General features: G+C 35.3%; 1 protein-coding gene across 1 annotated transcript; it reads right to left on the bottom strand.

The window, feature by feature from the left end:
- Positions 1-56,459: 56,459 nt before the first annotated feature.
- LOC127118799 (probable trehalose-phosphate phosphatase C) lies at positions 56,460-59,029 on the bottom strand. Its single transcript, XM_051049050.1, has 10 exons — positions 58,612-59,029; positions 58,374-58,514; positions 58,193-58,264; positions 57,990-58,082; positions 57,840-57,899; positions 57,629-57,730; positions 57,377-57,524; positions 57,202-57,272; positions 56,989-57,081; positions 56,460-56,882 (listed from the first exon to the last, which is right to left on the bottom strand). Exons 1-10 carry the CDS (start codon positions 58,894-58,896, stop codon positions 56,817-56,819), a joined length of 1,131 nt encoding a protein of 376 aa, XP_050905007.1. The 5' UTR covers positions 58,897-59,029; the 3' UTR covers positions 56,460-56,816.
- Between the last annotated feature and the right edge of the window lie 13,060 nt (positions 59,030-72,089).

Genomic DNA, 72,089 nt, shown 5'->3' with positions numbered 1-72,089 from the left:
TAACTCATTATTTGAGTTGCTTTGCTTTGCTTGTGGTTGGCATACCACTTAGGTAATCTCTTGAACTCCATGTAGTTTGGAAGACCTGCTATCTTCGGCAGGCACCTGTCTGAAGCCCTCTTTAAGAGGCAATGTTTGTGATTGTTTATATTTGTGCCATGTATTTCAAAGACCTCCTAAGTGAAGAGGCATTAGCAGATAGAAGGGATGTGCAATCCATCCCCTGCTATTCAATTGAGTCTTTCATCTTGCTCGCACTACGTGCTGATGCATTTTGAATAAACACCCAAAATCTTGTATATAGAGTCAGTCATTGTGGAATGGAGTTCCTCATTCTGGACTCCCACACCTTCATTGATTTGAAGCTCACCCAGGCCCGGGTTAAGAGCTGTGAGGTCTAACCCTCATCTCCCATTTCATCTACTCACCCTGACGGTCAATGTCAGTGGTTAAGAGCCTCAGACACCTTTCTAGTTGGCTTTTTTGTCGAGGTTGATATGACCCCTCGACTAAAGTCCATCCTTGTATGAGCCACTTGTTTGCATATAGCGTGTGATACCTGTTCACCTATGCTTGTTTATCTGCCTTTGCTTCTCATCTCCTTTCTGTAGGAGTCGTATGATCAACTTTCGAGGAAGTTGAACGTACGTAGAGATAGATTTGAGTTGACTCACTGCCTGTGTAAGTCAACTCTTGTTAGAGACTTCAACGTAGGGATCATTTGCATGACAACTTCTAGGCTCGAGTCGTAGTCTCCCTTTTAGTTGTTATCTCCCTAGTCTCTGGTTAGGATAGAAGTTTCTCCCCTGTTAAGGGGAACTACGTCGCCCTGATCCTCATACCAGATGAGGTACGTAGGCAGGAGATCGTGCGAGATCTCTTCGGGCACCCTTTTCTTTTTTGCGTGTGTTTTGCTTGACGGTTATTAGGCTCGAGTTCCAGACTCCCTATTAGCTTGTTTGTGTGATAACCTTTTTGTGTGTTAGGAGTTGGATGTAAGACCAGCGATTGGCATTTCGTTTCATATTTGTTGTGTGCTTGGAGTCTGATGTAAGTCCAGCCGTTGGCATTCGGTTTCCTGTTGGTGTTTGTTGTTTGGAGTCTGATGTAAGTCCAGCCATTGGCATTCGGTTTCCCGTTTGTGTTGGTTTGTGGAGTCTGATATAAGCCTAGCGATTGGCATTCGGTTTCCTGTTTGTGTTTCTTTTGCTTGGAGTTGGACGTAAGGCCAGCCATTGGCAGTCTGTTTCCGTTTGCGAGTTTCTTTTGACGTCTCAGCGTCTTGGTGTTGTGTTTTGTTTCGGCGTGTGTTAGCCGAACTATGGTAGCTCTGATTCTCATTCCAGATGAGATACGTAGGCATAGGATGCGATATCCTAGCGAGCCCGCTCCCCATTTCCCCGAACTACGTCGACTCTGATGTTTGTTTCTGACAGACTACGTAGGCCCAGGATGCGATATCCTGCCGAGTCTGCTTCCTCCGTCTTCTTCCGCCTGTTTTATTATTCTAGTGTGTGTGCATACTTTGAGTAGTTGTTCAGCAAACTTATTCTATTCTTCTGAGCGTGGATCCCGTCGAGTACGACGGACGTGAGGGGGTGCTAATACCTTCCCCTTGCGTAACCGACTCCCGATCCTTGCAATCTCCGGTCGTAAGACCATTTCCTTTCCAGGTTTACTTCGAGTGTTTCCTTTCCCTCCTTTGGGATAAATAACGCACGGTGGCGGCTCTATTTGTTTTTTTTTTCCCGCCGGTTGTTTTTCGCGGATGCGACACTACCTTCCATAATTTTCTTGGCCATTTATTTGTTCTTTTGAAGGGCTTTATGGATTTTCTCTTTTATTTCCCTTTTAAAATTTATTTTAAAAATATTTTTGATGCATTTTGTTTTATCTTTTTGCATTTTTATATTTTTTTGACCTTGGGTTTGTTGGGGTCAAATCCCTAATCCACCAAAATGGATGATTGATTTCGATGATGACTTTATCAAGTCTTTGATCCAATTTAGATTTGGTTTCTCTTGTTTTCTTCTTCTTCATCTCTCTCTTTTCCTCTGGATCAATAGGATGACTTGTATCCATCTTGTCCATGAAGTGTGGATTGGTACTTGATGAACTTTCATTATTTCATATCTACCTTCTAATTGGTCGTGGATCATTTAAGGTACTTTGGGTTGATGCCTAAGTTTGTCCTAAGTATCATGAAGTATGGATTGATGCAATGAACCATTCTCCTAGCCTTTGTGCTTGATCGTTCCTCTTTTTTTTTGTGGCATAGCTTTTGGAGAATGATTTACATATCATTTCTCTAGCATGTATTAACACAAACATTATTATTGATCGGGCTCAGATAGTTTTGACTTCTACATAAGTCCAATTATGATTGCTTAACATAGTGCTAAATTTGTCCTAAAAGTAAGACATTTTCATAAGTGATATTGTAAGTCTCCTACTCCTCATGATATTGTATGAAAAATGTTGTTTTCTTTTCAACTATGAGAGCTAGTATCATACTTGTTGATTTTATCCAAGTTGGAGCCCTTCTCATGATGATGTTGAGGTCCATGTTTTTAAACTTGTGAGTGAATAGTTGAGTGCTCTAAAAAAATGACCAAACATTTTTCTATTTTAGATTGCTAAAACAACTTACTAACATTTTATTGTATTAACTTTACTTTGATGTCATTTATCTTATGCTCTTTATTTCTTGCCATTTACTTTATGATTTTATTTTAGCATCTCATATTATATTGTTTGTGCTTATATTATTTGCTCTTTGTCCATTTAGACTTCTTTTTTTCTTTTAAGACATTAATACAGGAAAAAACCTAAAAATTTGGTTCTCTTGATTCATGGACTTGATGGTTACTATCCTTGGCATTATTGTGGAGTTATGGACTTAGAACTAGGACTTTGGCCTTTTCTTCGGGAGTTTTTTATTTGAGACCTTGGGATTCATCTGGTACCTATGACTTTGGACTTCTTTTGAAGAAATGGCTTGGTTATTTTGGTTTCATCTGATACATGAATTATTTTTTGCTTATTTGGCTTGCTTGAGGCTTAGTCCAAATGAGGGTGGGTGTGATAGTAAGTGTGTAGTTTACAACAACAATCTATTGCATGTTGTAGTAAACAAGATAGCATGCTACATATAACAACAATTGTTTCAAACAACCAGTGTGATATAACTTATAGGTCATGGGTTCAATACCCAACAACACCATTTTTGGAATTTAGTATTCTAGATAGTGCTCTGCTTATAACAACGATTTAATTAAACAACCTTTGTATTTTTTGTTTTTTTAATATATATCTTTTTTTGTGAATCATATAAGACCAGAAACAACAACACACCAATTTATGAATTGAATTGGACCAAAAATTATATTACATCAAAGAGAAAATTCCGTTAAGAACCAAAAATTATATATTATATCAAAACTAAAATGGCACAAAACAACCTACAATTTACACACCATTACATCAAATAATAGTATCTTGGTGTCTTGGTTTCTTGTTTCTTAGTGTCTTGACTTTAAACACCTATAATTTCAAATAATACTACTTGTTAGTAAATAACCTTAAAAATTATAACTTACAATAAATTATTAATAAAGAATAAAAAATACTTACTAGTTAATTTTCCAATATGCTTTATTGATGGTCGTTACGAATAGCATGCACATCATCACTATCAACTTCTTCATATGAAGTAGGCATTTGTGTTGCGTAAAGAGTGGAAGGAATATCAAAAAATTTATCACTACGAGGAATGTATTTTACTTAGAGAACAATTAAACATCTACTTGATAAGTTTGAAGGGTTTGTGTGTCATAAAAAACTTGTTTTTCTTAACTAGCCATTATGAATTATTCGATCATATAAGTTGCCTTGTCAAGGTCAACCCGTATGAATCCTTACTCATCAGTTTGTACACCATTTTTATTTTTAAAAAAAAAACCTTGCATTTAAATAAAGACACTTTTAAAATAACATAATCAATCTCCAAAAGCTTCTCAATGACACCATAGAATGTGCTAGTTGCCAAAATATGACTCTTATCTTTCGAACTAGAGAAATACATGGATTTCCCTTAACCATAACCCCGTAATCTTCCATTGTACTATGATCATCTTTTTCTTTTGTATAAAAGGATAAATTAAAAACTTTGTATGTTATCCAAGTTATCACATTAAAGTTTGCCATGTACGACAACCATTTAAATATCTCGAATAAACTATCATCATTATAAATCCTCTTATTAAACCAACTTATGAATTTCTTGCTATGCTCTGTCAAAAATCACTTGTCATTCATTTGAGGATTTTTTTTTCTTTATAACTGTTTTGTGAGTAGCTATGTAAGGTTTAACTTCATTAAGAATATTCAAAATATAGAAATGTGCTTCAAGAACTACATCCCAGACCATTGACTTAACATTTAAACCTTGAGTACCTCTACCTCCAAATCTGTCAGTATGACGAAACTTTGGAAGTCCTATAGACTTTGTTTCCGACGAATAGTTTGAACAAAACTCAATAGCTTCTTTTGTGATGTATCTTTCAACGATCGAGGCTTCTGGCCGATGATGATTCTTCGTATATCCTTTAAATTTCTTCATGTACCTCTCTATTAGACACATACATCTTAAATAAACTGGATCATAAAATCTGATTTTTTTGACTAGATGAACAAGTAAGTGAACTATAATGTCCAAAAATGATTGAGGAAAATACATCTTCAATTGACACATGATTATTGCAGCCTAATCTTTTAATTCATCTAATTGTTTGAAATCAAGAACTTTATTACATATAGCATTGAAGAATAAACACAATCTGGTTATAGTTACTCTTACATTTTTAGAAGGATGCACAGATAGCCACAGGTAGAAGTTGTTGCACTAAGACATGACAATTATGAGATTTTAACTTAATTAACTTGAGATCTTTCATTGATACAAGTTTCTTGATGTTTGATGAGTAAGCTTGGGGAACTTTGATACCATGCAAACACTCGTAAAAACTTTTCTCTTCATTTTTAGGTAGAGTGTGACATGCCGAAGGCAAATAAGTTATTTTCCCTCTATCTTATGGAGCCAACTGTTGTCATAAAACCATCACCACCATATCTAAATGGGAATTATTATTATATTTATTATTGCCTGGAATTTTTAGAAGTGTTCCTATCAAACTATCACACACATTTTCTAAACATGTATCACATCAAGACAATATCTTACATCGAGGCTAGACCAATGTGGAAGATCAAAGAACACCAATCTATTTTTCCATATATTTCTCTCAAAGGACCCTTTTTTTATTCTTTCCAAAGATAATACTAATGTGTTTTTGTCATTTATAAACTTCGTCGTCATTTAAAGGTTTACGAGCGATTTCAAACTCTTACTTTCCGATAAAAGCCTTCCGCAAATTAGGATAAGGATGATTGAGTTTTAGAAATTTTCGATGCCCAACGTAAACAGTCTTTTTTTCCAAACTCAAGTTGGTGAAAAATGTATTATATTTGCATATAGGACATGTTATCTATCCTTTAACAGTGTATTAAGCCAAATTACCATATGCAGGAAAGTCATTGATTGTGCAAAATAACATTGCACGCATCTTAAAATGTTCACTGGACTATGCATCGCCAAGGTCAACTCCTTCCTCCCACAAAGTCTTAAATCTTCAACTAATGGACTTAGATAAACATATATGTTATTTCCAAGTTATCTTTGTCTAGAAATCATCATACTTAACAACATATATTTGCGCTTCATACTCAACCATAAAGGTAGGTTCTAAATTATGAGAAGAATAGGCCACGAAAAATGGCTAGTAATCATATTACCAAAGGGGCTCACTCCATCCATGGAAAGCCTAAGCCTAAGGTTTCTTAGCTGATGGCCAAAATACGGAAACAACGAATCAATTTTCTTCCATTACAAAGAATCACCTACATGGAAAATGTTTCCATCACATTTTCTTTCATCTGCATGCCATATAATATTATTTGTGTCATTTGCACTAGAAAGTCTCTTAAACCTTGATATTAATGGCAAGTGCTATAACACTTTAGCAGGAGGACGTTTCTTACTAACATTGTAGTTTTCATTATCATGACCATGGTTGTCACCATCCTCTGGCACTCTTGAATGCACCATGTGATAAAATGAAGCATGGATTGCAACTCGCCAATCGAATGGATATATTTTTATTGTTGGATTCTCTATATCAAGAGGCATATCAACATTTGAACCTCTGAGAGTCTCTTCAAATGGAAAGAAGACTTTTTGTGAAGTTATCGATAGTCACCAATAAAATTCTCTAGAAAAGGGAGCCAATGTCTGGTGAAATCTACCGCATTAAAAGAAGGGTCACTCCATTATGAGGGTCGAGGAGCTACAACCGATGGAACATTCTCCTCACATTTCTTTCCTCCTTTGACGTTGTCTGGTGATCTCCTGGGGGCTCAAACCATCATCTTGTATTTCTTTAGGGGGAGAGCATCACCATTACGATATGTCTTTCCTTTCATATTTCTTCTAGCCACCAACAAATCTATAGGGTAATCCAGAGGGATGGTTGTGGGTCGTTGTTTGGCCTGCATCTAAACCAGGTGCTATCTTCACTCACTGAGTAATACTTTAGACATGCCCCCTACAAAATAATGGTGTTAAAATGTATAAAGCAATAAGTAATAAATAAAGTAAGAAGGCTTCTCTCATACCATAAAATTTACCCAGATACTTCTCTACCCCAACAATGTCTTCACAGTCTAAGGTGATTAGACAATGAGAGCTCGTAAGTTGGAAGTAACTTAACACCTTGACCATCTCTCACTCAAGGGGGTAAAGGTTGTTATAGTCTATTCCCTTGATGAGATGATGTTTTTTTGTCAATGAAAAATGAAAGAGAAAGACACTTCTCGCCCTTGTGGTCACCATGGAAGCCTTATCTCGCCCTCTTACCCGTACAAATCTATATTTCCAATCCTCACCAAGCACTATATGATTATATCATACTTATATTTTATCATTTTTCACTAACCAAAATACCAAAAATATGTCTTTGTATTTGCCTAACTCTTTTGTGGGTAGGGCAAGAATACCAAGTTCATATCTAGGGTTTGAGACCCTCATGAACAAAGAGCACAACCATGGATTGATACAAGGATGGTCACAAGCATCATATATGAGTCCTAATGATCTCTACATGTTATTTTGATCTGGTTTTCTTCAAGAGTTTGAGGGTGATTTGCCTTGGAAGCCCTAGTTTGACTAGGTATCTTAAGTAACTTCTCCAACAAGCTATCTCACCATTTGATCAAATATCTCAAGGGACACTTCAAAATTCATCATCTTATGCATATATGATCTACCATGAGCCTAGAAATTCCAGAGAATTGAAGATTAGCAAGTTGGTTAATGGTGGTTGGCCAGATGAATTCATCTGATCAAAACTGGGTCTCCCTAGACCCTATCTCCTACAGTTTTCACCATATGAAAATGATTCCAAGAGTAACGTTACTCTAAATTACATTCCAAACAACTTTCATGTTGAGACCTAGAGCTAGTTTTGCTTGTAAAATCATTTTCTATGTTGAAACATTATAGGTCATTTTGTCTAAACCCTAATTTGAAAGTCAACTTCCCAAGGCCATAACTTGCATAATTTTCATGAGATGAAATATTTCCAAGTTGCACAATCAAAATCAAGATGTCTACTTCAACTTTGATGTTGGTAGTAAGAGATAATTCAACTTTTATGAGCATGTGATATGAGGCTACGTTATAGGTCACTTTTGGCCTATACCATTGAACAAGTGATTTTTCCAAACTTCAAAAATGCATAACTCTATCATTTAAATCCAAATGACATGAAATTGGTGACCATTGTGAAGGTCTTTGAAATAGCTACAACTTTGATGAAGACACTTTTCTCATTTGAAGCTCACCAAAAAAGTTAAGCAAGGTGGAATATTGAGATATATGGCTTGACACTTAGAAAAAATTTCAATATGTTGAAATTTCCAAACTTCTACCTCAAAATTCATCATGATACAAGCTTCAAATGGAAAAGTGTTGAACATGAAAGTTGTTCCTCTTGATCTAGCCTTTCCAAAAAGTCCTAGTTCATCCATCTTGGACAAGAATTGAATAGGCTGCGCATGGCTTGAACATGGTATCCTCATTTGGCCAAGATCAAACTTCAAGTTTCCTTGTACACTTGCCTTGCAATCCAAGTTGTTTTCAGACTCTCTCACACTCATTTGTGGACCTAAAGCAATGATCTCATGGGCCTGTACACGCTCATGCACCCATGCATCATCCATTGCCAATTTTGGAAAGTCATTTGGAAGGTGCAAATATCACATGATCCAGCTATAAATAGAGGTCCATATGCTCAGAATTGAACAGACATTCGCGCCAGCTTTAATCCTAAACCCCTAAACCTTCCATTTGAGAGGATAATCTTGAGAATTTCATCTTGAAATTGAGTTTGAAAATCACTGTTTTGAGATTCAAAACTCCAGGGATCCAAGACCTTTTGTGCATTTCATTCTACTTCTGCAAGCATTCTGAGTGAGATCAAGCACGAGCCAAGGCAAAAACAGTTGGATCCAGACATGCATTGAAGGTATTTTCCAGAAAATTTCATCTCTTCGATTCTCTCTCAATCTTGCTCAATTCTCTTGATTCTTCGGTTGTCTGAAGTCCTACCAATGTAGGCAAGAAAGTTGAGTTACTTAGAGGTCAAATCGAAGCAACTCAGTTGACACACCTCAAAAGTCAACTCCTCATGTCTTTCTATATGTGAGAAGTTAGTTAAAATTGAGGTCAGATTCGTGCTCTACGCCATTTTTTCTTTCAGATCATGTCCTCCTTTTTCATTTATGATATGATGATGAATGGACCAGTCCGACCAAGGTCGCCTGAGAACATGACCGGCGCTTTGCTCCGGCAATGATGTGGCACGGTCCAGAGTCATTAGATGGATTCAAAATGTTTTAATCATGAGCGTACATATTGATTACCAAGCGTGTGGATGTTTGACTCAGGCGCATCAATGAGCGTGCGCGCTCATCCACTTGATCTGCCACCTCAATTAATGAGGCAGATCAAGTGGTCCACGTTTTTTTGATTTTTTTATTTTTATTTTTATTCCTTTGATTTTCATTAATTCATATTAATTTTAATATTGATCCAAAAAATATGAGAGTTTCATAAAAAAAAATTCAAAAAATTATTTGTTTTTAATTGTTTAAAAATACTTTTAAGTCTTTAAAAATTCTGAAATTTTTTCTCCAAGGTCCTTTGACCTTGTTTGACCTATGATAAATCTCATGGCCATTTATTTGGTGTTTAGATGAGGTTTTAGGAATTTGACAAACCATATTTAATTTAAATGTATTATTTTAGTATTTTTAATTTGAATAAATGCCAAATAATTTTGTTGACCAATTCTGATGACTTGTTTGTCTTTGACTCTTGTTGTTAGGCCTTGGTCAAGGTTGATTTGACTTTGTCAGGTTAATATCATTGGATTTAGGGGATTGATGGAATGTACATTCCATCTCCCAAAATGAATGGATGATATTAACTTGGTAAAAGTCCTCCTTTGATCAATTTGAGTTTTCATCTATTCCCCTCCCACTTTATCTCATTCCCCTTCTTTATGCATTCATCTCATTTGGCATATGATATCTCAAAGTCCTAAAGCTAGTTGATTGAAAAATTAACATGAGTATGGATGAGATTAGGTCACACCTTTTGCATATTCTTTTTGTGTGTGGTATGTTTCATGAGCATAGTTCATAATATTATGTCTCTAACATGCATTAACACCAAAATTCTATTGCCCGACCTCAAATAGTTGTGACTTCTACATAAGTCCAATTACGATTGCTTAGCATAGCGCTAAATTTGTGACATAAAAGGCATAGTATTCTAGTTAGTGAGATTGTAAGTCTCCCCTCTTTCATGGTATTGTGTGGAAACTTTGCCTTTTTTCCTTCCTTTGGAAGATGTCTTGGTTCAAGGATCCATGCTTGTGATAAGTTGGTTGAGTGTTCTCCAAAGAATGTCTAAGAATGAAAAGCAAAAGCAAAACAATACTAACTTCTAACCTATTAATAACTAACTTTTAATTTCAAGCCATTTACTTTAATGTCATTTAATTCTAGCTTTTATACATTTTGCAATTGTTCATATCATTCTAATTGTTTATGTTAATGCAATTTTCACTTTGTCCACTTGGACCATATTGTGTGATATATTTTGTTTGTGTATACTTTGCTTGTTTGTGTGGTCTTTGACCATTAATGTACATAATAACAACAAAAAACCCTAAAAAACTTTTGTGTGGACTGTTGACTTGATCTTGGACAAATGGACTTAGAACTTAGGCAACATTCCTATGCTAAAGGACTTGGCCAATTCCAACTTATTGAGAAACCAAGTGCTTGCAATTTGAAACTTCATGTGATACATCATTTAAGATCCCTCTGAGTTCATCTGCAACATGATCATTGTGAAGTTGTTATTTTGAACCTGTAACTTGGTGAATTCATCTATTACATGGGCAATCTTGAAGAAGATCATGGAATGGATAAGCTTGGATGTGGCTATCTTTATTTGATGCCTTTTCTCTTCAAGATAATATAATTATGCATTTGTGTGTTGCTTGATTCTAAAAGTCCAAGGGAATTCTAGGTTTCTATTGACATTCTTGTCTATTGGATTGCCACCCATTTGGTCATATCTTTTCAACTCTTAACTTTTAATTTTGTACATAGATTTAGTCCCTTCATCTTCTCCCCATTTCTTTAATTTCAAAATCTCTTCCTCCCTTTTTCAAAATCTTCTTTGATTGAACTTATTTTGTTCTAAACTTTGACCACTTTGTAAAAAGATAGAAACTTTGGCCTTATGCCATTGCATTTTCAAACTTCTTTTCTTAAATCAAACTTGTAAATAAACTTAACTATACTCGACTTAAACTTTCAAAAAGCCAAAAAAAAAAAAAAACTCATTCAAACCATATTTAGGCCTTTGTGCCTTTCAGACTTAATTCTTGTTAAAAGCAATGCATCCATTTTGGAATTTGTATCACGAACTACAAGGTTTTGATCCCTCATTTTTATGTTGGTACGTAGGCACAAGTCCGAAGGTCTTGTCAAACACAAAAATATAATTAATTAAAATTCTTTTCTCATCCCCCCATTCTATTTGTTTGTAAACATCATGTTTGTACTAAATACATATGCACACAAAAAGGGCTCCCTAGGAGTACCTAGGACACTTTAGGTGCTAACACATTCCCTCTGTGTAACCAACCCCCTTACCTGTAATCTCTGAAATTTTATTAGTTTTGATTTAAAAACTTCTTACTTTTGGGTTTTGTTCGTACTTTTTCCCTTTTCCTTTGGAAAAAATAAAAGCGTGATGGTGACTCTTGTTATTTGATCTCTAGTTTATCCATAGCTTGATGGTCATGAATTTACCGCTACAGTAATCATAGATAAATTTTACAGTAGTGGGGATTTGCTCGAGAGTGAGAAAAAGCTTAATCACTCTACCCTTTTCAATTCCTCGTGCTTGAGAGACTGTATAGTGAAATAATTGTAAAGGCCCACAATAGGACAATACGGGGCCAAGCCTCTTCTGGCATTGGCCCCAGAATATGACGCCCAGGTACAACCCCCATTGAAAAGTTGTCTCGCCCTAATAAGAAACGTGGATGATGACATGTACATAGATTATAATCGCATGTGCAATAAGTCTTGGTCACGATTCCCTAAGAAGTAGGAGGTTAACAACTTCCCTAGTAAAGCTACGTGTTATTATTTATTTGAATTCAACTTCCCTAGTAAAGCTATGACAAACATGGATGATGACATGTACACAGTGGTCGTTGCCTCGCGCGCTATTTTGAATTCAAACCAAGTCTGTGTCTGGCTCTGATTTGTTAGCTAGTGCACACTTTTCATTTATTCGCCTGTTTTATTATTTATTTGTTTCATGCTTCTTTATATCACAATCGGGCCTTTGGTCTAGTGGTTGAGGGGGTTGATCCCCCCATGACCCAAAGGTCAGGGGTTCGACCCCTAGCATGTGCACCCTGACCATATTTTTCATACTTTGTGTTATTTTATTTGTTTATTTTCTATTTTTATTATCCTTTTGATTTTATTTTTTAATCATTCCATTTTTATTATTTTGCAATTTTGTTGAACACAAACCCCCTTTATTTTTGTCTCTAGAATTTAATGGTGACTTGTTTTATCTCATTCGGATTATTTTTGATGGGCTTTTAAAGTCTTAAAGTTAAGGGCTAATGAAAACCATTTAAGTCATGATATGTTTGGATTAGGGTTGGTTAAAACCTTCCATACTTCAAACCTACCATTGGATGAACAAGTATTCATTCATGGTACTTTGAAGCATGGATATGTTGCCCCTACTTCAAACAACTTGGTCATTTGACTTGTGGATGAAGTCCTATTTTGTTAACTTGGATTCATCTCATACCTTTACTTTTCTTTTATTTATGCTAACCTACTAGCCCCTCTATACTAATTTGTTTATCATATTGACTTATCAACCTAACCCTACTAACCTTTTATTATTATTGTCATTATTCATTGTGTTTACTTTTGTATCATTTACTTCAAGTACTCATCATCATCATTATCATTTTATAAACTTCAATCATGCATGTTTACCATATTGTCTTTACATTATTATCGTCATACTCATAAAATCAACAAAAACATGATAACATTATAAGACAAAAACAAATCATGGTACTTAATCAACATGGATTTAGAGGATTCCATTTAGGACCTTTGCTTGGAGCATTTTCCATTACCATCTTGTGACACTTTTTTTCAAACGTTTGGGTTTCTTTTGTACTTACATTCATTTTGTAATAATGGCATCATGACACCACCTTAGAGGGGCATGTTTGTAAAACCATTATTCTTTGTTTAGCATAGGTCACTTTTTGCACACACAAGGCTTTCTCTTAGGCTACCTTACAATGAAACCCTTTTATTTCCTTATTGGTTACTTTGCATCCATATTGCATTAAGCCAAATTTCTGAATAAAATAAATAAACCCTTGATCCAATGTCAAATGGCATTTTCCTAATCAAATTTAAAATACTTAATAACTACGATTAGCATTGTGCTCAACGAGCCTTAATTGGTGGAGAATGAGCGAGAAGGGAGCATTCCTACCCTCACCCTAATTAATTTGGACGCCATACGCTTGGCTTGTTGTCTAAAATATTCACCTCCGCTCCTAGACTTTAGCGCAATTTAATCACAAACTCTTTTCATAAACCCTTGTTTAAGGTAAAATTAACACAACACATTAAACCTAATTTTTTGTACCTTAGGGAACCACTCTGAAAACCTTTTTAAAAAGGTAAAATCAACCAACACAAAAACATTTTCTACTCCTAACTACGGGGCTCTGATTCTTCATCCCCGAATGAGTGATACGTAGGCACAAGGGCCCCAATCCTTGGCGAGCACTATAATAAAAAACAAAACCCCTCTCTTTCACACATTCTTTTGAAAATAAAACAATACTAGATAAATCCCCGTGTACGTAAAAAAAACCAAATGGTTCCCATGGAATACCATGGACGTGAGGGGTGTTAATACCTTTTCCTTGCGTAATCGAATCCCGGACCCTAATCTCGGTTACGAGACTGATTTTGTATCTTTTCATAGTGCTTCCTGTGTGCGTACCTTTTTGAGGTTTTTATCGTCTATTTCCCCTCGCATATCCAATAGAGGAACACAAATGAAATTCGGTGGCGACTCTTCTGATCTTCTTGTCTAGGTGGTCCCGGTGACGACAGCTGGCGACTCTGCTGGGGGGAAAAGTTTTCCCTAAGTGAGTCTAGCCTAGTTTGGGTTGGTTTCCATTTTACGTACATGGAGGTTTAACTTTCATTTATTTTTTCTATATATATTATTTTTATTGCTAACTTGTGTTTATTTTTCTTTGTTTGTTCGTTGGTCCGTAATTTTGGTCCCTTGACGAAGAAATTTTGGAAGCAATAGTGATTGCAAAGAAAACCTTATGTGAAAGACTCTCCACCCGAGTCTGAGAGCTTGCTTGAGGTAAGATAGGTTGATTAGTATTGTTCCACGAGGTGCCTTCCTCGTTAGGGTCGTACGAGAACCTCACTTAGTGGTAGATTCTCTTAAGGTTAAGTATCCTTTCATTTACTAGAGTCTGTGACCCTAAGACCCCTGTGTAAAACCTTTAACCAAGGTCAGCATAGATTGATGGTTGCGTAGTATAGGCCACCAAGGTGCCTTCCTCGTAAGGGTATATACGAAAATCTCACTTAGAGTATATGACTTTGATGGAACAATCACCTGGCATGTAAAAAGACATAAGCGGTTGACAATCAAGGAAGTCCATGACTCTAGGGGCAATGTCTTACACCCAATTTCTCAAAATCCCTAGATCATACAAAGCGAGAACCTTATTTTTTAAAGCATTCATTATTAAACTCCATGCTTCGTCACAATGGTCTGAAACCATGAACCCATGCCTAAGTTCTATGGAAATAAATAAAACCTATATTTCATTCATTCATCCATACATTCATTCATCATCAAAATAATAAGCAAAGCTCTTAAAGATTTTTGTTTGTTCAAACGCAGAGTTACAAGACCTTTTACCGACATAATCATGGATACTTCAACAAGGAAAAACATTTTTACCTTCCTATTCAATAGTTCCGACATGAGCTCATTGAAGGTCCTCAAATCAAAAGTAGCAGCCCTCTAAGACAAGAAGTTTAGAGCAAGTTTTGGGAACATCATTGATCTTCTTACCGGGAAAGTTGATTATGGTGCTATCACTATAATGGCCAAATACTATGACGTCCCCTTAAGATGCTTCACTCTCCCCGACTTCAAAATCTCTCCAACCAATGAAGACCTCGAGAAACTCCTCAATCGATCAATCAAAGAGTACAACCCTTTTCCCAAATTGGAAGAAGGTTTATGCTTCACCGAGCTCTCACTCTCCTTGGGTATCAACGCTAACGAGCTAGTGTCCAATTGGGGCATTAAAGGATTCGTCAAGGGTTTAACCCAAAAGTTCCTTGAAACCCATGCTTGGGAAATGTTAAAGGAAGAAAGACATAACTTTTGTAGTGTAGCCTTGGTAGCCTTTATTCATGGAATTGTTCTCTTCCCAAATGTGGACAAGTTTGTGGATCACTTGGCGATTGAAGTCTTTTTAACAAAGAATCTGGTGTTGTTTCTAATTTCCGACTCCGATCATACCTTTCATACAAGGCATGAGAAGAAGGGAGGTAATTTCCTCTATTTTGCTCCTCTGTTGCATTTGTGGACGAGGGACCGCATGCCTCAACGTGGACCTTTTACTCAAAGCAATTTGACATGGCCTCAAAAGTTCGCATCTCTCTCCGCTAGTTCAATTTTGGGGTACAAGAGAGAATGGGATACAAAAGAAGTCACTCCAATATGTGAAGGGTTCCCGAACGTACCCTTATAGGAACGCAAGGTTACATTAACTACAACCCCGCTTTACTCAAAAGATAATTGGGGTACGCCATGTTGAGTCCTCCCGAGAAAAGGGACTTCATTCCCTTCATCGTCAACACCGTAGATCCGCTTGATTCAAATGTGAAGAAAGTGCGAAAAGATTGGACAAACATAGTCTGCATTGACCAAGAATAGCGTAGGAAGAACATCCTAGCCAAGGAACCCTACTTTGTGTGGGTAAAAGAGAGGGCTAAGGTTGTTAAGATGCCATTTCTGTTTGACCCTTATTCATTCCCGTTGATGCCCGAGCCTATCCTACAAGAGAACATGGACAAGCTTACCAACCAAATCAAAGAGCTTGAGTTGGAGAACACTTAATTATGAGTCCAACTCAATTGTGCCAAGGAACGTAACCACGTCTTTGAAGATAAGGGTAAGCAAGTTTGTGAAAAGTTCGAGGGTAGCAATAAGAGGCTCCGAATAGCCGAAGGACAAAGAGTGTGGGTTGGTGGAGCTCTACAAGGAGATAATTTTGAGCTAGACAAGCATTTTGAACATCAAGGACCTTGAAAAGACCATCGAGAGGTAAAATGCTATGAAGAAATAAGCGAGGGAGGATTATGAAGCCCAGATCCTCAAGCTAAGGACCACTCTCAAGGAGTGTAAGGACCTCTTAACTAAAGAACAACTAGAGAGAGAGAGAGAGAGAGAGAGAGAGAGAGAGAAGATTCATATAAGCTTCTTGCGCGAGCAGCTCAACCTTGGACGAGCTTGCGAGCAAATCAAGAACCTAAAGAGGGGGATTTATGACCAAGCATATGTGGAGTTGCAAAACAATTGTAGACGTTGGGAGGGTGTTGTCGTGGAGCCAAAGTTACCATTGCTCAAAGGGATGAAATCATCCATAATCTCCAAACCATCTACAATGAGTGGAGGGACAAATATGCCAACATGGCGGTGCTGACTAACTATGCCCTCCAAGACTTTTCTGATAAGTTAAGGAGGCTGATCTGATTATGTTCCCAGATAATACCCTTGAGGAGGTATATCACTTCATCAAATTCTGCAAGAAGATGATGGCCAAACTCATTACTGACATCTAGGATCTCTCCAAGTCTTAAGGGGTCACTTTTAGTGTTGACATCTAGTTAGTTTATTTGTTTCCACTACTTGTACTTCACAACTTCCATGTATTGTAACTTGTTTTGACTTCCCTTCAAAGGATGAATAAAGATTTATGATTCTCTCTATTGTGTTTTCCTTTATCCTTGATTGTGAATGTAACTTGTTAAGTATTTCTTGCAATGCATAAACACGATTAACTAAAAGAGCTTTGCATTAACATAAAAACAAAAAATTCATGCATCATTTGCATATTTCAAAACATAAAAACATAAAAACTCATTCATCCACCCTTTTCTGATCAGAACCATTCTCCAAAACTGACTATCAGGTACAATACGCGAAGACACCAACAATCCATCATGGAGCAACTTCAGCAAAGCCAAGCTGCACTTGAAGAGGAAGTATCCTAAGTGAGGTCCAAGATGGGGAAACTTATGGAGACGATCCAAGAGGTCGCAAGGGGCCAAGAGATTATGGAGAAGATCCAATAAGACCTAAACCAGCATGCTAATGCTGCCAATTCTCCCATTCCTCTAGTGGTCGAGACTTTGATCCTTCCTCCTCAAGTTGACCCTCCAGTCCATATAGGCGCACTCGAAGGTGTCATGCATGTAAATCTCCACCCTCCTGATGTCGAGATAGATGATCAACATGATGCTTTCTTCATCCCTAGGTCTGCCTTTTAATATGACATTTTTGGTCCAGCGACCAGTGAAGTAGAGAAGAAGGTAAAGGCTATTGAGGAGAAACTTAAAGCAATGGAGAGTACTGATGCTTTCAGAAGTATAAGGGAAACATTTACCCTAGGACCCACATCGGAGCTTATTATCGGAAAATGGTTTCCTATTCCAATGATGATCGACTGTTGATGCACTTTTTCTAATATTCACTCAGTGGGGCATCCCTAGATTGGTACATGCAATATGAGGGAACTCACATTTTCACTTGGAGAGAGCTAGCCAAAGCTTTTCTCAAACACTATCAGTATAACACTAATATGGCTCCGAACTGCACCCAGTTGCAGAATCTAACACAAAAGTCTGAGGAATCCTTTAAAGAGTACGCCAAGAGATTGAGGGAGCTAGCAACCCGAGTACAAACGCCTTTGTTGGAAAGAGAATTAATAAACATGTTTATGGGCAACTTACAAGGCTCGTACCTTGATAGAATGGTAGGAAGTACCTCCTCCGGCTTTTCTGGTTTGGTGTTGGCCGGTGAAAGGATCGAGAACATCATCAAGATGGGCAAAATTCAAAACTCTGCAAGTACATCCGGCATAGTGAAGAAACCTTTTATTCCCTATGGAAAGAAAAGAGAAGGTGAGACTAATGGAACAGCAGTCGTTCGATCAAGGACTTCAGCTTATCAAGTTCCATATCAACAAGTGGCCACTGTGTCCACCATTCAACCTATTCAACAACAATCGTTTACTATTCATTTTCAACCTCAACAGCAATAACAAAATGCTATCAACAACCCTAACAAAAATGTTATTCACAACAACAACAACAACATTAGCAACCCCAGTATTAGCAACAATAAAGACCAAGAAGGCCTGAAACAAGGTTTGATCCGGTTCCTATGTCGTAGAGCCATATTTTACCATACTTACTAAGAGGATCACTTGTACAACTAAGGGAGTTAGGACCCCCACCATCGATTATTCCTCCCAATTACGATGCAAATGCCCATTGTGAATTCCATTTTAGTGCTCCCGGACATTCTATTTAAAATTGCAAATCTCTGAAGTACAAAGTCCAAGATCTGATTGATTCAAAGGAAATTACATTTGCAGCCAATTGACCAAATGTAAACAACAACCCTATGCCTCCACGCAATAAAGAAAATGTAAGTATGGTAGAATTGGACGATGGAAGGAAGGTGATAACCTCTGTCAGTGAATTGAAGATTCCGCTCATTGAAATCAAGCATGTACTCATGAAGAGTGATGCATTGAAGCCGATGATTGTGAACATTGTTTTAAGGACCCACAACAGTGTGAGGTATTGAAAGCCTTCATCCAAACTCTGATGAATCAAGTAATTCTTTTAATTGATCGATCCTCTACCCTCAAGGATGTGTCTACTCTTTAGATACCATACGATGAAATCCCCCTCTATAATTTCGTATAACTTGTCTCAGTTAACTCTTTCAGCAAATCCTGTAGTCTCAATGTTAATAATAGTTCCAACACCATTCCCGTACAATGACACCAAGGCAGTCCCATGGTGTATGACACCTCAGCCTACATCCATGGTCAGAAAATTCAAGAAGAACCATTGAAATCTAAAGATCCAATAATCAGCATCGCCGACACTGGCGGAGTAACAACAAGTGGAAGGATCTTTGCACCATCACCTCCTCCAATCAAAACTAGCAATCCTTCAGGTTTAGATAAAGGCAAGCAAATTGATGACACTCAGGAAAGGAAAGACCCTACACCTTCTAATGAAGTAGAAGAGTTCTTACGCATTATCAAGAAGAGCGACTATCGAGTGGTTGAACAACTCAACCAAACGCCATCAAAAATCTCGATGTTGTCTCTGTTGATGTGCTCAAAAGCGCGTAGGGATGCCTTGGTAAAGTTCTTGAGGACAACTCATGCACCATAAGAGATTTCATTATGCCAGTTTAAAGGAGTAGTTAACAACATCACTACTAGTTTAAGCTTGGGTTTTAGTGACGAGGAGCTCCTCGCCGAGGGAAGAAATCACAACAAGGCTCTCCATATTTCTATTGAATGCGTAGACACGATCCTATCAAGAGTTTTGGTAGACATTGGATCATCCCTCAATGTGATGCTGAAGGGTTCGCTTGCTAAGATAACCATTAAAGGACTTTAATGAAACCAAGTGAGCTTGTGGTGAGAGCTTTTGATGGATCAAGAAGGACCGTGATTGGTGAAGTAGATCTGCCTATGAAAATTGGTCTTCATACCTTCTCTATCACTTTCTTTGTCATGGATATCCATCCAGCTTATAACTGTCTACTTGAAAGGCCTTGGACTCACTCAGTCGGTGTTGTTACTTTAACACTCTGCCAAAGGTTGAAATTTTTGGTAGACGATAAACTAGTTTTAGTAGAAGGTGAAAAGGATATTGTGGTAAGTCATCTTCAATATTTTTGTTACGTTGAAGGAGAAGGAGAAATGAAGGAAATCATGTTTCAGTCGTTCGAAGTTATCAACGTCGGAATGGTTTGCCTAGCGAGGGATGAATCAAATAATGTAGAATTTCCAATGGCTTCTCTCCAAGATGCCCTGACTATCATAAAGAACGGACACCCCTAAGGATGGGAAGAATGCTTGAGCTGACCAATAATAAATATCACTTGGGATTAGGATACAACTCCCAGAATTTGAAGAAGTTACCGCCAAAAGCTAAGGAAGGACATGTGCTCCCATTGTCATAATATTTTTCAAGCGTTGGTCACCTTGTTGACGGCCATATCTATGCTTTGGAGGAAGATGAGGAGGAATATGCTGGATTGATCTTCTTTAGGACCAAAGCAAGGGGTGCCATCAAGTGGACCATGATGGAAGTGCCTGAAGTAACCCTGATTAAGATGTAATTTCCCCTGTTGTTTTCCCTTTTAATCAAAAGAACCCATGTTAAGCCCAAGGCATGGGGGAACTATTTGTAGAGCCTCATTGAATTTCCTTTTTAATCATTAATGAAAAAGATCCATGTTTCGCATTCAATTTTGTGATCCTTGTCTTTCATTTATTATTTCACCTTTCAAAAATGGAAATTTTCTTTTTCTTTAAAATTCTTTTCAAATCACTTTTCTTTCTTTCATATCAATAAAAGCATGAACCCTAAATCGTGCAGATCACCCTCGACAACCACCAATGACAATTCCGCTATAGTCTCATATGACTTTGATAGCCTGATTAATCAAGCCGACAAAGACTATGATGAAGATGCCGAGCTCCCCAAAGAATTGGCAAGATTGCTCAAGCAAGAGGAAAAAGTCATCCAGTCGCATGAAGAGTCAGTTGAAGTGGGTAACCTTGGAACAAGCGAGGAAGCAAAAGAGGTCAGAGTAGGCTCATCTCTACAAGTCGAGGTGAAGACAAAGTTGATCAAGCTCTTAAAGGAGTACATGGATGTGTTCATATGGTCATACCAAGATATGCCCGACCTCGATACTGACATTGTGATCCACCGTCGGCCTCTTAAAGAAGAATGCCCTCCAGTAAAGAAAAAGCTATGAAGGACTCATCCCGACATGGCTATGAAGATCAAAGAGGAGGTACAAAAACAACTTAACGTCGGTTTCCTAGCGGTCTCAAATTATCCCTAATGGACTGCCAACATCGTGCCCGTACCCAAGAAGGATAGAAAAGTAAAAATGTGTGTAGATTATAGAGATCTAATTAGAATGAGTCCCAAAGATGACTTCCCACTACCTCGAATAGATGTGTTATTGGACAACACCGCTCAGTTCTCTGTTTTCTCCTTTATGGATGGTTTCTCCGATTATAACTAGATCTGAATGGCTCAAGAAGATATGGAGAAAAGCACTTTCATAACCCCATGGGGCAGCTTCTTCTACAAGGTCGTGCCTTTTAGATTAAAGAACACTGGTGATACATACCAACGAGCCATGGTCGCTCTCTTTCACGACATGATTCATAGAGAGACCGAGGTCAACGCTGATGATATGATATCCAAATCTCAAACCGAAGAGGAACACCTTGTCAATCTAGAAAAAAATTTCGAGAGGCTAAGGAAGCTCAAATTGAGGCTTAATCCTAATAAGTGCATGTTTGGGGTAAGATCCGGAAAATTGCTAGGTTTTATCGTCAGCCAACATGGAATTGAGGTAGATCTTGAGAAAGTGAAGGCCATACAACCTATGCCTCCACCCAAAACTGAAAAGGAAGTCCGTGGATTTCTAGGTAGGTTGGACTACATTGCTAGGTTCATATCTCATCTTACGACCACTTGTGAGTCGATTTCAAACTTCTTTAAAAGGATCAAGCTATCATTTGGAACGATGATTGCCAGAGAGCTTTTGAGAAGATCAAGGAGTACTTGCAAGAACTGTAAGAACAAAAATTGTTCTACAACAGATTCCATGATTTTGATGATAACAAAGGATGAAACCAAAAATGGCACCCTAACGAAAAGTTTCTAAGTGTGCAGAGTTCTAAGGAAAGAAGGAAGAAATCATCAGATACAGAATCATATCAGATACAAATTATCAGAAGACCAGGAGCATCTGAAGTAGAAACACGTTCAAGAAAGTCTAACTCTGAGCAAAACAGTAAAATATCAGAAGCATCTGAACAAGAAGTACACTCTAGAAGTTCTGACTCTGAACAACGGTATGTCAAACTCCAGAAGCTCTCAGCGCTATCTGAAGAAACCATCAGAACTCAAAGAGATCAACATCAGAAGTTAAATAGCCAAGAAACATAAAGACTCTGATCATGGATTTCCTAATTAAGAAAGAGTAACGTTAACTTCAAATAAAGGCTTGGCAATGGATTTCCTAATACAGAAAGAGACGTTAAACTCCAAATTCAAATGAAAAGGAACTATATTTGGAAAGTAGTCATTCGAGGAGAGAAAGTTGTCTTGGTAAGAAGCTATATAAGTTATGGCATTAATTCAAATTATTGGCCATCACCTTCAACGACTACTTCACTCCTATATAAAGGACTGAAAATCAACATTGAAAACACAAGAATTTACTGAAACATCAACACACATAAACACGTTTTATTCTCTCAATCTTCACGAAGCTTTTGCTTAGAACGTGAAACACTTTGTTCTTGCTGTTGTAATATTTGCTTATCTTAGAAGCACTCTAGATTACATAAGTCTTTATCCTTGTTTTTATTTCCTCAAGTGACTCTGCGCAGTCTGTATACTTGAGAGGACTAAGAGATCTTTCTCTTAGACGTTGTTTGTAATCAATCTTTCAAGATTAGTGGATTAAGTCCTTGTTGAAGACGAAATCACCTTGGCCGGGTGGACTGGAGTAGCTTTGTGTTATAAGCGAACCAGTATAAATTCCTTGTGTTATTTTCATTTTGAAAAAGCGCTTATTTTCCAAAACAATTCAAACCCCCCCTTTCTTGTTTTTCTCACCGTCAATTGGTATCAGAGCTCCGGCTCTGTTATTGATTTTCTAATCAAACACTTAACAGTGTAGAGAGATCCAGAACGAGAAAAACTATGGCCCATACAAATGAAAAGGATAGTTACAATGCTAAGCCTCCTGTCTTTGATGGAGAGAAATTCGATTACTGGAAAGATAGAATTGAAAGTTTCTTTCTAGGCTATGATGCTGATCTCTAGGACATTGTCACAGATGGATACAAACCTCCTGTCACAGAGGATGGAGCTGAAGTTCCCAGAAGTAAGATGTCAGATGATCAGAAGCGAGTTTTCAAAAATCATCACAAGGCCAGAACCATACTCCTCAATGCTATATCTTACAACGAGTATGAAAAGATCACCAACAGAGAAACAGCCAAAGACATACTTGACTCTCTGAGGATGACTCATGAAGGAAACTCTCAGGTCAAAGAGACAAAGGCTCTGGCGCTTATCCAGAAATATGAAGCTTTCAAAATGGAAGATGATGACGCCATAGAGGCAATGTTCTCTAGATTCCAAACTCTGATTGCAGGTCTCAAGGTTCTAGACAAAGGATACACAACTGCAGACCACGTCAAAAAGATAGTCAGAAGTCTGCCAAAGAAATGGAGACCCATGGTTACTGCTCTGAAGCTGTCAAAGGATCTGAACAATATCAGTCTTGAAGAACTTGTCAGTTCCCTCAGAAGCCATGAGATAGAACTAGAAGAAGATGAGCCTCAGAAAAAGAACAAGTCCGTAGCATTAAAGTCCATATATGAAAGACGCAAACCTGACAGAACCAAAGCTCTCCAGGCAGAAACTGAAGATACTGATGACTCTGAACCAGAAGATTCTGATGATGAAGAAGAATTGTTCCTCCTGACCAGAAGAGTTAAACAACTCTGGAAAAAGAGGAACAACAACTTTAGAAGACCAAGACCCAGAGGGCATCGATCAGAATCAACCTCAAAAGGTAAAACTAACAAAGATATTACTTGTTATGAATGTAAAGAAACAGGTCACTACAGAAATGAATGCCCCAAGCTAAAGAAAGACAATTCTAGAAAAGAAAGCTTCAAGAAAAATACCTTCAGGACAAAGAAAGGATTAATGGCTACCTGGGATGATAGTGAATCTGGGTCATCAGAATCTGACTCTGATGAACAGGCCAACGTGGCACTTATGGCCACCACATCCAGGAGCAGCTCAGATGAAGAATCTGAAGAGGTATTTTCTGAACTCTCTCGATCTGATCTAGAATCATGCTTGTCAGAAACTCTTAGCTCATATCAGAAATTAAAACAAAAGCTTAAAAACATAAAAGGCTGTCTTAAAGCAAAATTTGAAGAATGTGGCAAGCTTGAGATGACAATTCTAGCGCGGGAAGATACAATCAGATCTTTAACATTAGAAAGAGATGGAGCAAAAAGAAAAAGCTTAGAATTAGAAGAAGCGTTGTCTCAAGCACCACAAACTTCAAATAAATTAATTTATGAATACGAAGAAGCCTTTCAAGAATTTCTGAAAAATGGAATAGGTAGGAGTATTATGGCATCCATGATTTATGGAGTCAGTCAGAACAATAAAAAGGGAATTGGGTATGATCCTAAGGAAGATAAAACTTCTACTAGTGACCAACTTAAATCTCCATTTTCGTATCACTATACACACACACAAGAACAAAAATTTGAAAATGCTAGAAAACCCAAAGTTGTAAGAAACTCTGGGAAAACTAATCAGAAAGGACCCAAGAGATTCTGGGTACCGAAAGATAAGATTGTTTATGTTGCAGATATCCTATGCAGCAAAGTTCAGACACCAGTCATGGTACCTGGACTCTGGATGCTCGCGACACATGACGGGAAGAAAGTCTATGTTCCAAAGTCTGGAACTTAAAGACGCTGGGTTTGTAGGCTTCGGAGGAGATCAGAAAGGAAGGATCAGAGGCTCCGGAACTATTGGTAATGGCATTCTTCCCTCTATATCTGATGTTCTTTACGTAGAAGGATTAATGCATAACTTGTTATCCATAAGTCAATTAAGTGATAACGGTTATGACGTGATCTTTAATCAAAAAACATGTAAAGCCATAAATCAAAACAATGGTTCAGTCCTATTCACAGGCAAGAGGAAAAACAACATTTATAAAATCAATCTTTCTGATTTAAAAGAACAAAATGTTAAATGTCTGATGACTGTTCACGAAGAGCAATGGGTGTGGCATAGACGCTTGGGCCACATTAGCATGAGGAAACTTTCTCAGCTAAATAAACTCGAGATAGTCAGAGGCCTACCTAAACTGAAGTTTTCTTCAGATGCTCTATGTGAGGCATGTCAGAAAGGAAAATTTTCAAAAACGTCATTCAAAAAGAAAAATGTTGTTTCTACCTCTAAGCCTCTGGAACTTCTCCACATTGACTTATTTGGTCCTGTGAAAACAGCATCAGTCAATGGAAAGAAGTATGGACTAGTCATTGTTGATGATTATAGCCGCTGGACATGGGTGAAATTCCTAAAGCACAAGAGTGAGTCTCACTCTGTATTCACTAGTTTCTGCTCCAAAGTGCAAAAAGAATTTGACTCTAAAATTATTAGAGTCAGAAGTGATCATGGTGGGGAATTTGAAAACAAAGATTTTGAGGAATTATTTGACTCTAATGGAATATCCCATGATTTCTCCTGTCCTAGAACTCCACAACAAAATGGAGTTGTAGAGAGGAAGAATAGGACACTCCAAGAGATGGCCAGAACCATGATCAATGAAACTAATGTGGCAAAGCACTTTTGGGCAGAAGCTGTAAATACAGCGTGTTACATTCAGAATAGAATCTCTATAAGACCTATTCTAGAAAAGACTCCCTATGAACTGTGTAAAGGAAGAAAACCAATCATCTCATATTTTCATCCTTTTGGATGTTCTTGCTTTATCTTAAACACTAAAGAATATCTGAACAAGTTCGATTCCAAAGCACAGAAAGGTATTATGTTAGGATACTCAGAACGCTCTAAAGGGTACAGAGTATACAACACAGAAACCAAAATTGTGGAAGAATCAATTCATGTCAGATTTGATGATAAGCTTGAACCTGAAAAGTCAAAGCTAGTTGAAAATTTTGCAGATTTAGAAATCACTCTTGCAGGATCTGATAAACTCCAGAAGCAACTGTCACTCAGAACTCTGAAGAAATTAAATCCCCAGAAATCCCCAGGAAAGTTAAAAGTCGTATCAACGTATCTGAAGATTTGATTCTGGGAAACAAGGACGAACCTGTCAGAACCAGATCTACCTTCAGGACCTCTGAAGATACTCCTCTGGGACTAGTGTCTCTGATTGAGCCTACGTCCTGTGATGAAGCACTTCAAGATAACGACTGGGTTTCAGCCATGCAAGAAGAATTAGATCAATTCACAAAGAATGATGTCTGGGATCTTGTTCCAAAGCCCAGAGGCACTCACGTTATTGGAACCAGATGGGTATTCAGAAACAAGCTGAATGAGAAAGGAGAAGTCGTCAGAAATAAAGCTCGACTGGTAGCTCAAGGTTATAGTCAACAAGAAGGTATTGACTATAATGAAACCTTTGCTCCAGTCACAAGGTTAGAATCTATTCGTCTTCTGGTATCTTTTGCTATTAACCACTCTATTAAATTATATCAAATGGATGTCAAGAGTGCATTCCTTAATGGCTATATTTCAGAAGAAGTGTATGTCAAACAACCTCCAGGTTTTGAAAATCCAAATTTTCTAGAACATGTTTTTAAACTTAAAAAATCTTTATATGGACTTAAACAAGCTCCCAGAGCTTGGTATGAACGTTTAAGCAATTTTCTTCTGGAACACAATTTTATCAGAGGGAAAGTTGACTCTACACTCTTCTGTAAGAACCTTAACAATAATCTCATGATATGCCAGATATACGTTGATGATATTATTTTTGGTTCAGTTAACGCCTCTGTTTGTCAAGAATTCTCTGAGTTAATGCAATCAGAATTTGAAATGAGCTTAATGCAAGAACTAAAGTTCTTTCTGGGAATTCAAATTAACCAAACTTCAGAAGTTACATACGTTCATCAAAGCAAATACATTAAAGATGTTCTAAATAAATTTGATATGGCTAACTGCAACTCTGCAAAAACTCCCATGCATCCAACATGCATTCTTGAAAAGGAAGAAGTAAGCAAAAAGGTTTGTCAGAAGCTCTATCGAGGTATGATAGGCTCTCTTCTCTATCTGACTGCTACTCGTCATGATATTCTCTTTAGTGTTTGTCTCTGTGCCAGATTCCAATCAGATCCTAGAGAATCTCATTTAACAGCAGTTAAGAGAATTCTTAAGTATCTGAAAGGAACTCCTAACCTGGGCCTGATATATGAGAAAACATCAGAGTATAGACTTTCTGGTTACTGTGATGCAGATTATACAGGAGATAGACTAGAACGAAAAAGCACATCTGGAAATTGCCAACTTCTGGGAAACAATATGATATCCTGGGCCAGCAAGAGACAGTCAACTATTGCTCTATCTACTGCAGAAGCAGAATATATCTCAGCATCACTGTGCACAACTCAGATGCTCTGGATGAAGAATCAGTTAGAAGATCTGCAAATCTTCGAGAGTAACATTCCTATCTTCTGTGATAATACTGCTGCCATTTGTCTAAGTAAGAATCCCATTCTACACTCCAGAGCTAAACACATTGAAATAAAACATCATTTTATCAGAGACTATGTTCAGAAAGGGATAGTAACATTGAAGTTCATTGATACAGATCATCAATGGGCAGATATCTTTACTAAGCCTCTAGCTGAAGATAGATTTCTTTTTATCTTAGAAAATCTGAACATTCAAAATTGCCCCGAATGAAGTGTGGCTCTGAAGATGTAAAATGAGACTCTGACATAAACAAATGTGCTTCTGCCTCTGACTCTGATACTTCTACCAGTTAAGAAGATATCTGAGTTAGAAATCTCCAGGAACCAATCCTTTGGTATTCCTGAAGATCAGATATATCAAAACACGTGGAGCACTTAGCGTCTAACTTTAGAACTTCTAGACAGCTGTCCAGAAGAAATTCAAAGGCCAGACGATTGAGATCTCCTCGAGCAGTGTGCATACTGTTGGGATTAGACATTCATTAATGAGCATTAATCATTTTTCCCCAAGCGTGCTAACTTGAGTTCTGTGCTAACGCTGAATTGAGTGTCGTTTTGCATGTGTTTTCGTTTAGGGTATTTAAACACTCCTCTCACATTTCACACACTTATCACTCTCACTCACTCTCAAACCCTCTCTGAAGCATTTCCCCAAACCTTCATCTTCATTTTCTTCTTCATCAACTATGGATGCTCAACAACAACAAGTTTTCAACTTTTCTCAACAAATGGAATCCAACGCCACAGCCCAAAGTTCAAGCATTTCCACTCCAACAGTTACAGGCGTTTCCATTACTCCAGTGTACAAGGAACCCCATGTTCTTGATCGTGAACCCCACATTAACCTAGCAACTCCCTTTGAGGGACTGGAAGTTTTGTGTGAAACTCTAGTGGACTTCAACAACATGAAGAGATATGGAGTAGATCTTACTGAAGAACTCCATCTACAAGGGTGGGAAAACTACTTCCAAAGGCTTTATGGCCCTGTTTACCCAAATCTCATCAAAGAATTCTGGAGATTTGCTGACGCTGATGACCATTTCATCGTCTCCTACGTATTGGGGGTAAAGATAGTGATTACTGAAAAGTCAATTGCTTCTTTACTAAACATGGAGAAAGATGGAGGAATAAGGATCTACAACATCAACCCTAGGTCAAAGCGCATTGCTTCAGAAATCAATCCCACCATCTTCAAACAAAACACTGAAGGCAATCCATCAAAGAACAAAGAACTTCATCAGAACCTCAGAGTATGGCTCAAGATCATTCTGGGAACCATTCATCACCGTCCAGCATCAAACTCCTCTGACTACATCAATACAGATCAGAAGTGCATTCTGTATTGCATTCACAAGGGTTTGAAGCTCTGCCTTCCTGCACTACTCTTCAGATATCTCAGAGACTCTGTAAGGGAGACAAGAAACAACATGAAACCCAGAACCTACATCCCCCTGGGAAGACTTCTGTCTGATGTCTTCATCGAAAATGGGCTTGTAGATCATCTGGAGAAGAACAAGCTTATGGAAGATCTGGCAATAGATACTGGAAGGCCTCTGAACGCCAGAAATCTGAAAAGTATGGGAATCTTGAAAAAGATTCAAGTCAGACCCACAATGGACACCTCCTAGGATGCCTTGAAAGATCAGAGGAAGGTGCCCCATGGTCTTGCAAGGTTCTTCAAGAATGAACCCAGAGACGCTATCCTCTTCTATATGCAGCGTCTGAAGGATGAAGGAGTCGACATCTCTGACTTCAGACTGAACGATTGTCTGGATTCAGAAGAAGACTTTGTCAGGTTCAAAAGAGGTCCCTCTTCAAAGAAGTCTTCAAAGGCAAAGAGAGCAAGGCTAGGAGAAACTTCTGAAACCAGATCTCCAGCGCCTCTGCAAGTAACTACTGGTACGTCTGCTCCCTTTATTCCCTCTGAACATCTTATGGCTTCTTCTAATCCTTTCCCAACACCACCTATATACACATCCTCTGAAACCCCACCTTCTACAACCAGAACCTCACAACCTCTACCCAAAATTAATCTTGCCCATACATCACTACCTCTATCTGAAGCTAAAGAAATGAACCAAACCACTTCCTCTTCATCATCTTCAGACCCAGAATCACCTCCATACCTTATCCTCTCCTCTGACCCAGAACACTCTGACCCTAGCTCTCCAACCCTAGCCCAAATTCAGGCTCAAAACCTTGCTTCACAACAACCACCACAATCTGAAGTAAATTCACCTCCCCCAGAACAAACAACCAACATCCCTTCTGAAGACCAACCTTCTGAAACTCAACCCTCTGACCTCCACACCTCTGATATCACCCCTCCAAACACCTCCGCTGAACCTGAACCTGAACCTGAACCTGAACCTGAACCTCTAACATTATACCTCAGCCCTCCAACCTCTTCACCTCAAACGTCTGAAACTAACCTTTCCGTACCTACCCTTGAGGAAGCCATAATGCTGGTCGCAGGGGCTTCAGTACAAAAGGTCAAGTCTCTGACCATTAACTCTAAAGTCAGTGATGATCCTGACTCTGTAAGGACACACTGGAACAGAGTCATTGGCTGGATGACCTCTGAGGCTTTTAAACTGAAGAACATCTCTGAGCAAGTCAGAAATGGCTACATCAGAGATGCTGAGGCAAGACTACAGGAGAGACTTGCTAGAGAAGCTGAAGAGGAAGCCAGAAGGTTGGAGGAAGAAAGAGCAAGGGAAGCAGAAATCCTAAGGGTAAAGGAAGCTGAACCTAAAGCTCTGGCCGATGCTGCTGCTGCTGCCGAAGCTGAAGCACAGGCTGCTGCTGAAGCTGAAGCAAAGGCCGCTGCTGAAGCACAGCAGGCTCTGACTCAGGGGGAGTCCTCATCTGTTGTTCCTATGGTTCTCCACACACATGAAGAACTGAAGAAAGATCAGAAGGAACTCCGTGCCAGAATGGATAAACAAGACACTGTCAACGACAACATTCAGAACATGCTAGCTCAATTGCTTCAGAGAATGCCTCCGCCTCCCAACCCCTAGGCACTTAGGATTTTGTTTGCTTGTTGTTTTGATTTCTTTGTTTCTAATATTAACTTGTTTTTCTTGACCTTGTCTCTATTGTCTTTTTATCTGAATACAATGTTTTTCTCTTGAATTATTTTGTTCTTGCTATGTCTTTTTGATTCTGACAAAAAGGGGGAGAAGTCATTAATAGCTCTGATGAAAATACTGTCTAAATACCTTAAGCACTCTGCAACATATTTTTCTTAAAAATAAATTTATCTAACACTAGACTTAAGAAATTGCAGAAGGTATCAAGAAACCTCATTGCTTGGAAGCTCTGGTAAGAACTTCTGAACTCCTTAGCCTATCTCAGGGGGAGCTCTTGTCTATCTGATCTGATATTGTTTATGTTTCATCTGCTAATTAAGTTTGTTTTGTCATCATCAAAAAGGGGGAGATTGTAAGAACAAAAATTGTTCTACAACAGATTCCATGATTTTGATGATAACAAAGGATGAAACCAAAAATGGCACCCTAACGAAAAGTTTCTAAGTGTGCAGAGTTCTAAGGAAAGAAGGAAGAAATCATCAGATACAGAATCATATCAGATACAAATTATCAGAAGACCAGGAGCATCTAAAGTAGAAACACGTTCAAGAAAGTCTAACTCTGAGCAAAACAGCAAAATATCAGAAGCATCTGAACAAGAAGTACGCTCTAGAAGTTCTAACTCTGAACAACGGTATGTCAAACTCCAGAAGCTCTCAGCGCTATCTGAAGAAACCATCAGAACTCAAAGAGATAAACATCAGAAGTTAAATAGCCAAGAAACATAAAGACTCTGATCATGGATTTCCTAATTAAGAAAGAGTAACATTAACTTCAAATAAAGGCTTGGCAATGGATTTCCTAATACAGAAAGAGACGTTAAACTCCAAATTCAAATGAAAAGGAACTATATTTGGAAAGTAGTCATTCGAGGAGAGAAAGTTATCTTGGCAAGAAGCTATATAAGTTATGGCATTAATTCAAATTATTGGCCATCACCTTCAACGACTACTTCACTCCTATATAAAGGACTGAAAATCAACATTGAAAACACAAGAATTTACTGAAACATCAACACACATAAACACGTTTTATTCTCTCAATCTTCACGAAGCTTTTGCTTAGAACGTGAAACACTTTGTTCTTGCTGTTGTAATATTTGCTTATCTTAGAAGCACTCTAGATTACATAAGTCTTTATCCTTGTTTTTATTTCCTCAAGTGACTCTGCGCAGTCTGTATACTTGAGAGGACTAAGAGATCTTTCTCTTAGACGTTGTTTGTAATCAATCTTTCAAGATTAGTGGATTAAGTCCTTGTTGAAGGCGAAATCACCTTGGCCGGGTGGACTGGAGTAGCTATGTGTTATAAGCGAACCAGTATAAATTCCTTGTGTTATTTTCATTTTGAAAAAGCGCTTATTTTCCAAAACAATTCAAACCCCCCTTTCTTGTTTTTCTCACCTTCAAGAACCTCATGTTTTGATGCCTCCGGTACCTAGAACACCAATGATTATGTACCTCACTGTCCTCGAAGGATCCATGGGATGCATCCTTGCCCAACACGATGAGACTGGTAGAAAAGAGCACGTTATATACTACTTAAGCAAGAAGTTCACCAATTATGAAAGTAGGTATTCGATGCTTGAAAAGACTTTTTGTGCATTAGCTTTTTGCTGCCAAATGCTTAAGGCAGTACATGCTCACTCATACAATGTTGTTGATCTCTAAGATGGACCCTTTCAAGTACATCTTTGAGAAGCCTGTTCTAACCGGTACAAAAGTCGAATGGCAAATGGCTTTAACCGAATACGACATCTAACATGTCACTCAAAAGGCCATCAAAGGAAGTGTATTGCCCGACTATCTTGCGCATCATCCCTTGGAAGACTACCGGTTTATTCACTTCAATTTTCCCGATGAGGATATTATATTGATTCGGGATTGCAACATCCCTGGCCCCAAGGAAGGACCCGAGCCTGGATCCCGATGGACCTTGTTTTTGATGGAGCTTATAACGCTCACGGCAAAGGCATAAGGGTAGTTATCACCTCCCTAACTGGTTTCCAGATCCCCTTCACCGCGAGGTTGTGTTTTGAGTGTACAAATAATATGGTAGAATACGAGGCTTGTATCTTCGGTATTGAAGTTGTGATTGATCTTAGGATCAAAATCCTTGAAGTTTATGGAGATTCATCCTTGGTCATTAGCCAAGTCGAAGGAGATTGGTGTAAGACCCCAATTTTGTCTCTAAGATCCCTCATGGCATCATATCATATCATCACATTGCCTCAAGGATCATTATGCACCTTGTCTCTTTCCCTGTGGGTTGGTTATCTTTTTTATGAGTGATTTCTTGATCACCAAGCATTCCTTGCATTTGTATATCATTTCTTTTCTTTTTTACCACTAACCAAAAGTACAAAAATATGTCATCTAACCTTTGTCTTGCAGATGAAGCAATCATAGGTCAAGACAATCAAAGGCATTCATTGAGCAGTAGATAGTGGCCATTCTTGAGAATTTGGGCCCCACAATCATTCACAAGAGTTCATATGAGCTATGATGCCATTTTGAAGCAAAATCCCAAGTGGTAGAGGCTTGAATTTCATCAGAACATTTTCAGGTCAACTGAAGGCCTAGAAAGTCAACAGCCAAGTCAACTGTGGATTTGGAGGTGGAAAGTGATTAGAAATACTTCATTCATGTTCAAACAAGTCTCATTTGACATTTCAAACATCAACATTGAAGAATTTAAAGTCAGGTCAAAACTTTCCAAAAATAGAAAGTGACCTATAATTCAAATTTGCCAAAAATGGAAAGGTTTTAACCTAACTTCAACTTCAAATTACATCATCAAGAAAGCTTCAAACGAAATTTTGTTGAACATGAAAGTTGTAGATCTTTCTCTCCCATTTCCAAAAAGTCCAAGATCATCAATTTCGCATGTGTGGTTAAGGAGATATGGTCAAAACATGGCAAGGTGTACTTGAAGATTCAAATGGACATAACTTTCCAACCAAAACTCCAATTCAAGTGGTTCTTTTTGCTAAATTCTCCTTTTGACCTCTAGATTCCAAAACATGCATTGCATTGCACAAATTATATTCACATGAGCATTTGGTAATTCATTTGATTTTTGGATGGAAAATATGAAATTTAAAATTGGTGCACCATTCAAACATTCTACCACCACCATTGGCTCCAAAACAGAATTTTAAGTGAAAATGAATATAATTTTCGTGCACTGTTCACATGCATTTTCATGCATAAGGGTGAAAAAATCACATTTGCACATACACCTCATTTTTTGCTAAACTCACTTTGCATTGGCTTAAACATGATTAAAGGGTGATTAGCATGACATATATATACCATAAACCTAACTGTTTTTCAGATTAACAGCAACATTTCAGATCTGAATCACAAAATCACCAAAACTTTTCTCTCAAAATTCTTCTTGCAATTCTTCATACAAGAAGCATTTCTATTGATCAATTCATCATCCTGAAGCACATTGGAGTAGGTTTGGACGTGGATTCGAAGAAAACAAAGCCATATTTGAACATACTCGAAGCTTGGAGCACTAATGGTGAATTCAAATTCTGGTGGATTCGTGTGCAATTGAACCTCAATCTCTCTTCCAATCATCTGTACAAGCATCACAGAGAAGCTTTTGAGCATTGCAAGGCCGGGACAACACGAAATCCAGATCTGCTCTTCAAGAGGTTACAAATTGAATCTCTTATTTCTCAAATTTATCATGATAATATTGTAGATCTTGATGTGCTGGTTAATTTGAGCTTTGAATCGTGATTTTTCATGCAATATTGAATGAGTTAGGGTTAGTTAAAGTTCCATGGTTGAATTTTCATTTGCTCGATTCTATGAATATGTGATGATCCATGCTTAATTGCTAGTTGATTCGTGATCTATGTTGAATATCCTACATGATGATGTGTGTAATCATGAATTCTGGAGATTTTGTTCTTGGACATTGATGAACAGTTACTGCTCATCTTCTTCACGAGGAAGAAGATGAAGTCTGAGCTTAGGCCACGGTTTTGATCTCATTTGCCACGAAAATCCGTTGCAGCATGTGTTTCTTAGGGTTTAAACGTGATTGGTCCACTTCATTTGCCATGCACGCGTTTCATTGGTCCAGCTGTGTTGACCGCGCCTTTGACTGCCAGCGTTTAAATGAAACGCTGCATTTTGCAGCTTCTGGCGCCATTTTCCAATTTAAATAAACATTTCATTTTAAATCCATTATTTCATGTCACATTTCATTTCATTTTTTCATCAATCTTCAAAAAATCACAACAATTTGAAAATTAATCCAAAAATTACCAGGTTTTTTGCATTGTGATCCTTATTTTCTCTAGTTTTTTATCATCATGATTTTACAAATTGTGCTTGGCTGGATTATTTTTGGTGCTAAGATGATTGAACATGTATGCTATCTTGACCTTGCCATGCTTATACATTTGTGAAATGCTGGTTTTTAATCCAATGAATCTGAAAATTTGCATGATGAAACTAGACAAATTGCCTGACATTTTGGTGTTGATTTGGTATTTTTATCAATTATCATTTCTGTTTTATGCTTGTTCTAAGTTGGTGTGACAATTTGTGTCGCACCTTTGCTTGTCCAAATTATGTGATGTGTTTGCCTTGCCAAATGATCTCCAATTGTCCTGATCTTTTGTGTGATGCATATTATGGATGTTGTGATTACTCATGAATTTTCTTGGAATTATTTGAATCATTTCTGATTTAATTGAGTTTTTTCATTCTGGTTGGTCACATTTGAGCTTTAAAATTGTCTTGAACTTTAATTGATCATGAAATTCTTTTGGTATATGATATTGATGTGAGACCTTTTGGATTATTTCAAGATGTGTTTGAAGTTGATTCATGTTAATTTTCAGCTTCTGTTTTGAATTTTTTCTCCATCTTTGACCCTAGGCTTTGACCTAGTGGTTTGCCTCTCACATTTGAGCTTTGATTTCAGGTTGAACATTCAAGTTCCATAGTGGTTGATGCTTCATCATTTGAGCATTGTTGTTTGCTTTTGATTACTAACCTTTGTGTGTTTTGTAGGTTGATGTCAACTCATTTGAGTTTGACTTTTGACTTACACATTTTTGTACATTGGGATTGTTGGTTGCTTATTGACTGTTGTTTGATTGTCTGAACTTTGTACTAATTTGTTTGATGTTTCCACAGGTACATAAGTTGCTTTAAGTTCATTGTGAACTTTGCTTTGCTTGGTTGCTTAACCACTTAGGTATAACCTCTCTTCTTCATGTAGTCTGGAAGACCTACTGTTATTGGTAGGCACCTATCTGAAGTCCTCCTTAAGAGGCAATGCTTGTGATTGTTTATCTTTTGTGCCAAGCAGGAAAAGTCCTCTTATGAGGCAATTGGTAGATAAAAGAGATGTGTAATCCATCTCCTACTACTCAGTGTGTCATTCACTTTGCTCACACAATGTGTTGATGCATCGTGGATAATAACCCAAGATCCTATAGAGTCAAATCACTTGTGGAGAAGAGTTCCTACTTTCTGAACTCCCACACCTTCTATTATTCCAAAAGCTCTCCTTGACCAGGGATAAGAGCTATGAGGCACACCCCTCATCTCCTTTTCATCTGCTTCACCCTAACTCTCAATGTTAGGGTTAAGAGCACAAATTACCCCATTCCAGTTGGCTGTAAAGCCTAACCTTGCTTGAGCCTAATTGATTGTATATAGTGTGTGCTAATTGACTTGTGTGTTTGCTTACTTGACTCATCTGTGCATATTTGCTTGAGTGTGCCTTTGTGCATTTATCATCATCATTTGTATATCATTTCATAAACTTTGCTTTATAGCATTTTGCTTTGACCATGGAGGAGGCAAGCATAAGACCATTGATTGGCAGTTGTATCCTATGATATGGTAGGAGACTAGTATAAGTCCATTGATTGGCATCTGGTATCCATGTTTTGTTTTAGGAGATTGGAATAAGTCCATTGATTGGCCTCCGGTATCCATTTTGTTTTAGGAGACTAGTATAAGTCCATTGATTGGCATCTGATATCCATGTTTTATTTAGGAGATTGGTGTAAGTCCATTGATTGGCATCCGGTATCCATCTTGTTATTTTGTTATTGCTCATTGCCTTTTCCAAAGGAATCACTTGAATCATCTACATATGATTTCAAGAGGTGAACATCTAAGAAGTTTTACTTCCTCACCCTCCCATCTTTTTGTTTCTTTAAACCTCCATCTTTGCATGTTAAACCCAAACCTGAAAACTATTGTGCAAACATTTTCATTTCTTTTCAAATTAGAAACCTAGGCCTTAAGCCTTTGATTTTCAAACTTCATTTTCATAATACTTCTTTTGAATTGAATTCTAATCATACTTTGACCATTTTTGTGAATAAATCCTAATTGGTTAATTTCACTCATTCAATTGTTTTGTGGCTTTGTCCATTCTTGATAAATTTTCACACATTAGCCATAGGTTTGATTTATCCTAGTTGGTTGATGTTAATCTCACCTTTTGTCCTTAGTGATTGAATTGTAAGACTTCCTTGCTTATTATAGGGTTAACCCCTCACTAGCAAGTTGAAGCTTTTCTCATATGGTGGACTTGTTGTTTGTATAAGGTTGAGTTTTCTCCCGTGGATAATGAAAGACCTTAGGGCTTTTGTTTAAAATGAAACCACTCATATTTTGGAAATCTTTTAGCCGAACTACAGTGTTTTGATCCTTACCTTCCATGGAAAGGTACGTAGGCAACGGGTTCATCCGTTCAAACACAAAAATAATAACTTGTATATTCTTTTCTCATCCCTTCCATCCATGTTTGCACAATAAATACTTCATAAACAAATAACATTCCGTACAACAAGTGTGAAAAGGGCTCCCTAGGAGTACCTAGGACGTTTTGGGTGCCTAACACCTTCCCATTGCGTAATTAACCCCTTACCCAGATCTCTGACCTTTTCGTTAGTTTTCTATGTGTAAAACTTCTTAGGCTTTTGTTCGCTTTTTAGCCATTCCTTTGGATAAATAAAAGTGCGGTGGCGACTCGATTCTTTGTATGCTTTGCTTTTGGTTTAATCAATAAATCATAAAGTGACGAATACACCGCTACAATTGGGACACTAGAGATCACAAGCGCATCCCTTACAATGAGCATTTCTTGAAACTAATCCCTTACTTTGATGAGATCACATTTCATCCCATCCCTCAAGAAGATAATCAACTAATTGACGCCTTGATAACTTTGGCGTCCATGTTTAAGGTCAAGTGGAAGAATTAAGCACCATCATTTCACCTCAACTGCTGGATGAGCCTGCTTACGGTTTGGCAGCCAAAGATGAAGTTGACGATTATCCTTGGTTCTATGATATCATGAGAATATTAGAGTGCCAAGAATAACCTAAGGACGCATCCATCACTGACAAGAAGTATCTTCGAAAAATGTCTTCCAAGTTCTTCTTAAGTGGATAGGTATTGTACAAGAGAAATTATGATTCAGTTTTGCTAAGATGTGTGAACAAGCAAGAAGCAAACCAAATCATAATGGAAACCCATGAGGGATCTTTTGGAAAGCATGTCACTGGACACACCATGGTGAAGAAGACCTTAAGGGTTGGCTATTATTGGATGACTATGGAGGTTGACTATCACTGCCACATCCAAACATGCCAGAAGTTCCAAATATATACCGACAAGATCCATGTACCGCTAATGCCACTAAATATCTTGACATCTTCTTAGCCTTTTGCCATGTAGGGCATTGACATAATCAGACGCATAGAGCCAAACTGCCTTGAATGGACACCGTTTCATCCTTGTAGCTATTGAGTATTTCACAAAATGGATGGAAGTAGTCTCATACACCAACTTTACCAGACAAGTGGTGGCTTGGTTCATAAGGAAAGAAATCATCTGCCTTTATGGGGTCTCCAACAAGATCATTGTTGATAATGGATCTAACCTCAATAACAAAATGATGAAAGAGTCCTGCCAAAGCTTCAAAATTGACCACCATAACTTATCGCCTTATAGGCCTAAGATGAATGGCGTTGTCGAGGCAGCTAACAAAACATTAATAAGATCATGCAAAAGATGGTCGAGACCTATAAAGATTGGCACGAAATGCTCTTGTTCCCATTACATGGCTATCGTACCTCAGTACGCACTTCCATTGGGGCAACTCCCTTCTATCTTGTATATGGTGTGGATGATGTCTTGCCTATTAAAGTAGAGATTCCTTCCTTATGGATATTGTCTGATACCAAGCTTGATGAATCCGAGTGGGTTCAAGCCAAATTTGACCAGCTGAACATCATTGATGAGAAGCGCTTGGCAACCATATGCCATAACCAACTTTACCACAAGCGCGTCAAGAGGGCACATGACAAGGAGTTATTCCCCCGCAGCCTCAAAGTTGGATACCTTGTATTGAAGAAGATTTTTCCCACTCACACTGACCCAGGGGGAAAATGGACGCCAAATTACAAAAGCTCATAAGTTGTGAGAAAGGTCTTCTCTGGAGGAGCCTTGATCCTTCCAACTATGGATGGTGAAGATCTTCCATCCCTTGTGAATACGGATGCAGTCAAAAAATACTACGCTTGAAAAAAAATGAAAAAAAAAAGAGCCTGATAAAAAGTCGAAAGGGCGACTTATGCAAAAATGGGTATCCCGGTAGACTGAAAACCCGAAAGGGCGGTCTAAGCAAAAATTAAGGATTTAATAAAAGCGATAGGTTGCATCCCACAAAGAATCTTTCTTCAATCCTCAGCAAGTCAACCCAAGCGCTTCCCCAGCAAACCAATCAATCACTCTCCCTCTGAAAGCAAGATCAAAGGACGAACAAAGGCATGAAGACTATAGTAGAGTTGGAATTTGGTGGAAAACCGAGATGTTTCATTGCTATTATAGTTTTTCAATTTATTTTCGCAATCCCCTCTTTTAGGAATTGCTTCTTTGTACAAAAAGACCCATTTTTGGGGACATTTATCAATAAAATCATTTCCCTCATACGTGCTCAATATTTTTTATTTTTCCTGGGTTGTCTGGGAAATATGACTTTTTCTCAAGATGATATTACATTGGAAATTTATTGATAAAAACAACCTTTTTTCAAATAAAATCTTTAAGAAAAACAACATCGAATTACTTCTCTTTCAAAAATTGCTAAAGGTAACAAAAAACATGTTTGGTATCCCCGTCTGAAAGCGCTACAAAGTCCCGTGGACTTGGCCAATCTTTTCTTCCTTGTCAAAAATCCTTAGCTATTGCACCTAGTGCTTGCTTGGATATCAGAAATTCCAATTATATGATATCAGAAAGTTAACACTTTCCCCAACCAAACCTTCAAGCCCAACCACACTTGGCACAACTTCCAAACCTAGCATTTTCATAATCCCCCTACAATAGCCCAAACATTCATAACATTGCATCATAAGTATCTTTTGAAAACTAACATTCAATTGATTCGTCGAAATTCCAAATTTCCCAACCGTTGTTAAGAATTTTCCCCAATATAGTCAATTTTCAATATCTCCCCAAACAGAGTCAGGTATTTCTAGTTGTTGCTAGGAATCGTCGCTGAACATTCATTTTCTTAGTTGGCTCCCCTGAAGAATCAAGTATTCTTAGTCGTTGCTAAAGAATCGTCACTGCACTTATTCCATCCCCAAAGATTCATCACAATATTTTCATCCCCGCATAGTCAAATTTTCTTAACCGTTGTTAAGATTTGTCTTTGAACTCCCCGCTTTTATTAAACACGAGGTATTTTGGGTTCATTCCCCTAAGCCGAGTCAAGTATTCGTAACCAAGGCTAACAATCACCTTTGGACTCTCTTCCCCAGCATGAGTCGGGTATTCCCATCTTCGTGAGGAATCATCATTGATATGCTCCTTTTCCCCAACAGATGTCAGGTATTCCAGCCTTTGCCAGGAATCATCACTGATATTCTGTACTTTCCTCAATAGACTCAGGTATTATAGTCGTCTCTAATAATCATCATTGTACCTTCTTGAGAATTTCATCCCCAATCAAGTCAGGTATTCCAGCCATCGCTGAAAATCGTCACTGAACGACTTTTTTCCCAATAGAGTCGGGTACTCTAGCCATCCCTAAGAATCTTCACTGTACTTCTCTTATCGCCAGCTAATTCAGGTATTCCATCTGTTGCTAGGAATCGTCGTTGAACCTAGTTATTTATTCCCCACTGATTCAGGTATTCTAGCTGTCACTAAGAATCATCATAGAATTCAATGTTTGGTCCCCAGTAGATGTCAGGTATTCCAGTTGTTGCTAAGAACTATCACAAAATATATATTTCCCCACCAGAGTTAGGTATTTCAGTCGTTGCTAGGGAACACCTTATGTTCCTCCCCAACCGTTGCTATGGGCAGTGGTCCTTTCTCTTTTCCGAGGTTCTCATTCCCCAGCGGGATCTCTTTCCTCCGCCTTCTCAAATTATGACATCAAAGGATACTTATGTTGCATACATCTCATTACATGGATAATCATCATACCCCCCCCCCCCCCCCCCCCTCAATAAATCAATTTGTTTCACCATTATCCCCAATAAAGCAAATGTTCGGTTACTCATAATAGTATTTAATCCCATCCTACCATGAATGCATTGGAAGTCGTCGTTAATCATACCTTCATATCCAAGAAGATTAAATAGGGGAAACTATCATACCCTCATATTTTCCCTACCCATATCACTCTTCTTAAGCCTTAAACCCTAAGCATGCATCCCATACATATCATATGTACTTAATAAACACAATAACCCACAAGTCCAAGGCATGGGATTCATCTGCAAAGACCTAAGATCCTCTAATCATGATGAGGTGTGCCTGAGCCACCTTAACCCTAATATCATCCTCAAGCACCCCACCAAGCTTGGTGGATCACTCAAGATATCTCAATCACTCCCCAAATCCAATTTGGGTGGTGAGTCCCCTTTGAAGAAGCTTTAAGATTCATTTGGTCACCCAAAGACCAAACCCTAGCTCTTGACTCTTCCTTTGGCTTGTACAAGTCATGATTCACCATGTATCTTGACCATGCCATTGAGGACCCCTCAAATCCAAAGTTTGTTCATGCCTCATACCCTTTAAAAATTTATCCCTACATCTCAAACCCTAATTCATCTGACCATGGTTCTTAATGAAACTTGTGGCTCAAGAAACCCTAATTTGGGGATCTTTTGACCATTGAGCTTGATAGTTGTTTGCCATTCAATCACCCTACCACTCTTTCAACATCACTTCATGGCCATTTCAGTCAAAATCAACCATTAAAACGTCCATTCAATCCATGTTACAAGTAGTTGGTTCATACTTGATTTTTCAACTTTCCATGACTTGATCCACCCACCAATTTGACCTAAAATCATTCCACAAAGATCCAAACTTCATTTCCCATTATGATATGATCACATGAACTTAAAAAATCCAACATAGTGCCTTGGAAAGCAAGAGATCACAAAATCACCAAATTAGGTCATGTTGGTTGGTCACATTTTGGCAAGAATGGCCTATGGGAAGTTCCAAAGATCATAACTCTCTCATTTTTTAAGCTTTTTAAATTCCATGTTGAGCCAAATGTCCTAATTAATTTCCTATTCGACTTTGTTTCTAGGTCCAAGACCTAATTCATTGAGGAAGGGGTTTAATTTTTCTATTAGCCAAGTTGGTCCAACATGCCCACCATGCCCTAAAATCATGTCATGACCACTACTTTGACACATTGCCATTTCCAAACCACAAACCCTTTTGACCTGGTTATTTTTTCATTCAATCAAGTTCATATCAAAGAAAAAATGGGCAAGAATTTAAGCAAAACGCACAAGCCAATTTTATTTGGCCTTGGTTCAAAGTTGGTGACTTGCCATGATGCACAAGCCAGATCGACATCAGTCAGAATTTGCATTTCAATACTCCAAGTCCTCAAACTCATCCCTTATGATACCAATTCTCCAAAAACACTTTTAAAATGGTATTTTGGTAGGTTTGGAATTCAACTTGCACATGGAAAGCTCTCCAAACAGAAAACCCGATGCCATGTGCAAAATTCAGCTTTTGCCCAAAATGGAAAAAAACATATTTTGCAACAGGACTTCTCATTGCCCTTGGTTGTTCCAAAACCATGCTAGGGACCAAGACAAACTTTCATGCAGTGCAAATAACCTCAGAAGGTAGTCGTTTTTATGTTCCCCAAGTCAACTCCAACCATGTTCCAACTCCCATGCCAATTCTGCCAAAACCTCCACAAATTCCCCCCAAAACCATCCAGACACCTTCCCTATAAATAGGTGAAGGTGTTCCACTGAAGAAAAACGTTGAAAAGGGTCTCAAACACCATCTAAACATTTACACCAAACTACCATTAACAAAGCATCAGGTTTTAAGTTCCAGAGCTCTTCAACCCCAAACCACCACCCAGAAACACTCACCACACATCATTCAAGCTTCCCAAACACTTAACCACCCTTCCCGAAGCCTCATATGACCTGAGCCAAACCGTCAGAAAACTCCCCTGAGCAACTTCTAATCAGGTAGTTTCACTCACCCCCATCTCTGAAACAAGTTCCTAATCACTTCGAAATCACTCACTGGACATTTCCCCCAACCTTGCACCTTTTATTACTTGTTTTTTACAGTTTAATTTTTATTTTAGGTTAAGTCAGTTCTTCTAATTTTTCAGGAAGAACTCCACACTTAGAGCCAATCAATAGCTCATGAGTGTGGAGAATGTTTTTCTTTTTATTAAGCATTGAGATTCCATAAAAACATCCCATTAATTTTGCTTATTTACAACCTTCAAATTTAAAAAATCCGAGGTTGAAGACGACACAGTGGTCGTTGCCTCGCACGCTATTTTGAATTCAAATCAAGTATGTGTCTGGCTCTGATTGTTAGTTGGCGCGCACTATTCATTTATTCGCTTGTTTTATTATTTGTTTGTTTCATTCTGTTTTATATCACAATCGGGCCTTTGGCCTAGTGGGTGAGGGGGTTGATCCCCCCATGACCCCAAGGTCGGGGGTTCGACCCCTAACGTGTGCACCCTGACCATATTTTTCATATTTTGTGTTATTTTATTTATTTTATATTTTTATTATCCTTTTGATTTTATTTTTAAATCCTTCCATTTTTATTATTTTGAAATTTTGTTAAACACAAACCCCCTTTATTTTTGTCTCTAGAATTTAATGGTGACTTGTTTTATCTCATTTGGACTATTTTTTATGGACTTTTGAAGTCTTGAAGTTAGAGACTGATAAAAATCATTTAAGTCATGATATGTTTGGCTTAGAGTTGGTTAAAATCTTCCATACTCCAAACCTACCATTGGATGATCAAGTATTCATCCATGGTACTTTGAAGCATGGATAGGTTGCCCCTAATTCAAACAACTTGGTCATTTAACTTGTGGATGAATTCCTATTTTGTTAACTTGGATTCATCTGGTACCTTTACATTTCTTTTGTTTATGCTAACCTACTATACCCTCTATACTCATTTTTTTATCATATTGATTTGTCAACCTAACCCTACTAACCTTTTATTATTGTTGTTGTTATTCATTGTGTTTACTTTTGTGTCATTTACTTCAAGTACTCATCATCATCATTATCATTGTATAAACTTCAATCATGCATGTTTACCATATTGTCTTTACATTATTGTTTTCATACTCATAAAATCAATAAAAACATGATAAAATTATAAGACCAAAAATAAATCATGGTACTTAATCAACTTGGACTTAGAGGATTCCATTTGGGACCTTTGCTTGGAGCCTTTTCCATTACCATCTTGTGACACTTTGTTTCAAACATTTTGGTTTCTTTTGTACTTACATTCATGTTGTAAGAATGGCATCATGGCACCACCTCAGGGGGGACATGTTTGTAAGACCATTATCCTTTTGTTTAGCATATGTCACATTTTGCACACACAAGACTTTCTCTTAGACTACCTTACAATGCTACCCTTTTATTTCCTTGTTGGCTACTTTGCATCCATGTTGCATTAAGTCAAATTTCTCAATCAAATAAACAAACCCTTGATCCACGTCAAGTGGCCTTTTCCTAATCAAATTCAAAATACTTAATAACTACGATTAGCATTGTGCGCCACAAGCCTTAAGTGGTGGAGAATGAGTGATAATGAAGCATTCCTACCCTCACTCTAATTATTTTGGACGCAAGACACTTGGCTTGTTGTCTAGAATATTCACCTCCGCCCCAAGACTTTCACGCAATTTAATCATAAACTCTTTTCATAAACCCTTGTTTAAGGTAAAATCAACACAACCCATCAAACCTATTTTGTTATGCCTTAGGGAACCACTCCGAAAACCTTTTTTTAAAAGTAAAATCAACCAACACACAAACATTTTCTACTCTGAACTATGGAGCTCTGATTCCTCATCCCCGAATGAGTGATATGTAGGCACAAGGGTCTCAATCCTTGGCGAGCACTATAATAAAAAACAAAACCCCTATCTTTTACACATTCTTTTAAAAATAAAACAATAATAGATAAATCCCCATGTACGTAAAATAACCCAAATGGTTCCCATGAAATACCATCGACGTGAGGGATGCTAATACCTTCCACTTGTGTAACCGACTTCCGAACCCTAATCTCGGTTGCGAGACTGATTCCTTATCTTTTCCTAGCGCTTCCTGTGCGCGTACCTTTTTTAGGGTTTTGTTGACTATTTTCCCTCACCTCTTCGATAGAGACACACATATAAAATTCGGAGGCGACTCTTCTGGTCTTCTTGTTCTATGAGGTCCCGGTTTTCATTATCGCGCTTAAAACCCCGGTGACGACAATGACAATGAAGTAGCCATACAAGTTTTTTTTAAAGGGAAATGTCGATAAAACCCTCGAAGAACAAAAATAAGGTCATCACAACCAAATTTAGGTTCGGGCATTGATTATATGGGGGGAAGGGATTAAGCACACGCGACATCTGTTGTAAACAATGGTAACATCTTAATTAGTTTTGAAAAAAATGTTAGCTTAAAACGTTAAGTTTCTTCTATCTATTAAAAGTATCTACAAGTAAATTAAAAAATAAAAATAAAAAAAGGATTTTATTAGGGTGCTTGACAAGAAGTTGTATCTCGCTCCTACGAATCCCCATGTGCAATAGATAATTCAAAGCTACGTAGCTCTTGTAGCAAAAAATTGTGTGTTGGTTGATTTTAATTACAAAAATGAGTTTAGTCACACTATGACAGAAAAAGACTCATTGGTTAAAAAAGACCCGCGCTTAGGCGGTAGAAGTTTGTTTAAAACAAATAGGTCGCGCATAGGCAAAAAAAAGTTGATTGGTTATAGTTATTTTTATGTGGAAGACAAGTAATCAAACTAGAACAAGGCGTGTGCCTTGCATTTGCTTACTCGGGGATAAAAAGGTGTGCACTCGATTATTCCCTTTTTAATCCAATTTTGTTTGTGAAAAGAAAATTTTAAAGATCGTTATTAGCACGTGAAAGACAAATGCTTGAACTGAAATGAGGTGTGTTCCTCGCATTCGATTATTCTATGAATAAAAAAGGTGTGCATCCGATTATTCATTTTTTATCTGATTCTAATTGTGAAATTTAAAAAAGATCATGATTTTTATATTTATTATTTTTTGTGTGGAAGACGAATACTCAAACTATAACAAGGCGTGCGATTCGCGTTTAAATATTCAAGGATAAAGAAGATGAACACATGATTATCCTTTTTCAATCCATTTTTTTATTTATGTGAATTTGAAAGTATTAAAATAAAATTAAAATAAAATTAAAATAAATTAAAATGTGAAATAAAAAATTTAAAAACAAGTTTTATTTACGTTTTCTGGATCTGTGGTTGTTCAAACTAGGGTGACGGGTGTCACTTTGGTGACGCTCAAATCGTCTATGGACATACAATGACAATGACCGTCACTGTGTTGATGGACAAGTCGTCACGAATGAAAACCTTAGTGACAATCATCACCCTTGCATGGACATGTTGCGCTTTATGCATCTTTTTCACTCAGATTAGCCAACTCTCTCTCTCTCTCTCTCTCTCTCTCTCTCTCTCTCTCTCTCTCTCTCTCTCTCTCTCTCTCTCTCTCTCTCTCTCTCTCTCTCTCTCTCTCTCTCTTCTCCTCTCTCTCTCTCTCTCTCTCTCTCTCTCTCTCTCTCTCTCTCTCTCTCTCTATATATAATATATATTATATATATATAATATATATATATATATATATATATATATATATATATATATATATATATATATATAATATATATATATATATATAATATATATATTCATTGACACAATAGCATACAAATGATATTTAAAAAAACACAACTTCTAAATTGAATCTAAACTATCATGATAACATGATTATACATGTGTATCATGTAAGTCGTAGTAAGAAAAAAAAAAGACAAAAATAAGGAAAAGTGAAGACTTGTTCAAAATAGGAAAATAGTGGGGAAAAAATAGAATCTTGACTTTTTGAACTTTTTTGAAGTTCAAAAATAAAAATAATAATAATATCAATAAGATAAAAAAATAAATATTTGTAAATAAATATTTTTGTATTTTTCTTTAGTTTTTAAAAGGGTGAAAATAAATTAAATAATTGAAAATTGATTAAAAAGTTTAAAATAAAATAAAATTTAAAGTTAATTTTTTTGAATTTTCATAATTAAGAGTTAAAAGTGAATAAAACTTAATTTATTTTATTATATTTTTTCTAAGATACACACATTAAAAGCTAAACTCTAAAGAAAGAAAATAAAACCCGAATAAAATTGGGGTGCTACAATATCTTATTTTTAGACATGAGATCTCTATTCAAGACATAACAAATAGTCAATAAAAATATCTCACCAATAAGATGCAACACCAGATTTTAACATAATAGCAATGACTAATTGATTAAGAGTTATATTCTTTCTTTCTACTTTACCATTCATTTTAAGAGAATATGGTGCAGTAGTTTCATATAAAATTCCATGTTGTTCATAAAACTTATTAAATCATCTAGAATAATACTCAATTTCCCATATCACTACGAAACCTCTTAATTTTCTTACTAAATTGATTTTCAATTTCATTCACAAAAGTCTTAAACATATCAAGCCCTTCACTTTCAATCTTACTAAATTAATTTTCAATTTCATTCATAAAAATCTTAAACATATCAATTTCATAAAGGATCATTCATAGTGATGGTGTACAAATCTGCCCCAACAGACTAACTAAACATTTCCTTATTCAGAAGAAACCCATAAATAATATTCTTTCTAATTCATGGACATGCATGAAATTGTTTAAAGTCAAAATCTTTCTAGTGGCGTGAGTTTCTCCAAATAACACTTTCTTATCTTCAATATTCATGTATGTGTTGAACATTGCACAATCATAACAAACATCAACTATCAGATTCACCAGTCATATTGATTTTAGTGATCATATCAATAAATTACTTACCAATCACTCTAAGGTAAGCACTAGGTTTTGGCCTGCTTCTACATCTCTCAGTTATATGACCTGGTTTTCCATATTTCAAACAAGGTAAAGTTCCAACATCATTTCTTTGAGGTGGTACCTATTAGAGAAATTAGGACTCTTTAAGGATTCATTTTCTTAACTTGTTTCACAATATTACAATTATAATTCTTTAACGGTTTGCAAAGTTGCTTCAGAACCATACCAAATTTATTTTTGTTGTTTAAAATTGTAACATCCTAAACCTCAAACACTTAATTTATAAAACACGCAAAATAAAATACTTAAAAGGGTACCATATTTCTCAGCATAACATTCTCAAATCACAATAGTAACGGAAAATAAACTTAAACAGAACTCCAATAGTCTCATAAATAGAAATGAACTTCATTTAATCAAAAAATAGATAATTCAACAACTTGTGGAAAAATAGAATTAGGTATTCCCAACCCAATGTTACACTATCAGAACGACATGCGAAAAACTAAACAACGCAAAACGATAAATAATGAAGAAGGCCAATTATGTCATCCTTCAATACAAACAACATATAAAGCTTCTCATTCTCTACCGAAGTATCTGCACCACATAAGTAACGAAAAACACATAAACAAATAAGGGTTGAAAATACATTCACATATTTTAGTGGTGCATAAAACAACAAGGATAGTGCAATTAGTATAAATACTCAATCATACAAGGCATCCATAATAACAATCATTCACAAATGCAATTATGTATGCAATGTATTCATCTCCTCTACTCTAATGCATATGATATCAAAATTTGGATATTTAAAGGTGTGTTACTAAATCATCCACTCGTCACTAGACCAAAGTCCTAACTAGTTGTTGGACAAAAGTCCTACTTGTCACTGGACTAAAGTCCTAACTCATTGCCCGATATAAGTCCTACCTATCTCCGATATACATGATGCGTAAATGCTACACAAACATATGAAATACTTTTCTCAACCTCTAACTTTAATGCTCGTCACTGGTTCCTCTCGAACCTACAACTCAGCATAAATCATCTCCAATGCAAGACCACGTCAATGGTTTCACTTATCTGAAACATCTCATCATAAACTCAACATAATAATTAAAATATTTAATTTCTCATCTATACTCATCAAACAACATCAATCAACCAACAAAAATATAAACCATTCAAAAAATTGAGTCGGACAACCTAATTTCGGTCAAAGAGGGGCTGACGGCCAACCCCTTGTAAGGATGGCATCCGTTAAGCTCACATGTCACCTCCCTCTCTCAATCGCTCGTCATCACGTTGATGACTAGTAATGGCATCCATCTCTGAGGCTCTAGCGGTATTCCCTTCACCTCGATGACGCCCGTCAGCATATCTCAAATAAGTGTCTTCTACAATGCGATGATGGTTGGCCCGTCACGAAGGTGACGCTCGTCACCGCTGTACAAAATGCAAAAATCAGCGTTTTCTCTAAGGCTTCACTTCCAAATCTCTGATTTCGATTCCAGAGAGCCCCATACGCACAATAAATTATCATACATCAATCATATAACATTTATCACATGAATAACACACAAATTAATCATTTATATCATCAATTAGCCACAAAATCATTATTATTTTCATTGGATTAAAGCATATAAACATGAACATCAAAACTCATAATTAAGCATACAGATTCATACGAAAATCATCAATCAACAGAGCACAAAAGGCACATCATATCATAGAAATCTAGAGAGATTTTGCACAAACCATCTCAAGATTCAACAACTTCATCAACAGAGGAAAAATTAAAGAGGATAAGGAATCATCTCCATCCTTCATGCTTAAACACCCCTATCATGAACAATCCTACCCCCCCCCCCCCCCTTTTACCTCGAATTTGCAGCAAATATTAAAGCTTTGGCTATGGAGCTTTTTCTCCTTCGAGTGCTCTCCTAGGGTTTGCTCATCCCTCTAACTCCTTATTTCTCCAATATTTTCTACGTATTGAAAATGTTCTCTCCTCCTCCTCTATTTAAAATAAAACATAATTTATTTTATTCTATTAGTTCTCACTATTTCCCATTCATTCACAAATAATTCTAGCCACATCCTTATTTTTAATTAAATCTTATTTATTACTTAAAACTCATATTTCTCACAATTTCCAAAAAGTAAACTTTTAAAATTTATTAAATAAATTCTACTAACTCATTAACCTGTATAAAAATATTTACTCAACTTAAAGGAGATCTAAAAATTATATAAACATTATAATAAGACTAATAAAAATATTATAACAAAAATCAGGGTATTAAAAAAACAACCTAAGACTTTTTCTTTTTTATCTTTTCTATGAGATTCTTATTCAATTTTAAGGAGAATAATCAAACTTTTAATGATTTTTTTTTAATGTGGCAGTGAATTTTTTAAAAATCCTTCAAACTAGGGGGAACTTTTTCAATAGTAACAGAAATTATAGATTGACCATCTGATGACATACCTGTAGTGTTGATCTCATTAGTAAAAAATTTAAGTTCTAGACATTAAGCCTCCACTGACACTTCATTTATCATCTGATACTTCAAATAGTGACTAACAACATACTTCTTTGCTTTAGCCTCTTCGATATCATACTTCATTTTCAGAGCTTTCCAAACATGTTTTGTAGTATCGCAACTACGGTAATAATCATACATATCATATATGATTTTTGTAGAGATAATCATTCTATTTCTATTAGGCAATTTCTTTCCTTAATTGTAAGTCCTTTTCTTTAATATGTGTAACACATTTAAATTCATAAGAATTAACTATTACATGTGAGCCCTAGGATTTCTAATCGTTAGTTTGCTCGTTTGATCTAGAAGGAACAATAGGAATGTCATTGGTCAAATATTAACAACCTTTATTAAGGTTAAGAAAATCATATTTTTTGTTGCCAGTGTTTGAAGTGACTTCCCTAATAATTGAATAGTTTTTCGGAGACAACAACAAAAGTACCTGTTCTGTAGTGGAACCAAAAATAGTTGAAGTAGGTGGTGGGAATTTTGAGTCGGTGGTGTTGATATTCGATACGGTGGTACGGGGATAAACCTGCAAGGTTAGCACTCTAACGTCTGAGTCAGTTCAAGATTCAAGATGATTGTAGTGAAAAATGGATATCAGAAAGTTACCTTATATTTTGTGTGACATTACTTTTATTCCTTGATTCGTGTGGAATGGATTTGCATTGATTTGGATCTCACCAATTTGGGCCTTTGGCCGACCCATAACAATATCAATAATTTCTTTTGTAGCCATCACAGTTTGAAATCATCTTAAAACTGTTGTTTCATGATATTGGAAATTTTCTATTGAGGAAATTACAAGGTCGAGTCATGGACTAGGTCGCTCTCTTTAATACATTTCTCCGCAATACCCAAAATTTTGCAAGTCAAACGATCAACTGCGACGCCTCTAGAATAAAATAACTCATATATTGTATGATTACTATTGTCATGGTAGATAATCGGTCTAAAAACTAACCTTAGTACGACTATGAGTGGAGTATTTCTCGAGAGACTAGAAGAAGCAACCGGTCTCGCATTTCGTCTCCCTAGATAAAGCAATACCCAAATTAAATAAGTACATGCAAGAGAATATGCGTGAGTAGCGGTTTCCCTCGCAGCAAGATCATCCGACGACATAGATAAAGCAATACCCAAATTAAATAAGTACAAGCTCGAGAGAGACAAGGACATAGAGAAGTAAGATCCTCCGCAGGGAGATGTTAATTAGTTAAATAGCTGGAACTTGTAAATAAATGACGAGTTCAGAGGAGAAGAAAAATTATGAATGTCAAACAAAGCGAAAAGGACATTTGAAAACTAGTACAACTCTTTATAGCGGAAATGATAACAATTAACAGTCTAGATTAGAGAAAAATGAGAAGACAAAAATTAACGGTCAGATTTCACCTAGGGAGTACAAGTGAACTTAAGTGCACTTGAGTTTCCTAGAGAAGAGCATCACGCCGTAACCTACGAGCCTAAGTCTACATGCCTGAAAATCGGAAAAACAACTCAATGATAGGAAATGCATTTAATGCACTTGTTCTCCACTACTTGTACAAACTGCCTCATGGTTTTCCCGATTCTCCTTGGGGAAAACTTTGATGATGTAAGACCGACCTCGATTTCCAAAGACTTACTAGTTAATGAAACACTCGGCAAGCCTTGTGCGCAACTGTTCTGGACCGGCCAAAGGCCTAATATGGGTGGGACCCAAGTGTTAAGCTCAACAATGCAAAGCCATGGGGCAAAGAGGAAAAAAAATATGGAGCTCAAGGAAAGAAGCAGTTCCTTCCTGGGACAGTTGTATGGCTCGCACGAGAGTCCTTAATGTGAGCCGACACTGTTCCAGAAAATCAAAGCAGACCATGAGGGATTAACCTGAGCTATAAATAAAAAAGACTTTGAGAGATAGAATAAGGCACTAAGATGTCAAAAAGAGAACTAGTTCACTACAAATGATAACATATGAATTGAAACTAATACGACGGGTGTCAATTACCAAAAAGAACTCAACCACTAACTCGATCCCCACGAGACGTTCCTAACACAAGATCCGACATATATAATTGACACACATTAGACATAAGATACATCTTTATAACTCATACTTTCGCCTCACTTATTTTAGACTCAATAATTAACTTAGATGTTGGAGTACTAATATTGCACATCCAACCTCACCCCACCATATTAGAGATTCATACCACTGCATCAAAAATCCATCATCATGGCTAATAATCACAATTATAGCTCCAATAAACAAATATATACGAGAGTCTACTAGCAGTGTTATGCTCTTATTCTATGAGAAGAAACGAGTCATAATGTCCTTTAGAATAATGCACCACCTCATCCTAAAAAACTAAGGTTTCCAACTCAATTAGCCACTAAAATAATTTGTGTGAGTGTGTTGGGCATGCCCTCTTAAAAAGACAAACTTGGCAATTATTAAAGCCACCATATTTCTTTTTGAGAAAAGTCCAAATATCAATACACGCGTGCACTTCTAAACCAGTGACTTCTATTTTACCAACATGACATGAGAAATGGTATCTTGACAACTGTATTTAATTAATTTATATACAATTGTCCCTACTTCTCTTGTGAAGATTTATCTCCCTCTAATTCTGGAAAGAAGGGTAAAAACACCATGTCCAACATTTCATATGCTTTTTGTTTTGTTTTGTAATCATTGTTACAATAAGTGTTAGTACGACTTAATTTTTTTTAGTGTTGGAAAGGATAAAGAAGGGTGAAGAAGAGACACATTATATTGAGCAATTTTAAAAAATTTATTATATTCTCTGTTTATTGTGCTTCTTTTCGATTCGAACAATTAGTTTTTTCTTGTTGTACATAGAGGATTTTTCGATTTATATAAAAAATAAAAATAAAAAAAGTAATTATTAAACAAAATAAAAAAAAATATTATTTATATTAGTGATCGGGAAGAGAAATATAAAATATAAATAGTCAAAAATCAAAAGGATATAAAATTATCTCCAAGAATACAATTAAGAGGGTAACACACTATCCCATTTAATGTGTTTGGTTCTTCGGACAATTGATAGTAGTTCACACAATAACATGTCATATAAGCAATATTAGGAGGATATAAAATTTAAGTTTGCACGAATAATTTTGAAGGAGTGACGATAAATATGGGGCAACAAATATAATAATTTGTTAGGTTTTTCATTTTGTGATTGACTGCATTTTGGAAAAACAAATATATTTGACAGATGTTGAACAAAATGTCATGACATGTTGTTTCAACATTTAGCATAATCAAGTTTAAGTTGGTTGGAAGATTTAGCCTCCTTAAATGTTTTATCTAAAGATTCTCTGAAGATTTAGCTTTAGTATATAATTGTGTGTTATCCTGTTACGGAAGAATATCGTATCTTGACTTGTTTGTGAAGCAACAATGTCAAGACATTTTATGAAACATTTGATTTAATTTAAATCATATCTTCAGAAGATTGAGCAGAGATCTTGGATCTGTTACAAATCAAAGAGCGGGGCACATGCCTCTCACTGCTATTTATAGAGGAGTTCTAAACCTAGGAATGCATCGAAGCAGTGCAGTATTTTGTAAGCATTAAGGTTTCATGTGTGTGTTTTGTGTGAGTCATTCGAGTATCACATTGATACTTGAATTGGATCTGGTGTATTGAGTTGTAACTAACAGTCTCTTAAAAGCTTTTAAGTAAGAGTGAATTGTGTTTTTCTGTTGTGTGTTATCGTGTAGTTGAGGGAAGTGAAAGGGGTCTCATATCTAGGTATGCCCTAGATAGAAACGTCAACAAGTAGAGATTAGGTGAGAAGTCTGTAAACACTGAGGTTGTTCGGAACTTCAAACTAATTATGTGATAGTCCATTTCCTTCCTGGCTTGGTAGTCCCCAGATATAGGCGACGTTGCACCGAACTGGGTTAACAACTGATTGTGTTATTTACTGTTATGTTATTTTATTTATCCTGCTATTGTTTGTGGTGTGATAATGTGCAGACCCTGAGGTCGTGACATCGTGTTCGACATCAGGGATCTGCTTGCCAAAATTTCATTATTGAAAGAGAATAAAAAACATCAAATTTTTAAAATGAAAAGCGATGGTTTATTATGATAGAATATCAAAATAATACACAAATAATGTCAATAACTAGTTAAAATAACAAAGCTACAAACTTATAATTTGAAAATGAGAAGACAATCTTCACACAAAAAAGTTGATGGTGTGCGAACATGATATCTCTTTGTTCGCACTTCTTTTCTCAATAGTAGGGATGAAAATAGGTTAGGACGGACTACATAACCTAAAACCTAATATATTTAAGGTCAAGTCATATTAGACTTATTTATTAATAAGTTAGATTTAGATTTTTAAAAAAATCTATTTAATTAAATAAATCAGACTTAGGTTATTAAAAAAATCTATGAAAACTTATAAGTCGGTTTATATATTCATATATATTAAAAAAATGATAAATAGGTTATACTATATATGCATATGTTAGAAATTAGGCTAAATAAATCGACTTATAAGACTTCATAGATAAAATTGATTATTTGAAAGCTTTAATGTGAAACAAATTTTTAAATAGACTTTTAGCTTAAACCAAATTTTTAAAAAGGTTAGATCAAAAGAAAAAAATTATAATAGATCATAGGTCAGACTTGAGCCTATTAAATTTATCTTAGACTCAACTCAAACCTTCTAAGATCTAGTCTAGCATGACCTATTCCCACTATTATTTCTCCTTTCTTTTCTCTATATTCTATTTTTAGAATGAATATTTCAATTAATATAAGTAAGACATAAATGAACTATTATATTTGACTCTTTTTTCACAAGGGATACGAGTATCTAACATGAATAAAATTTGATTTTAAATAAATTAATTATAGTTAAGTATAATGAATGCCAATTAATTTATGTTTAAACCGATTCACATAAAAATAAAAATTAGTTGAATAGTAAATATTAATTTTAAAAATATCATTACATTCAAAAACTATAAATCTAAATTCAACTAAAATAAATTTAAAAAACTTAATCAATTATAACAAGAGTTTTATATATTCAGAATCAATTCTGAATAGTTTAAACCAAAGTCACTTTAAAATTAAAAATATTTATATACTTTAATTATGACTTAACAATATTAAAATAAATAAAATTTCTATTATATTACGAATTAAAGTTAACAAATATTTAATAAAACTATATTTAACCACTATTTAACCATTATAAATTTTATACCATAAACGATAGGTCATTTTACACGCCCTAAAAAGAGCTATGCTTCAAATATAAAATCAAACCTACACTTGGTCTACCTAAAAATCACCCCCAACATAGAGGCTTTATGTGGTCCACATTACCTGTAACAATCTTTAGTTTTTCTCAATCTCTTAACCTTCACTTAATTGGATTCTATAGACCAGTTAACCTGATCGAGAACACTCATATCCATAACTTTTTTTCTCTATTTATAAATTTATACTTGTCATATAGTAGAGTTGTTGCTCACTGACACCAATAAACGAGCTTAAATTTTTACCAATCGAGGTCAAATTTATTAAATTTAACAAAATAACTTACTTACATGAGTAAAATAAATATATGTGATGGCTCTTTAGTTTAGAAGAACCAGAACTCAAATTTAACTATTCCCTCATTGAAGTACGTAATACAATGCTAACTTAACAGTAATCACATGCATGAGAAACTTCTTTAATATCTTTAATTTATAAATTAATAAAAATAAACTATAAATTTATAGAAAAATAATTATGATCAAATAGTTATAATTTAAAGGTATAATACTTGCTTTTTTTTTATTATAGTTCTTGTTAATTATAGAAGTTCATGCATCTCCTTTTTATAAACTCATAATGTCCTCATTTTGAATTCATGATTTTGAAGTCGGCAATTATCATTTTCATCATAACATTTTCCACTGTACAATAAGTACAATTGAGAGTAAGAAAGTTACAATGTCTGATTTTACAAATAAGGCATAAAACATCTGTCTTTCACTATCGCATGCGCATGCAAACGTGTGAAAGATCAAGAATAGAATTATACATTAATACAAGAAAAAAGAGAGAATCTATTTGGACTTTTTGGTCCCTAAAAATTAAAAATTATGGAACAATAACATGTACTATTTCCTATTTTGAAACAAGGGATGTTATTTGAACTACCCCTTGACCAAATTCTTTGGTCGGTGTCAAATCCCTAAACTCATTTATAGATTCTTTCTTCTACCTCTCTACAACTTGTGGCTATCAGAGTTTGTTCTTTTCCATTCAACCAAATGCTGCAAAAATTCTCCAACCTATAATATATATACCAAAAAAATGAAATGAATATTACATTTTTTTATTATTTTAGGTCATTTTAATAAATAAAAATAAAATAATTAATGCTTGAATTTTTCTTACCTCAGATGGATCTTGCAATGTGTAAGAAGCATTGGTTTCTTTTGGAATTTTAGATACAAGAATCCCACTCCCTTGTCCTCTATTGCTTAAAACCTTTATTATATAATTATATCCAAATTTATAAGTTAGCATAACATGATAATATTAATAATTATTATTATTATTATTACTATTCTTATTTTAGAAAAAATAGAAAGGTGATTGCATTTTTACCTTAAAAGCATCTTCGTCAGTTCGGTCATCACCAATATAGATTGGATATACTTTGTTAGAATTTGCAAATCCTAAAATTTGAGGAAAAAGAGAGGTTAGGACATATATAAATCTTATGAAACTAAATGTACCAATTAATTAAACTTTTTAGGTTAGTTTTGCATGAAAAACTTACCAAGTGACTCTAACAAAAATTCTAGAGCTCTTCCTTTGTCCCATTTTATGGTTGGTCTAATTTCCAACACTTTTCTTCCTTGAGTTAGTTTTAGTTTTGGGAAATCATTGAGCACCAAACTTACTTGTTCAGCCAATGTTGTCCAACTCTATAAAAATAATTTAAAATCCTTGATTAGAAACTCAAATATGTAAAATAAATCAAAATATATACACTCATCAATATAACTATTTGTATAGTGAAGATACATACCTTCTCATCAACACAGCGAAAATGTACAGACAAACAAAATTTGTTATTTTCCACCATAGCTCCAGGAACATCCTTTGTTTTTTCCACCAAGATTTTATAAACCTACATCCAATACAAAATATTTTAAAAAAGTTAAAATCTCAAAACTAATGGAAATATATATTCTATTTTAGTGGTGGAATAAAATGATGATTAATGAAAAGTAGCTAACCTCATTGATCATGGGCAAGAATTCACTTGCAGGCTGCAAAAGTACCTCATCATTACCACCCTGAAATTTTACATATACAAAATTAGTAAAAAAACAAAAAAATATACAATAATCTTCATTGCAATAATTTGTTTAAGAAAAATATTTTACTTTCTTAGTGCTTTTCTTATTTGTTGGTCCTTTTATATCCATCCCATGACTTCCAGCATAGTATAATTCTGTCAATCTTACAAAGCTAAATAGCTACAAAACAAAACAAAACAAAAAAATCTAATTAGTTACAATATAGTATAATACAACATAAAAAATAATTTGTCAAAAAATAATAATTTTATTTTGTTGAAAAAATGTACCTTGTCTAAGCACCTTCCACTAACGATGGCAGTAGGAAAATGTCTTGCTATATCCTTCAATGTCATTCTCATCTAATTTTTAATAAAAAAATTAAAAAAGAAATTAGTTATACTCTTTTAATTTTATGAAACAATGAAGATCAAAATCAAAATCAAAATCAAGATAGAATAAAATATAAACCTTTTTAGTCATATAAGCTTTATTTGGATCTGCAACAATTGGGGAGAGAGTTCCATCATAATCAAGAAAAACAACTATTTGTTTTCCGTTTGCTTTGTACATTATTTGATCAAACATGTTCAAGGCTGAAGGATGAAAAAGCTGCAACAAATTAACAATATCAGAAGCAGTTTCTATGAGAAGAATAAGAAAGCACCGAAAGAAAATGAAAGAAACGGCACAAAATTAGATATATTACCTTCCAGTTAATTTGTTCGCGATTTTCGGAAGTGTTTCGTGTTCTGGTAGGAGAAGAAGCTCTCATGGAATCAATCCATTTGTTAGTCTTGGTTGTTGCTTTGCCATTTTCATCTTCTAGAGGTTTTATGAGATTGTTTTTCTGCTGAGTTAAAAACTCACCAAACAAAGCCATTAATTCAGGTACTATTGTTGCTGGTAAATCGTTAGAGTCGGAAATCGACATTGCTATCTCCATAAGCCTCTCGTTCACACGTTGCTTCCCCAACGCATTTTGGTTCGTCATTTGGTCGAAAAATAAGAGAGAGAAACTATAGAGAGAGAAGAAAAGAGAGATGGTTTTGTGGCTTGGTTGTGTGTGTTGAATGAGGAATTTATAGGGGAGAAAGTGTTTGATGAAAAGGAAAAGGCAAAAAAAAGAGAAAAGAAGAAAAAGGAATCAGAGTTGCTTTTTACTAGTTGGTTGGTTTTAGTGATGAATTAGTTTGGGGTATCTCTAGTCAATTTATAACTTCCGTTACACGGCATAAACGACGAAAATATACACTTCTTTTATTTTATTTTTTATATTTATTTGTACTTTTCATAAAACAAAAATTGAAGGAGGGGCCACATTATAATTTCACAGAACTTTCTTTGTTTTATTTTCGGTTTTTATTCATAATTGGAAGGAAATTTACCGACTTGCCGTTGGTGTTTGGACGTTGTAATTAATCTGAATATTCTATTTAAAAATAAATAGATGAGATTTAATATATTATGAAATTATAGGTGTAGTTGAAAAACTCAATCCGTAAATCTATTGAATTTCACTGTATTGATTTTTGTTATTGATGTTTATTAATTTTTGTTAACTGAATTAAAATTGCATCTGAAATTCTTTATATTTAAATTTTCAGTTTTTTTTTATTATAATTTTGTAATGATAATTCAAGATATTAAGTATGTTAACAAATATTTATATAAAAAAAAAATTGACAAAGCATCTTGGAGTAAATATATCATCTAGAAACATGAACTCAAGGCTTTAAGTGAAGGATTGATTATGCTTACTTTTTATGATTAAAGAATGGCATATTGATGATTTGGTAAGTTTGTTCAATTATTCTTTGAGTATTAGCGTTAACCACTGACCTAGACTAATGACATTAGAAGAAGAAAATTAAAGCTATATGAACAGGATTTATTCAGATTCCTCTAAACATTAGACCAAATCAGCATTTATTATTTTTTAGTTAGAAGAATCAACACCATATATACATTTCTTTACTACGCTATAAATTGATAAAATTCTAGATAAAAGTATAATTTTTCAATCCAATTATCTTAGCCAGATTCTACCTACCTATCTAAAAAAATTAGATGGGGAATTAGAATATTAAGTTTTGAATTATTTAAGCAAATAAAAATAATGGATTTCCCTTGTGGTTTTAGTTAATCAAAAGAACAATGTTAAGAGAAAGGGAATTTCTATGATATTGCCAGCAAGACTAAAAAAACAGAAAATCTTGTTAAACTAGCTTCTGGAATGGGGAAAGACCACGCATGTTAACAAACTATAATTATTAATATTGTCGTGAACTTCATGGGTGCAACAATTGCCAACCACACGTATATTTTAATTTTCCTATGAACATGTATATGTTGGCCTCTTTTATTTAATAATATTGTAGGGAAGTCTCACTTATTCTTAATTTACTACCTTTCACATTATGAAAATTTGTTATGTATTGTAATCCAAGGTATAATTAGGTACCAAGCTTTGAGTTTGACAAGAAAATTTTGTTTTGATTGAATTAGGGTTTTTCTCTATTACAAAAATATGTGAACGAGTTCATTAATAAAAATTCAAATATTTATGAATATTAATGTATTTTATTATTTAGTTTTTATAAATAAAAAAATAATTTTTTTATTAAAAAATTGATTCATTATATGAATACGAGTGGAGCAGCATACTCAAACTAAACTCAAATTTATTTGAGACAAATTTGAGATGAGAACGAGATAGGATATCTAAATACAACAATTCGTTTGAGGTTCAATTCTTCTTCCATAATGGGGTGATCATCACGAGAGAAACACCGATATTGACTCAAGAACAACAACACAAATGGAAAAAACATCACATATTCATTCAAAACATTAATACATTAGATATGTGGGTTCGATCACTTATAAAAAGTTCAACATCCAATTTTTCAAACAATATGAGACTCTCAACCCACACTGATATCACAACAATCTTCTTGTCAAATAAGAGTCAATCCACCATACTTTCCCTCAAGTGAAAGGTCGTTCTTTCACATACACTTATATCGTTGTTGACACACTTAACACCTCACAAATACTTTAACATAATATGCCACCTAACCACCACTTTGTCAAGACGATTTTCGATACAATGAATGATTCTCTTACTCAAATCATCGACTTTGATATCATTGATGGATCATGAGAAGAGCATCCATATTGAATCAAGAGTAACATCACGAATGAGAGAGATACCACGTATTTATCCAAAAACTTTAAGACATTAGATATATAAGTCATCACGCTTATAAAGTAGTGTTCAACCTTCATTTTTTCAAACAATATTATATTTTCAACTCACTTGTGTCGCAACATAGACATCGGAATGGAAAATAAAAATTTATCAAAAAATCAAGTTTATGTATGGGGAAGGTAAAAATAGTCATCACCGACGTGTATAATTAGAGGTGACGAAGAAGGCATTGTCCTGCCGGAGTTCGCTTTCTCCACACATTTTCGTGGGACGAACCATATTTTTAGGTCAACACTCTCTAATATGTTTGTCCCGTTCCGTCCCTTTTTTTTGTGAGTTTTTACGCGAGTAGAAATTAACATAAAATTTTACAATTTTAAACTAAAAAAGTGCAATGACAACAAACCCACCCCCATCCAACCTTCTTTTTTCGCGAGACAAGTCAATATTGTAGGCATGCACCTTCAACAACGATCATCCTGCTCCGCCTTATTATTACTTTTCACAACTTTTTGCATAATAGATCTAAACGAACGGCCATACTTGTTTGTGACATAATTTATTTGTCAAAAATTATTTGTAGGAATATTTAATTTACTCCACTTTAAAAAGAGTGAAGATTATTTCCTTTTTTCTAGTTTGTATTAATTTTACTCTATTTTTTGTTTAATAAAAATTATATATAATTAAGAAAGAATGGAAATTAGAGATAAATAGAGAATAAGATGGATGAAAGATTCAATTTATTTTACAATACTAAGTGTATTTGAATTTCGCTATCAAACTATTTTAAAAGTAACGTAATGTGATTGTGAGTGCTACCTCATTTTCAATTAAAAATATTTTAATATACCCCTCCTTACAATTTCTTGAAAGAGAACTATGAACCTGGCTTTAATGTGAACATAAATTAACATCCATAACTAATTGATTCATCGAATACCAAGGTTAGAAACTGAGATTATATTAGCTTAAATTTTTTAATATTTTACTTGTTTTTAGCATAGAGTTTGTCATACAAAATACCGAAAAGACATCAAAAAGTTATTTTCTATAACTTTTTTATTATTTTAAGGAACATGCCACAATTATCATGCTTAACATACACTTGTGCCAATTATTTATTCTCACTTTTCCTTTTCCCTTTCTCTCATAAACCTTTTCAAGTCCCTTTGCCAAGACTTAAAAACTTCCAAAATTATTCATAATTACAAAATTATTATTTCGTGCATTTTAAATATTGTTATAATTTGAAACAAAGGTAGTAAGAAACAGAATCTTAATAACCATGAGCTAGATACATTGACCAATCAACCTATCGCCCCTTGTATATATGGTTTCATAGCAGAGTTCCAACCTTGTATACAGAAACCTTTTTAAAACTAGGGGCATACATTATTTCTTTTGCTTCTTTTGTTTCTTTTCTTTCACGTCTTTTATGTCGTACATATACATAAGCTAATTCATATTGATATTGATATTTTACATTCTTCTTCTGGTTCAATGCACTACACTCATTTTTATTTTTGCTAGTAAATACAAAATTTAGTTGTTATTGGCTTCACAAGAACTCAAAGACTTTAAAATATCTATAACGTGCAAAAAGATGTATACTCATTTTAAATTAATTTTAGTTATTCTAGTAAATGAGTTATTTAATTGTAAAATTTTTATTATAATATAAATTAAATTGTATTAAATAATATATATTAAAAAAAGCCATAAGATAGAGAAAGAAAAAAGAAAATATTTAATATTTAAAAATAATAATTTTGTCTTTGAAATAATAGAAATTATTAATTAAAATAAAAATAGGTATTTTGTTGATAGTGATTCCTAAGATTAAAAGTTATTTATACGCATGATTATTAAGTATTACTCAATTTAATAAAATAAATTTTTAATTTGATTAAAATTTAAAAATTGATTAAATAGTAACTTTTTAATAATAAATTAATATAATTTATTAAATATATTTTAAAAACAAAATTAGACGCTAACACTACCAATAAAGTTAATAATATTTAATAATATATATTACAAATAATTTTTTATTAAATACACTATTTTGTTGATAATTTAAAAAAAATAGCTTTTATATAATTATTTTGTATATTTGTATATTATAATATTTAAAATAAAAAAGAAGAAAACATGTTTTCCTTTTACTGATGCAATGAAAACAATAATACACTTTAAAAAAAATAACATGAGATAGGTTCATCTATATCAAAATATTGAAATTGTTTTTTGGTTTAAATGAATTTTTAGTGGCATTTAAAACAATTGATCTCATATTATAAAATCTCTAATTTTGATCCCTTAATTTTGATGACCTTTAGATTTTTGTGGTCCCCTTCCACTTTTGTTGGCATTGATGATTGGGATAAAAAATATTTTTAACTAGGTGACAAGGATGACTAGGATAATTATAAATTAATATTTAATAAGTTAAATTAATATGTTTCGAAACTAATTAATTAATTAAAAAATTTAAAATTAGAGTCTTTAGGTTTAAACTTTCATTTGCACAATGCCCAATATACATATTATATTTTAACTTGTTTTTATTAGCTTTATAATCATTCAAGTTATTTCTAATAAAAATAATATGAGACTATATTCTAACTATTTTGTGTTGACCTTATTTTTCCAAGATTCTTGTTCCTCCCTCATAGTATTCTCCTTCAACTCCAACTTCTCTCATTTCTTCTACACCTGAAGAACAACAACTTATTATTCTCAATCGAATATTTACAAAATATCAAATTAACCATTACAAATATCACCCCTCCTTTTTTAACTAACACATTAAAAATAACAGTCCAACGTCTACGAACTTCGTCTAAGTCTTCGGAAGAGAAAGACGTGTCGTCATTAAACGTCTACATAAACAAGTGAAAAAAAATAAATATCATGTGATTTGAATTATAATAGCAAATTAATATGTTATTGAAAATATTTCATGATATTATATACCTGATCCCACAAATCAATAAAGTTGGCAGAGACAATGTTATGTGTGATTGTGTGTACGTATGTGTGTGTATGTGTGCCTGTGTATGTGCGCGTGTGTGTATGTGTGTGTATGTGTGTGTATGTATGTGTGTGTATATGCATGTGCGCGCGTGCGTGTCTGCGTGCGTGCATGTGTGTGTATGTGTGTGTATGTGTGTGTGTGTGCGTGTGTATATATGTGTGCGTGTGGGTGTGTATATGTGTGTGTGTGTGTGTGTGTGTGTGTGTGTGTGTGTGTGTATGCGTGTGGGATGTGTGTTCGTGTGTGTGTGTGTGTGTGTGTGTGTGTGTGTGTGTGTCAGAATTAATCGACTTACCTTGGGCTCATAAAATGCAGACTTTTTACTAGAGTTGTTCAATCTACACTTCCTCTCGACAATCTTGTATATTGAAACTGATTTAAAAAATATTACACACTAAAGATAACTACAAAGTCAAAGATAAAAATTCACAAAGAGTCTCATAAACATAAAGTTATACCTATTAATAATTTGTTTCATTATAGGATCAAGTTCTTTGTGTAACAAATATAGTATAGTTACCATATTCGTCCGAAGAGATATGATGATCAATTGATAATGTTCTCTGAATGAAAAATACAAGCATATATAATTAGTATTTGGTAAAATGTAAAAACTAAATATAATAGACACCATAATTTTAAAACTACTCACTTATTGAGGAGTGGTGCTAAGTAGCATTCTTTTCCATCCGTTATATGTGATGTTAAGTATTATTCAATGTTTTTAGCGAAATTATTCGTAAATCATAATCTAATTGGATCAAATAATCCATAAGTATCTGATTTATGTAATTCTATAAACACATGGTAATTGTACCTAAAAGGTTAAACAAGGTACAGAAAACACATGAGGAATTATGATTTTTCCATCTGCACAACATAAGCCATCATTTTGGAATATGATTTTTCAGAATGAGCCAATAACCAGTATTGGATCTCTCAACAGGTGGGGGCGACTGAACAACTTCCTTTTATGATTGCACCATGTACATCATTTCTACCAGGTAATTGATCATCAGCATCATCATCTTCATTTGTATATTATGGCACGATTCCACTGATTCTGTACATCATAAAATACACAAAGTAACACAAAACAGAATTAACACGATATGTACAACAAATAAACATATAACTGATAACACAATTATCACTCTCACATACCGCATATAACTCTTTTAATTCTTCCAATTCTTTGCTTCGTGTTTCCCGCTCCGCTCGTAACTTCTTGTCAAATTCTTGCTTTTGAGTATCTATCTTCCTCTAAAGCTCTTCCAACGTTTCACTTTGCACTTGCCCGATGATTTTTTTAGACGTACCAAAAAATACTCTCAAGTCAATGTCATCTCCAACCCCACTGACACGCCCAATATGTTCCTTTTAAACAACGAAGAATTATGACCATCCAGAACAGTATGAACAACACTAAACTCGACCATAAGTTTAACACCTGAATTGAGGACTTTTGTTAGTTTAGTCATCATTGTGGAACCTCTTTGCTTTTTTTGTCATGGTTTCATTTGTACGCGTAGCTTCGTCGCTACTAGATGAAGAAAAGGCCATCTAACAAGATATAAGCATCAACAACAATAAGCAAGCATCAACAACAACAATAGGAGTCAACAACAACAAATACATAAGCATCAACAATAATAACAAGCACCATCTTCAACAATAAGCATCAACAACAACAAATACAAAAGCATCAACAACAATAAGAATCAACAACAACATTAAGCATCATCAATAACATTAAGCATCAACAGCAACAAATAAGCATCAACAATAACAAATACATAAGCATCAACAACAATAAGGTTAAAAAACAACAACAACAAGCATCATCTTCAAAAAAGCATCATCTTCAACAACAAGCAGCAACAACAACAACCATCAACAATAACAACAACAAGCATCAACAACAACATTGAGAATCATCAATAACATTAAGCATCAACAACAATAAATAAGTATCAACAACAACAAGAATCAATAACAACAATCACCTTAATATTTTCTCCACTGTCTAAGAGTCGATTCTCAATTTTTTTTCTCCTTATGTTGCTCATAGTCCATATTCTTATTTGTGGTACCAAGATTCTACTTCTCCAATTTTAACCCAATATTCTCAGAGGTCCATTTTTCCTCATTTTCTCCATGATAGACAACTAATCTAATTAAGCTTAAAGATATTCCTTCTCATTCTCTAGCACTAACAATTCATAATCCATCATGTAGATGTTGTCATGTAGTTGACACATATTGCATCAGCTTCATAGAAGATGATAAATCAAGCCATTGCACAACAAAAATCCCCAACAACATGCTTCCTCTACTGATATTCCCATAATATTAGGATTCTTTGATATTCCCACAATATTAGGATTCTCACCAGCACAAAATATCCATTAGTAATATTCTATAAATACTTAGAGGTAAATACATCCATGTGGTAGAACTTAGGGAACATTTTCTCCCCATTGTTAATGTAACACCCCCGTTTTTTTATTAGATATTTTATTATATTTTAATTGTTTGAATTATGGATTTTGAGGATTTATTTTATGGCTGGATGTTGGTGGAGTATGTATCCTTGAGTTAGGGGTATAAAGGGGTGATAAAAGTAAGTAGAATAATTTAGAATTATTTTGATAATTAAAAATAATGTTTTATTTATTTTTATTATATTAATTAGTGAAGATAGAATAATTGGGTCAAATATTAGAAATTGAGAAAGTTAGTGGGAGGAAGGAATATGAGATAATTAAGTTTGGGCCAAGTTGGTGATTTAGAAAAGTTTACCCTAAAAATAAAAAGTTAAGAGGAACCTAGATTTAGGGAGATTTTCACGGTAAGTGACATTTGAGAAAAAGGAGTAAAGAGGAAATAGGAAAGGTGATCACGGGAAGAGAGTGAATGTTTCAATTCAGAATTTTTGCAAGGAATTCAGGTAAGGGTGGAAACTTGTTCCAATAGTAATGGGTATGGTAGAATGGTAGAATGGAGGAACCTTTAACCTCCTTAGGATTGAGTATTTTGATTCATAATTTTGAATTTAGATGTTATGATGGTTGTTATATGATGATTATATGATGAATTTTGTGTCCCTTATGTGCATGTATTTTTCTGTTTTTATGATTGAACATATATCCACCATTGTTACAATTTCGAAGGTTTTAGGCATAATCTTAAAACCGTGGTTAAATGATTTAATTGTGTTAAAACTTTAAATTAAATTTCGATAATTAGAGTATTGCATGGGTTATAATTTTATGAGCGTTTGGCTTTTTACGGAATCGAAATCGGAGGTCCGAAGACCTCCAACGATGAAAAACGTAGAAAACTATGCATCCTATCTGTCAGGGCCTCGCTCAGCGCGAGAGGCTTTTTTTGTGTTTTTCGGTCAAAATCGTTTTGGCCATAACGTTTGATTTGTAAGTCCAAATTAAGTGTTGTTTGAAGTGTTGGATATATGAAACAGATGGCTATAACTTTGTTTCAGGGATAAAATAATTTTGGTAATTATTTCATGGACGTTTTTGGGGTTGAAGAAGATGAAAATTGTGTTGGGAATTTTAGAAAACAACAACTTTTTAGTAATATCTTCGTGCACGATTTTGATCATAACTTTCAACTCGTGAATCATTTTGGGTTAGGGTTTGAAGCATTATAAAGCTGACTCTGAGAAATATAATGTCATGGTGATAAGTGAATTATTTAAGTATTATTCCTATGCCTACTGTGTTGGTGAAGTTTTTGTTCATACGTTCGATTAATGAATTGTTGACACATCCCCACGATTTTGGTCATAACTTTTATTTTGTAAGTCCGATTTTGATTTCGTTTGAAGAGATAGAAAACTAAAGCTCAGATCTATAACATGGAAGTGATTGTTGAGATGTTTTAATAATATTCACATGCCTACTATGTTAATAAATATATTGGTTTATACGTTTGGTTGATGAATCGTTGCATTATTGTAATATCATGGTGTGATAATTATGTTGTTATGTCGATGATGTTAAGATGTTGACGAGTTGTTGTTGTTTGTTGATATTATTCAAGTGGTAACATGAATTGTTTGTTGCATGATGAATGATCTAATGCATAAATGATGAGACGTGTGTGGGGATCCTTTAGGTGAACCTTGTTGTGTTAATGCATGTTATTTGAGAGTCATGCATCTTGGTGTACGGGCTTCAATCCAATTTTGGCGAGCCTCGATTCTATGATGATGGATCGGGTACGAGTAGCTAATTCTTATTATGGGGTATTAGTGAAGCGTTACTTATATTGATACGATTTTTGGTGAGCCTCGATTCCATTATGATGGATCGGGTGCGAGTAGTTAATTCCTATTATGGGAGATTAGTGAAGCGTTACCTATGGTGATGGTAGCAATTTTGGTGTGCTCCAGCTCCAAGAGGGAATCAATCCTATGGTGGGGATCATGGAGTGAGATGAACCTGAGTGTTCATATTTGGTATCACATGCATGTCGAGTCGGTGTTGAGTATATTGCACAAGTGTTACATTTGTATTGGTTGTTGTTGATGTGTTGTTGGACGGGATGTTGTTGCATATGATGTTAATGATAATTGAGATATGCTTTTGTATGATGTTGATGATAATTCAGATGTTGTCGTGTATGATGTTGATTATGATTTGGATGTAAGAATGTGATATATTATTGTGCATGATTGTGTAGATGTTGTACTTTATTCTTCATTCTATATCGTTATTATTAAAATGAATTCTCACCCCTTCTGTTTGAATATTGTCTTTACATGGGCATCATACAGATACTCAAGAGTAGTATTGCTGAAGTAAGTGGAAGGTATCTCTTGGATTACTTCTTTATTTTGTCGCTTTTACTAGTGGTACCTTGCTCTGATTATTTTATTCCTTATGTCTGATTATGTTGAAGTCATAAGACTAATTTTGTTGTTGAGAATTCTTAAGATGTTGAGTTGATTGATTATAACTCTTTTTTTTTGTTATTACAATTGAAGTTGAGACTAAATGGTATTACTTGCTTTATCTTCCATAATTGTGATGATAATTCCGATGCGATGATACTTTAAAATGGAAGTGAGCATGCAGTGACAAGTTATGAATGTCTTATTTTATGAATATATAATATCGATCAGATGAGAAGGATGTCGTGTAAACATCCCATGTATGATTCAAATAAGTGAGATGTCGTGTAAAAATCCTTATTACAAATGTGTGTATTGAAATTTACTGTTGAAACCCATGTTACGGAGCAGGTCATGTGTGTTATGAATGTGTGACACCCTACGTGGTTTAATTTTATATTTAATTTACACGATAAATTATGTGCAGGGTTTAGGGTGTTACATTAGTGGTATTAGAGCAGGTAGGTCCTTCCGGCCAGGTTGTTTAATTATGTTTGTTCCATAGTATGTGACATGTGTGTGAGAACACTGTCGATGCTTGTTTTCTTTTCCATTTGTAGGTTGGGAATGAAACAAGTGGGGGAGAAGCTTCTACTTGTCTTGGATGTTCCAACTGTATAGAGCTTGGACATCATGTTGCTGCATGCAAGAGTGCAGTGTTGGATAGTTAACTTATTTTGAGAATGTTATGCTTTTCCTGAACCCAAAGAGAGGTCGGATTCGAGGATGGTGACGGTTAGCAAAATGGTTTGATCCTTGAGGGAATATAGTCAGGTGTTCTTGTTGGCCACTTCCTTGTGTGGGGGAAGGAGATGTTTTGGCTAGAGATGAGCCAGTGGTGTGTTGAGTATCGTGACGTGTGTCCATGAGGATGTGTATGGTTTGTGTCTTGTTGGAACAAGTTGACGTTATACTTGGAATGAATTGGTTGGAGTTAAACCAATGTTTACCAATTGTTTTGATGAGTTGGTGCAGTGTGTCGTTGATTGCAAGAACCTAGGTGATGTTAAAGTTATGTTGTTCCTAACATTGAAGATGTCGTGGATTCGAAATTCCTGTCTGCCGGTCAAGTTGGGAAGTCTTTAGGGAAAACGATCAGGTATTGTTAATGTTGTTTCTCAGAGAGTATAGAGCAATGTGACGACTAGTGTTATGACAGTGGTGTGTGATTCCGGATGTTTTCCTAAAGATATTTGTGACTTGCATCTAGATCGTAAATTTGAATTCGATAGAGGTGAAGAGTTCACGTTTGTATCAACTAAGCAAGTGAGATAATCCGTGAAGGATATGGGACAAGTGTTTGTGATGTTAGCTTCGTTAGAAGCTAGAGAACAGGGAGTAGTTCGTGATCTTCCTGGAGTGTGAATTTCCTGAAGTGTTTCCTGGAGACATCAGTGATTTTCCTCCAGAGCACGGAGTGGATTTTTCTATAGACTTAGTACCTGGTACTAGTCTGGTGTCGATGACTCCTTATAGGGTGTCTGCTTCAAAGTTGGGGAAATTGAAGAAGAAACTAGAAGATTTGCTTGAGAAGAAGTTTGTTCAACCAAGTGTTTATCTGTGGGGTGTTCATGATATTAGTGAAAGAAGAGGGACGGTAGTATGAGGCTATAAGCGATCTGAGAATTGTATTATAGGCATTTAAAGAGAACCATTTGTATGCATTTTTTTTCCTAATGCGAGTAATGGTTAAAAGAAGTGAGTTTCCTTGGTCATGTGATTCTAGTGGTGGTATAGTTATGGATCTATAGAAGATAGATGTCGTGTTACAATGGGAGACTCTGAAGTCTACCACTGAGATTATAAGTTTTTCTTGGATTGAATGGTTACTACAGAAAGTTCATTAAATATTTTTTAAAATTTAGCAATGTCATTAACTCAGTTGACTTGAAAGGGTTAAGCCTAGGTTGGGATGTGCATTGTGAAAAAAGTTTCTAAGAACTCGAGAAGAAGTTGATGTCTGCTCCAATTTTGATTTCGACGAATCCAAGTGAGTCCTTTGTTGTATATTCTGATGCTTCGAAGATGGGTCTGGGAGGTGTGTTGATGCAAAATGATCAGGTTGTGGCTTGTGCTTAGAGACAATTGAGATTTCATGAAAGGATGATGCTTTTTTAATTATACATATTAGCCTTTTTTAATACTCCATTCAGATCAATTATACCATACGAACTTCCAAAGATGAAGCTTTTTGATGGGATTGTATAAAAGTCCACAAGGTCCTCACATAAGATCGAGTTACCTTTGTCTAATCCTCATGGAATAATGACTCGATGAAAGAGTCCGAGATAAGATTGATTTTTTCAAAATCAACATGTTTAACTATGCTTGGATTAACTACCTTAAAAAACACAAACCGTAACAAATGAGCATAAACCATACTTACAAAGAAGAACCAAAGAGAAACTGAGGTGTAGGATTGAGGGAAAACAAAAACCTAAAAAAGACTTGATGTTTTGAAAAATAACTTAAAGACATAAATGGTAAAAATAGAAAAAGAAAACTATAAAAATAGGTAATGACAAAACTACATCAACACATTTTAAATTTTTCTTTTCCCATTATATAAAAAAAATACTACATTAACACTAAATGTTTAATATCCACTCGATCATAAAAGTTGATATATATATATATATATATATATATATATATATATATATATATATATATATATATATATATTAAAATTTAAAAAATTAGTAGGATTCACCTGTAAATCGAGTTTATATTATATGCTACTTATATTATTGATTATATTTTGTAAAAAAATTGTTGATCTCATATTGAAATCACGCCTTATCTATCAAGAAACTAAAGTGTAACCAGTTACTTGAGTAACAAGTCATGAAATTAAGTCACTATGTGTAGATGGTGTTGTTGTTAAATAACTATGATAGGTTGATAAAAGTTTGTTATAAGTTAGTTACAAGCTCCAATAGTTATCTATACTATGATGTAACTAACTTTTCAAATCCAAAGAAATCTACTCTTTCTCACAATTGCTTAATCTTC

The sequence above is a fragment of the Lathyrus oleraceus genome, chromosome 2 (assembly GCF_024323335.1).
Source record: "Lathyrus oleraceus cultivar Zhongwan6 chromosome 2, CAAS_Psat_ZW6_1.0, whole genome shotgun sequence".
Taxonomy (NCBI): Eukaryota; Viridiplantae; Streptophyta; class Magnoliopsida; order Fabales; family Fabaceae; genus Lathyrus; species Lathyrus oleraceus.
Note: the sequence above shows the minus strand (reverse complement) of the source record. Positions and strands in the feature narration are given on the sequence as shown.

Excerpts from the sequence above, each read along its gene's own strand:
- LOC127118799 (XM_051049050.1), bottom strand. The coding sequence starts at position 58,896 with ATGACGAACCAAAATGCGTTGGGGAAGCAACGTGTGAACGAGAGGCTT. Across the intron at positions 58,515-58,611 it reads GCGAACAAATTAACTGGAAG|CTTTTTCATCCTTCAGCCTT; the intron begins GTAATATATCTA and ends AATTTGTTGCAG. Across the intron at positions 58,083-58,192 it reads GTGGAAGGTGCTTAGACAAG|CTATTTAGCTTTGTAAGATT; the intron begins GTACATTTTTTC and ends TTTGTTTTGTAG.